General features: G+C 35.6%; 2 protein-coding genes and 1 long non-coding RNA gene across 4 annotated transcripts; 1 reads left to right on the top strand and 2 right to left on the bottom strand.

Annotated features, from left to right (window-relative positions):
- Positions 1 to 21,027: 21,027 nt before the first annotated feature.
- Positions 21,028 to 50,731, bottom strand: LOC134722037 (alpha-protein kinase vwkA-like). Its single transcript, XM_063585457.1, has 2 exons — positions 50,687 to 50,731; positions 21,028 to 22,347 (listed from the first exon to the last, which is right to left on the bottom strand). Exon 2 carries the CDS (start codon positions 22,340 to 22,342, stop codon positions 21,428 to 21,430), a length of 915 nt encoding a protein of 304 aa, XP_063441527.1. The 5' UTR covers positions 22,343 to 22,347; positions 50,687 to 50,731; the 3' UTR covers positions 21,028 to 21,427.
- A 3,529-nt stretch (positions 50,732 to 54,260) lies between these two features.
- Positions 54,261 to 57,074, bottom strand: LOC134722036 (uncharacterized). Its single transcript, XR_010107954.1, has 3 exons — positions 56,755 to 57,074; positions 54,890 to 54,988; positions 54,261 to 54,322 (listed from the first exon to the last, which is right to left on the bottom strand). It is a non-coding gene; the product is annotated as an uncharacterized LOC134722036 (long non-coding RNA).
- A 2,668-nt stretch (positions 57,075 to 59,742) lies between these two features.
- LOC134723808 (paramyosin-like) lies at positions 59,743 to 66,274 on the top strand. Of its 2 annotated transcripts, none has more exons than XM_063587356.1 (7): positions 59,743 to 59,795; positions 61,418 to 61,498; positions 61,757 to 61,894; positions 62,724 to 62,834; positions 63,567 to 63,617; positions 64,153 to 65,239; positions 66,119 to 66,274. In XM_063587356.1, the coding sequence occupies exons 1-7, from the start codon at positions 59,756 to 59,758 to the stop codon at positions 66,150 to 66,152; spliced, it is 1,542 nt and encodes a 513-aa protein (XP_063443426.1). In that variant the 5' UTR covers positions 59,743 to 59,755; the 3' UTR covers positions 66,153 to 66,274. The 2 variants fall into 2 exon arrangements, with proteins under 2 accessions (XP_063443426.1, XP_063443425.1); XM_063587355.1 differs by having other exon boundaries at positions 63,567 to 63,644; positions 66,119 to 66,273.
- The last annotated feature ends 5,815 nt before the right edge of the window (positions 66,275 to 72,089 follow it).

Below are 72,089 nucleotides of genomic sequence, written 5' to 3'. Positions count from 1 at the left end.
TTATGTTGTACTGTTATACCACTGTCCCAGGTTAGGGGGAGGGTTGGGATCCCGCTAACATGTTTAACCCCGCCTCATTATTTATGTATGTGCCTGTCCCAAGTCGTCAGGAGCCTGTAATTCAGTGGTTGTCGTTTGTTTATGTGTTTATTTTGTTACATAAATAAGGCCGTTAGTTTTCTCGTTTGAATTGTTTTACATTGTCTCATCGCGCCCTTTTTTAGCTGACTATGCGGTATGAGCTTTGTTCATTGTTGAAGGCCGTACGGTAACCTATAGTTGTTAATGTTTGTGTTATTTTGGGCTTTTGTGGATAGTTGTCTCATTGGCAATCATAGTACCATATCTTTTTATAAGGTGGGTTTACATACCCTTTCTTTTTATATTTATTTTCCATTTATGTTCATTAGTCTACACAACTGTTATTGTTAGCTGTAATAGTGGTTATCATTGAATAATGGTCATCATACGGCTTGTTATTAAGAAGAAGAAGAAAAAATGGCAAATCTTATATTAAATTCAAAAGCTGTGCATTTATGTCTCTGATTTGATGCAGGTAGGATACATACATTTCCACATATATATTTAGAAAACCAGTCAGTTTTTAACTCGGTTAACATCCGGGATCCCTAATGTCAGCTGCCGTTTGTATACCACTCTGCTAGCTGACACGAAAAGGACCTTCCAGGATAGACAAATTGATACATTCATATAACTATGCATACTTTTTTGGTTTGTTATATATATATATATATATTTTATATATTTGTAAACCTAATATCAGTCACAATTGCATTTTGTTTTAAAAACTTGAGCAGCTCTGAAATATTTCCTTAAGAGGTTCATATTACAAAGTTTTTTTGAATGATGATGCTATCCGTTTTTTCAAAAGTCATGTATAATGCTTATGCCCATCGGGGTCTTATTTTAAAAAAATATTCTTCTTCTATAGTGAGACGGTTATATCTTACTGAAGTTGAAAAAAGTTTAAGGTTTAAAAAAGTATCTTTACTGTTTTCACATATATAAGCGCAATTAATAAAATGGTCAGGGGTAGACTCTAACATTTGTTAGTAACAAAGAATTGTGGCAGACTTCCGCATAATTTCTTTCAAATTTGTTTTAAAATAAGATTGAGATGATAGCTAGTTTATTTAAAATCCATACATTTGAATTGTTATTACCGAATTAGACTTTTTACCGGATGTGTAATCACATAAGCAACACGACGGGTGCCACATGTGGAGCAGGATCTGCTTACCCTTCCGGAGCACCTGAGATCACCCCTAGTTTTTGGTGGTGTTCGTGTTGTTTATTCTTTAGTTTTCTATGTTGTGTCATATGTACTATTGTTTTTCTGTTTGTCTTTTTTCATTTTTAGCCATGGCGTTGTCAGTTTGTTTTAGATTTATGAGTTTGACTGTAACTTTCTTGGATACTGATACATTTTATTAAAATATTGAAAGACCGTGGTGTTCGAACATAACCATATAGATTTAATAAAGTCCTAGTAAAACCACACCCATTTTTTTATTATTAGCTATATTTTTTTTGGTCTTTTTTTTCTTCATATTTCTTTCCTTTTTCCCTAGTTCAGTAAGCCGTCGTCTGTCAAGTCCTCAACAAGCATGCGGATCCTCTATAGTCACGTTACAATGCAATCGACGTCAGCGTGAAGCAACAGAAAGCATTTCGGGATCTCGCAAAGCTTTGTTACATGGGATGAACGACGTGAAAACTGAAGCATAAATAATGGGAGCAACTTGTGGAAAGAAATGTCATTCAGACAGGAAGCAATACAGAAAAGAAATTGCTTTGATATAAAGGTTTGTTCAGAGACTTAGAAACATATTTAATAAGAACAAGGTCGTGCCTTTTAGCGAGCCAGGATCACGTTCTGTATCAAGTGTTACAAGTAATACGACAGTAATATCACAAATAATGAGAATAACGCAGACCTCTCTCCATGGAAGAAAGAAAGTGTGAAACGGCAATGAACAAGCCCTGTATAGATATAAATGCAACACCACTTCCTGAAAATGTTGAGTTCAACAACGATGACCTGCCTTCCGCGAAAGATCAACCGATATTTTCGCGACATTCAGAAAGGAGAAGAAACAACGAAATGCAGTCAATCAGCGGTATAAATACATGTTATGCAAAATTTGAAAAAGACGTTGATGAACTGTTGTCTGTTTCTAATGATACACTGAATAGAAGTCGGAAACCTTAAGCAGCGAAGGGTGTGGTAACAAGTATGCCTATAATGTTGGCAGCTAATTCAAACATGGATGATAGGTTACCGGGAGAAGTTATTCCATCCTCAAACACATCAAATGTCTCAAGACCACAGTTGACAGATCTCTAAGATACCTATCAAAGCAAAAGTGTATTTGGACAGTTGGATGGAACGTCAAATCAAGATAGATAATTTGAAAAAATAAAATGTTATGCTTTAATACCTTATTACATTAACAATTTACCTAAAAACTAAACTATTTCTCTATGACGACGTATTTTCAATAATCTGAATACCAGGGGAAAAGTAGCCAATGCATGAAACAGTTGGGAATTCAAATTTCTTTTGTCACATTCACTTCAGGGACATTTTTTTAGGATAACCTTGTTCAAAATGTGATGTTAAGAGAGAAAAAATGTCGCGGCACCTAGAATTTGTTGCTGGATAAATGAAAGTGTATGTTATATTTCTAAACCAATTCATGAAGCAGAGATATTTTCCATTTAAATATACTTTGATAGCTAGGCGGATAAAGTTATTGTTAATGGTGTATTTCTGACTGACCATGCTGCTACATTTGTTTGTTTTATACATAAGCAATGCCTGCATTCTACTTTGGACGAGTCTTTTCTATATTATTTTTTTTCATTAGCATGTTGCTGGATAAATGAAAATTGTCACTAATTTTATTCTGTAATATTTCAATATAACAATATTTATTTTATTTTATATTAACAATTCTTGAAGCAGAGGTATTTTCCATTAAAATATACTTTGATAGCTAGGCGGATACAAATATTGTTTATGGTGTACTTCTGACTGACCATTCAACTTTGGAATTTTGAAATTCTAAGGTTTTTCTACCTCAGGAAAAGATTAACTTAGCTTTATTTGGCAAAATGTTAAGGAATTTTGGTCCTCAGTGCTCTTCAACTTCGTACTTTTTTTTGCCGTTTAAACATTTATGGATTTGAGCGTCACTGATGAGTATTTTGTAGACGAAACGCGCGTCTGGCGCACAAAAAAATAATCCTGCTATCTATGATGAGTTTATTTGAACCATTCAACTACAAGCTACACTTCTGCTGACATGACTTGTTATTGATATGGTCATATAAATTAACTGTTTAAAACTTTCATTGGCAAACGAGTATATACAAAGAGTTTATGAGATTGAATCTAAGAAGCAGATTCACTTCAGTGATGGAGCAGCATCACAGTTCAAGTCGAAAACCCCATTTGCAGATGCTCTTCGCGGCAAATCAGACTAAGGTTTTCCTGTTGAGAAACACTTCTTTGGAAGCAGGCATGTGATGGTGAATTCGGAGTTATCAAAAGAATTGTAACAAATGCTGTAAAAAACAGAAAAGCTATGTTGAAAAATGCAAGTGAATTCTTTGATTTCGCAGATGATAAAGACACTCTTTTTGAAGTTATATTACAAGCTTTGAAGATCTCTACTACAGTAGATGACATAAGGATTAAAGGAACTGAACTCGCAAGTGTAATACCACATCTTAGATGCAACAAAGAGGAACACATTTCTATTTCTGGAAGTGGGTAACATATTGACAAGTTCGGAATGGAACTGTTGCCAGATGATGTCAAGGAGGTAGGATATTTCCCTGCAAGTGTACTTAGTGATGGAAATTGCTTGCCGATGTCTGCTAGTGTGATAATGTATGGAACAGAAAACAATCATACGGAACTGATTATCGAAAGGTGAACGTTTAAACAGTAAAAGACGCATATCCATTACCCCCGCATCGACGACTCATTGGAGCAACTGTCCGTAAATAAATGGTTCTCTACTGTAGACCTTTGTTCGGGATACTGGCAGAGAAAGTTCGCCAGAAAATTAATTTGCAGCCGACGGGGACTGTTTCAATTTCGACTTCGACAGATGCCATTCGGTCTTGCCTGTGAACCAGCAACCTTCGAAAGATTATTGATGGGAGTATTTGCGGGACTGCAGTGGAGTATATGTCTAGTTTATCTGGACGATATAATTGTGGTTGAAAAAAGAAGAATGCCAGGGATCTTTTGGAGCCTTGAAAGGAAAACTAACTAAAGCACCCAATCTTGTGCATCCAGACTTATCTGGACCATTCATCCTAGACACTGACACACGTAATAACGCTATCGGAGCTGTGCTATCGCAGGAAATTGATGGTAAAGAGAGAGTCATTGCTTTTGGAAGCAGAAAATTATCAAAAACAGAACGGAAATATTGTGTCACTAGAAAAGAATTCTAATCAGTGGTACACTTTGTCAAAAGTTTTCGTCATTTTCTGTATAGCCGAGCATTCATCGTTCGAACGGACCACAGCTCATTGCAATGGTTATTTAATTTTAAAAACGCAGAGGGACAGTTAGCAAGATGGCTTCGGGTGTTGAGTACGTATGACATTAAATTAAAACACAGACCAGGAAGTCAGCATCAGAACGAAGATGCTTTGAGTAAGATACCTTGTAGGCAATGTGGATATAGCTCTGATTGGAAGGCACAACAACTTGTACAGACAGTGTCAACATACAATTATGTTGTTGAAAGCTTATGGTCGTAGTTTGATGACCTGAAGATTCAGGATGGAGTACTTTGCAAAGTGCACAGAGACAATAGCAAAAGTAGAGTGATAGTGCCCCTCACAGAAAGACGTCGTATACTTAAGCAGTGCCATAACAAGACGTCGGACCACCTTGCCATCAAGAAAACACTATCGAGAATCAAGGATAGGTTCTACTGGCCTGGTGTACAACAGGACAAAGTAGCATATATAGCCGGTTGTGAAGTCTGTGCCAAGAGAAAAGGTCCAAATAAACGGCAAAGGGCTCCTATGCTTTTGGGCTAATATATCTAATGCGCCTTGAAATGAGGAACTCAAAAGTTACGTGTAAACAAAATATCTCTGTGTAGTGATATTTGACATTTTTCTATGATATAACAAGTGACTAAGCGTAACCATTTGAGTTAATTTAGAAAGTAGGGGAACACGGAATAAATGTGTAACATCTATGGAGCTATTAAATAAAGGCAACAGTATTATACCGCTGTTCATAACTCTTAAATCCATGGACAAAAAACAAAATCGGGGTAACTTAAACCGAGGGAAACGCATTAAATATAAGAGAACAACGACATAACACTAAAATGTAACACACACAGCAACGCACCGATCATCAGACAAAATCCAACGAGAATAACAAATATAACATCAAAACCAAATACATGAATTTGGGATAAACAAGTACCGTGACACGTCTTCTCGCAATGTGAATTTACACTAAAAAATAAGAGAAAACAAACGACGCACACAGAAACGAACTATAATATAACAATGGCCATAATCCAATATTCCATTAAATTTGTTCAAAGTATTAAATTTTCAAAGAATTTATTGTGTTATAAATGGGATTTTTTACCATGGGGAGCTGCATCACAAAAGGATACTCGGGATTTGCTAATTTACGGGAAAAGTCATCTCACTTCGTACCCCGAAAATGTAACCGTACATGTCAAAATGTCTCAGCTTCGATTAGAGCCATCACACATATCCAAGTTAACGATATGGACTGACATATAAAAGCTCAGAAGCGGCAAAGTTCGAATATGGTTAAGCTAGTAATAAAAAGAAGCTGCTTCCCCTAAGTTATACCTGTGTTGTAATTAACAGTATCAACAGAAAAAGGTATGTTTTACAGTGGTCAATAGCTGAGTAAATTTATGAACATGAGAAAAAGGAGAAAATCTAATGTTTATTTTGTTGTGAGCTTGGGGCTTTTCTCTTGAAGTTACAGAATATTGGGCCATGTATGTTAATAAAGTTGTACTACATGTATTATATAATATGACATTACAATGTACAAGTTAAACATTGACATGAATAGCAAGACTTATCAATGATACCAATTGTTGAAGATGGATAGAGATCCAGATTTAGTTCGAACAAGAGGCTACTTGTATGTCTGCGGGAAGTGTCCCTATAGAGGAGAGAAAAAACGTGTGACAGACCATTTCTACATGTACCATAGGCACACTGTGATTATTGTTGCACCTTGTGTCTGTTTAGGTGTAGGAATGAGTATGACCTCAAAAGCCATACCCGTGGGTATGGGAAGCATGTAAGGGAGGTCAAAACCCTACAAAAAAATGGACAAATTTATAATGAAAGAAACTACTTGAAGAAGGCGTCAATACAGTACTTATTTGAAGATTGACGTTATATCGTGAAGCAGTCACACTCAGAATCACAAAAGCATTGGGCTTCTAGGTTAGGCATCCGTATATAGTCGTTCCCTAAGCCTATAAAGCCAACCGTACCTATCTACACAGCTACTCCTATTCCGATAGCTCCAAAACCTTTAGCTCCGTTGGAGACATCCACAGTTATTTCTTTTAGCAGCATCTATAAACAGTCATAGTAGATCATAGTAGATTGTTACAATCAAATATGCCTTGCCTTAGTATGCGAGCTTTATCTAATTATTATGTGGCACAGACAGCTTCACCTTATTGTCCGCCTGTCGTTTCATCTAGGGAGTCAACGACTGTCACCAAGTTTGTAATTGAAAGCCCTGTTGCGGCGTGTACTAGTATTTTAAATATAGAAACACCTACAGAGTCTTATATGCCAGTTCCACCTCTGGATCAGTTTCAATTTGATCTAAAAGATAATTTAGAATGTGGAAGCTGGAAGTCTCCTATCTCGGTATCATCTCAATCTACTAGTATTGGAGATGAAGTTGAATGCCCAGATGACATAGTTACAAATAATGACAACAACAGTGATCAAAATAACAATCATATAGATTTAACTACATCTTCATTCCCAGAGGCACAAGTGTCTGATGTGCAGACTGTTGATCCTATTGTACAACAGAATTCAGAAGTTAACCTATTACGGACAGAATTTCGTAGGTTATCTGGAAATGTAGAGTTTTCATCGGCTCATCTGTTAGAAGCTATTAATGGGTTAACAAATGCCATGACTGTTCAAACGTCAGCATTTAATGCCATGGAGCGGAGTTAAACTCCAGTCAGCAGAGACCGCTACCATCCATATGGGGGAAACAACTATAATCCTAAAAAGATTTAGGGACTAGTTTAAACTGTTTGTGTTATTTGGTGTAGTTTGATATTAATAGTTGGGTTGAGAGGGTGGATTTTAAGATATATTGTGTGATGTTATATAATTCAATAATAATTATGGTAGGGGTGGATTTTATATATTATTGTTGAGATACTTTCTTTGATGAGTTATCTTTCGGTTAATATTAAGGTGGACTTTACCAATTTGAATTATCATGTGGGTCAACTTTATAATAATTAAAAGTTGAATTTCTCGTTTACATCTTTAGCTTAGCAACAAATTAGCCGATTTTTGGCAGGAATCAGAAGACGTTAAGATGGGGTTATCCGTTTGAATGGAGGCTGCGCACTAAGTACTAATTCTTTGGCGTATAACGATCAACCATGATGTGAACAGTCCTCTGAAGATTAGTTTTGAAATGTCTGACATTGTAAAGTTCGACTACAGTAAAAGTTGTAAAATGCATTTTTTGTACAAAAAACACTTCATTTTGTTATTAAAATTGTGGTTATATAAATCTTTTTTTTTTTCCAAACATTTTTTTTTCGTTTCGATGCCAATGTTATCATAAACTATGTTTCAATAATATAATATCTTATTATATATCATCCAAAAAAACAAGCTGACTTTTCAAGTTTTGAAAAATCAAGGTGTTGCAAAACTGTTTTCCATGTGTATATATAACATATGAATAATTACTAAGTTTGACTGTCCCTTTGGTATCTTTCGTCCCTGTCTTTACTGCTAATGGCTCTGTAGATTTGAGAAATATCTCTAAAACAATTCAAGAGGAGCGCTCTTGCTATATAAATATATGCTATAATATATGTCGTTCTTCGGAATGACTATGGCTGACTACACGTTTGTGTCAATGATAAAGAAACTGTCAGAAATAATATTTTACTAGTAAATAGACAGTACGAAAGCCAGTCGTGACTAGTGGAGGTTTCTCTCATATTTCTCTATATGCAGTAGCCATTATAATATAAATGTAAAGTAAGAAGTATAACTCAAATAGTCTCCTTTATCTAATTGTTATGAACATGTTACAAAAATCAATATCTCCCATGACAATTCGCACAGTGTCATGCACTGTGTCCACAGCGAACTTTCAGCACAGTCTAGACAGCTACTCCATTTGTACCAGAGAGTTCCGGTGTTGTTCAAAGATCGATCTCGCCAAATATTGTAGTGTCCACACCTATATCGAGTGCACCAATGCCACTACTACCTTTGCACTCAAACTGAAAGATTAAGTCGTCATTCTAGTCTCTGAAACAGAGAAGACGGATGGGATGATTTTTAAAACACTATCTTTTAAACACACATACCAACCAGAAAGGTTGAAAGCAGTTGCCGGACAGTGTCGTTAATTAAGTGCATGTCATAAGCTGAACTTTTTGTGAGTTATGAGGACACTGAATAATGGAAGTTATTTTAAAGTCTAAATTATAAGGCAGTTTGAATTGTAATTAAAAGTGAGGGAATCACTACTAAAAAAGTTATTTTGTTGTTTATTTTAATATGTATGTCCGTCGTATGGGGGCGTTAAATCAGAGGTCCCGTGTTTATGGAGTACCACGCTTTGTGCACGTTAAAGATCCCTCTCTACAAGCTCTTTGAGAGGTCCATAAGCTACCGGTTATTATGCAAAATTATTGCATACCGCTTTTGGCTTTGTGATGTTTTCAGTGGTTTTTAAATATTATTTGGCTTTTTAGTTATCATTGTTAAAATTTAGGTTCTAGTCGCTTATAAATCTGTCAGCATCCATATGTAAAACGACTTCAGGGCGCTTAGGATAAAGTTGATATATTTAAGTTGTTACACTAATTAAACGTTTCCTCCAATGTGAAGGCAATAGAATACAGTTAATCAAGAATCTTGTCAGGTCGGGTAGATAATATATCTACGAGTTGTTCTAGTAGTTAGTTACTGAAGAAGTAACAGTTGTCTCATGACATTTATATTTGCGGTTTTTGAATGGCATGGCTCGAGGCAATGCCCTGATAGAGTTTGGGACTGAAAAATGTCCATCTGATGTAGATGTGCTCAAATGATTTTGATAAATGCGGGGACGCATTTCCTGGAGACGTGGGTAATGTGATGAAAATTTGTTTACATTGCTATGGAAATTTATAATATTAAAAATCAGGATGTGATTAGCAAACCCGGAAATATTCCGATCGGTAGTTATAAACATATGGGTCGTCATTCAAACGTTTAGAAATAGGGGTTTAGGAATATACAAACACTCATAGGAATAAGACATATGGTAACGTCCAAATTAAATGGTATGGTCCAAAAACCTTAGTATATAAGCTGATGCGCTGTCAGAACGAGTGTCGCTTGATGGAAAATCCAGACGCCTTAAAGAAGGAAAAAGGTAATTATTTACAATTTATAAAAGATTTAATAGATTCTGAATATGCCTGAATAAGGTTGCAGGAGTATTAAAGTTGTACATACGCACCGGGTAATAGGTCATAGGCGACTGTGAGGTAATAGTACACGGGTATATACGTACACTGGTCAAGCAGTGCACAGGCGGAACAGATCAGATAGTGCACAGGCGGAATAAGCCAGATAGTGCACAGGATAGTAGTACATTGCTAGAAGACAGCAACGTTTTGGATAGTGCACTTGTTGCTGCTTCGCACAAGGTCTGCGCAAAGACAACAACACGTCCCACACATTGCTAGTTTGTGACAGAGGCCAAATTAAGAAGTTGAAGATAAATATATAAGAAACGATGCATCTTCCAATATCCAGGGGTAAACTTTGGTACGATATCCATAAGTCACTACCCCGAGTACGTGGCAATTGTACGGGGGCTGTGACGATTGTTACATGGAATATTTGAGACTTGAATTGAATTTCAACATCCTCTTGATTAGTAGATGTTATATCGATTCTTTGTATAACTATTCTGATGGGAGTTTCTATAAAATTCATTATCAAAATATAAGAAAACTTGATGGTTATTAGTTTTATTAGGATATAAAAAAAGAAGATTTGGTATGATTTCCAATGAGACAACTATCCACAAAATACCAAAATGACACAAACATTAACAATTCTAGGTCACCGTACGGCCTTCAACAATGAGCAAAGCCCATACCGCATATAGTCAGCTATAAAAAGGCCCCGATAAGACCATGTAAAACAATTCAAGCGAGAAAACTAACGGCCTTATTTATGTAAAAAAAAATGAACCAAAAACAAATATGTAACACATAAACAAACCACAACCACTGAATTACAGGATCCTGACTTGGGACAGGCACATACATAAATAATGTGGCGAGGTTAAACATGTTAGCGGGATCCCAACCTTCCCCCTAACCTGGGACAGTGGTATAACAGTACAACATAAGAACGAACTATAAAAATCAGTTGATAAAGGCTTAAATCATCAGATAGGCAACAAATAAAAGTGGACGTGGCCGGGTACTTATACATCCCGACAAAAAAGACACAATGAACAGATCTGAGAGTACTCGCAGTTATCTGACAGCTAGTTCAAAGCCATTAACAACTAATAAAAAAATCATTCCTCTAATACTAGGCAATCAATCCGTACACATCCAACATATAATAGATTTAGTGTAAAGACGTCATAAACAGCCAGAGAAAAACATGACCTTGTGCAATGCCAAGTTACAGGTATTGACAGATTGTAGATCCATGAAAATGTACATTACATACTTGTAATATTTAGTTAGCTTTTAATCTACTTATAACAAAGTCAATATTTATACCAATAAAAACAATATTCAATGATCTTATCACAATGTTGATTAGGTAACCTTTAAGAATAAGTTTATTTAAAGGAGCAACAAGTTTACATGGATCATTTCTAAATTTCCGGGCACGGTTAACAACATTTCCGTAAAAATGAGGATGTGCTATCCCGTTTGAAATAAGTTTTTTGCGCATTTCGACAATACATGTCTCTTCAGTGATGCTCGTGGCCAACAGTACAAAAACAAGTCTGCTATTAAAGGGGCACAACTTTGTTGCCGAAACGTACGTAAATATTATCAAGGAGAAAATTAACAGCCTCAATCATCTCATCACACCTCCAGTAAGTATATCTAGCACATATATCTACATTCAGCTTTACCAAACGACCATTTAATTAAAAACGATAAAGAGTAGAAAAATCAAATCTATTAACAGAATTAAAAGGACCATCAAAAGCCCGCAGTTTATCTAAAACATTCAAAGATTTTTTTACACTTCAAAAATGGTTCATACCACTTTGTTCATATATTTTATTACAATAATTTATGATAAGCTCTTAAATAGTAGTTAATGAACTAGTTAAGAGCACTGACAGATTAGTTGTAGAACACTTACTAGAGGCCAAGATGAAACGATATTTAAATGTTTTTTTGTGTAGTTTAGGTAGCCAATACATAGTAGGGACCTTCAAATGTTCAGAAGAAGCCTTACGCTTTGATGTAGTTGTGATATGCTTGTTAACTATATGACTCTCTGTGAAGCGGATGGACTTAAATGTAGATAAATTAAAAATTTTATTCTTAAGAACGTCCGTGTAGTATTTACGTCATACCACGACCACATTGTTGGCTGCTTTGTCGGCCGGTACAAACACAAACCGCTTTGAAAGTATTTGAAGTTTATTTCTTATTCTGGAAATAGGTGTATAATGTACTCTTTTATTTACTTCTAAATTATTTTCAAAATGTGATATTCTCTTATCTACCACATTCATACATTTATTTAAATAAGAATCAAGAGATTTTTTATCAGATTTTTCCCGTTTACATCATTTTTTACAAAATGAGGAAAGAGCATCTTTGGTGACTTGACGACACTCTTTCCAATCTATTTTAGATGGAGGACGATATTTTTGTCCTTTTTTCAAAAAGTTTTTAACCTCTCTTCTCGACGATATTGAGGTCCCCTGTAATAGCATTGCCATAGGGAACATATCTAAACTTCGACGATTCACAGTTTCAAGTTAAGGGAGTATTATTATCTATATTCACGTCGGATGTAACCGACGTATAATTAAAAATTAAACTTCTGCTGGGTTTTTTGTATGTGTATGAAATTATAGGTGGTTCTATATTTTCAAAAAAGGGAGGTATAAAGTTTTGAACGGTAGAATCATTAAATATACTAGATAAGTTGATAAAATCAATACCTCTGCTTATATATTTAATTTTCAAAAAATGACGTTGTTTATGATCTTCAGATTTGTCGATACGTGGGAACAGCCTATGGTTGCAAAAAGCTGTAATTATACGAGAATATTCATACAGTGGGCTGAAGAATGAGATGGTGTCGCACTCTTTTAAAATATCGTGTAATTTACTAATGGGTATTTGACCCAGTTTACATAATAATTGATGCCTACCATTATTTTTAAATATAGAAAGGAGATTATCAAGTGTATAATTTATACGATGTTTAACTCGTTGATTTCGATTGATACGTTTCCCATGAGACCTATTATTTCGTTGTTTTTTATCAATAATATACATGATATCAATAGAGGAAGTAGAAGTTATGTTCCCTTGTCATATAGACCCAGGGGATAAGCTGTTTGAAGTCGTTTAATCCAACGTTCGATAATTTTACGGGAATCTTCAAATTGTTTATGTGACTGCCCTTGTTGTTTCTGGACTGTTTCGAGCGGTTGAAATCTAATAAATTTAATATTTTTTGACACAATTTTTGGTGTCCATTGTAATGATCGTTACATTTTTTACAAATTTTCTTATTTTTCTATTCCATACTCATAAAAGATAACTTTTCATATATTTTTCCCTAAAACTACCTCTTAAAATGGTTCTCAAAAGGCAGTTTATATAGTGTTGTCTCTGTGTTAATTTATAATAGGTTAAACATGAATAGGGAAGTTTCGTAGGTCTTGGTCAAAATTGTAGAGGATCAAACATCATAAAAAAAAAAAGTCTTGAGACATTTAACAGAGAAAATGTGCATTAGGTCCAATGGAAAGAACTGATAATGTATAAACTTAATAGTCACTGTTACAATGTACAATGTAAAAGCTTTGGATTTCAAATATTTTGACCACGAGCATCACTGCAGAGACATGTAATGTCGAAATGCGCATCTGGTGCAAAAAAATTGGTACCGTTGATTTTAGTACAAAGTATTTTTATTTAAGGTGGTATGGGAGTCAAAAATGAAAGGTCATCGTGCATTTTCACAAGCTACAGGACGGGACAAAATGACACATTTTGTATGGATTATACAGGAAAAAACACCATTTTGTGATTAGAAACTAAACAAAATGATAGAATTGTTAAATACTTCAGGAAAAGATAGCTTTCAGACACTGCTTTGAGAATATTAAAAGAAAAGATAGGGTCACCGTACATTTTTTCCGGCTAAAATTCAAAATAGGAAAATTCCATGTAGAATCCTTCAGAAAATGCACTGTTTTAGAGTTACCTCCCCTTAAAATGCCAATTTTTTTTAATTTTTTTTAAATAAAAACAACCAAAAATAGTTTACATTTGCAAAAATATTAATATTTATAAGTTATATTCTTATGAATTGGTTTTCATAAATGAAAATTCACATTAAATAACTGCATTTCTGCATCAAATTTTGCTAACTTGATGGAAAATCTGGACCTTTGGTTCTCTGTTTTTTTCAATCCAAAATGGAGGAAGACACCCAACCACCTTAAATCATTTTACTGGACACCTATGTAACCTACGTCACTTTCCCACAGTCATTTTTTATAAGCACATTTTGGCATTTTATCTGCTTAATTTTATCTTTTTATTGTCAATATCATGTAGTTAAACGTTTAAAAAACTGTCTGTAATTATATAAATAACACATAGCTGAGAAGGTGGTAGAGAACATTGGTACCCCGAGAAATAATTGTCAACCGCGGCGAAGCCAAGGTTGTTTATGCTTTTCAGGGGGTATTTATAAAGCCAAACTAGTACAAAGTTGAATCATTTTTAGCCATGGAGTTGTCAGGTTGTTTTAGATTTATGAGTTTGACTGTCCCTTTGGTATCTTTCGTCCCTCTTTGAAGAGCATTAAGGATCCAAAATTCCAAACAATTGTGCCATTAACTAAATTATCGATTTTGGTCTGGACGAGAGGGTAACATTCTAAAAATAGATGTGATAGAGTAACACCCTCGTATTAGCCAATCAAAATATGGCATTTTCGTAAAGTAAAATAAATCCAGTTATTGCATGATACTATAACTTTTTTTTTAAAAACCGTCCCACTTTTTTAAACCACTATTGTGGCATGACTTATTTATAAATTAACTGTTTAAAAATAATGGAATTCTTTTAAATGCTAATATAAAAAAAAAAAAAGACGTGGTACAGTACTACCTGTGACTTTATCTTATTAATGGTGGCCATAAAAAATATGTTCACCATGGTGGCCCTATATGTTCATCATCATACCCCCTGTTGCTTTTTTAATACACAAGGTATTACTCAAAAACTAGTCAAGGATAAAGGGAAATCTTGAATGCATTGAAGTGTTAAAATTATATAACTTACAGGTCAGGTGTCTCAGGTAAAATATACATGTATGTGTTTGTCAAATTTAATAACTGTGATTATGACAAGAAATTCAAAAATAAATTGAAATAATAAAACTAGTGTTGAACAAACAGCTTAATCAAAACATAATTGTCCCCTGACTATTAGTTTTGATATTATACCTTTTAAATAATTTTTGATCAATTTAAGTTATTTTTTGGTAGTGAAAAATAAATGAATATCATTTTCAAATATACTGCAAACATTTACAATGCCTGCCTTTGTCTATCGACAAGGTGTTTCTCAAAAATTAATTTTCTAAAATCAAAATGGTTTATTATTGTAGATAGACTGATCTGCATTCAATATTATTTAACAAATGATAAAGATTGTCTTTAGGACTCATACACTAAATAAAACTTAGGCAATTCATTATTTCTTTATTGAATAAAATATTAATAAGTATTAGAAATATTCATTTCAACAAAATTTGATAATATTTTTATTGTCATTTGATATTTTAAACATGATCCATGTTTTAGAGGTTAAGCATTTCTTTTACTTTTTGTTCTTGGGTTAGAGACATTATAATGAGAAGGTAAATAATTTTCAAATGGATTATTTCAAAGTTGTTTTGTTAATTTTACAATCAAGGAATAGGTGTTCTTCATTGACCTTGTAACAAGAGGCACAGTTTACACATTCTATCCTTTCTAGGAATTTTATATTGTCCACTATTTTTTATTTCTAAATAATGACCAAAAATTCTTTACCTATTGACAGTTTACAGTTTTTATCAAAAGTTTTTATTTTTATTTTTTTCTTTAAATTCATTTTTTTATTAAGGACTTCAAAAGTCTTAATTCATTCAAGTCCCTGCAATTATTAACTTTATCTAAAAGGCCTAGGTTGATTGAAATATTCTTTGTAAATGTATACCAAGATTATGTATCACGCCAGTCCAGCACTATTGACAATATAATACACTGAAAAAAAATTATTTAATTAATAGACCATTAAAGTGTCACCATCTTTAGAAGTGCACTATTTTTCTGGAGACAAATTTTGAAAAAATTTTCATTATGATTAGCATTTTTAATGAACATTAATCAAAATTTGATGATAACTAGGTGGACATTTGGAAAATAAGTATTTTCAGTGATTGTTTGTGCACAACTCTTGTTTTGAGATTTGAAGAAAATTAAGATAAACAAAATTAGTTTTTTCCTAAACCATATAATGGTACTTGTAGTTTTCCTGAATAATATTAGATGTTATCAAAATTTATTGTAAAAGGATTGATATTGATCATCTTATTTTGTTAAGAAACAAAATTGTTTAATTACTTACATTTTTTTAATTTAAAATATCACTTGCATGATTATTAGTTATTATTAATAGTAATAACTCATGTAATAACTCATTTAAAATTTGTTAAAAAATAATTGAATACAATGTACAACTTTTTGCCATTTCTACTCAAGATTCTTACTGAGAAGAAATTAAAAGAATAAGAAACAAAACATACAAAAATAAAAAAATAAAACCTTAAAAATTACAAAATTAAATAAAATTAAAGACAAAAAATAATAATAAATAATAATAAATTAACAATATTTTATTCTACATTTTCGGAAAAAAAGTGAAATGTCAATTTTAAAAGAAACCAAGTTACCTGTACAGGTAAATTTTAATGAAACATACCAGCTGAAAACTTCAACCCTGATTGATTTTAACAGGTAACATAATTAGATAAAAAATCTACCTATAATTTATGACCCCCAATAAATGGCCAACATCTCAAGATTGAATACCCCAATAAATGTTCACCATTGGATGTTGACCATGCAAGAGGGTGGACATTACTAAGAGGAAGTCACAGGCTGTACTGTATGATTGTCAATGAGACAACTGTCCGCAGGAGACCAACATGACAGACATTAACAACTATAGGTCACCGTACGGTCTTCAACAATGAGCAAAGCCCATATCACATAGTCAGCTATAAAAGGTACCGATAAGACAATGTAAAACAATTTACCGACCGTGCAAGGGCTGTATAGCCAGTCAAGGTCGTTAAACACTTCCATTTGTTGTAAAACAATTCAAACGAGAAAATTAACGGCCTTATTTATATAACAAAATGAACTAAAAACAAATATGTAACACATAAACAAATCACCCACTGAGCGGGGCTTTCATGTATTATAGACACATTATTGTTTTAAAAAAAAAAATTTGTTTATAAAACTTGTAGTATACTTTAAGTAATATCATTGAAGGTATGTTTGAAATATTTAGTTAACAATAAATAACTAGAGGCTCTAAAGAGCCTGTGTCGCTCACATTGGTATATGTGAATATTAAACAAAAGAAGCAGATGGATTCATGACAAAATTGTGTTTTGGTGATGGTGATATGTTTGCACATCTTACTTTTTTTAACATTCTTGCTGCTTACAATTATCTCTATCTATATAATGAAATTGACCCAGTAGTTTCAGTGGAACATGTTGGTAAAAATTTACAAATTTTATGAAAATTGTTAAAAATTGACTATAAAGGACAATAACTCCTTATGGGGTCAGTTGACCATTTCAGTCATGTTGACTTATTTGTAAATCTTACTTTTCTGAAAATATTACTATTATGTTATATACATGTACATTTTCATGGATCTGCAATCTGTCAATACCTGTAACTTGGCATTGCACAAGGTCATGTTTTTCTTTGGCTGTTTATGACGTCTTTACACTTAATCCATTGTATGTTGGATGTGTACGGATTGGCTGTTTAGTTTTAGAGGCATGATTTCTTTTATTAGTTGTTAATGGCTTTGAACTAGCTGTCAGATAACTGTGAGTAATCTTAGATCTTTTCATTGTGTCTTGTTGTATCGGGATGTGCAAGTACCCGGCCACGTCCGCTCGTATTTTTTGTCTTTCTAATGAGTTAAGCCTTTTCAACTGATTTTTATAGTTCGTTCTTATCATGTACTGCTATACCACTGTCCCAGGTTAGGGAGGGTTGGGATCCCGCTAACATGTTTATCCCGCCACAGTATTTATGTATGTGCCTGTCCCAAGTCAGGAGCCTGTTATTCAGTGGTTGTCGTTCGTTTAAGTGTTACATATTTGTTTTTCGTTCATTTTTTTTTTACATAAATAAGGCCGTTAGTTTTCTCGTTTAAATTGTTTTACTTTGTCTTATCGGGGCCTTTTATAGCTGTGACTATGCGGTATGGGCTTTGTTCATTGTTGAAGGCCGTACGGTGACCTATAGTTATTCATGTTTGTGTCATTTTGGTCTTTTGTGGATAGTTGTCTCATTGGCAATCATACCACATCTTCTTTTTTATATTATTGCTGTTTACAGTTTATCTTCATCTATGAGTCAGGGCAGATAGATCTTGACCTGATATCCAATTTTATTTCTTGTCAGTTTTGCTCTAAATGCTTTGGTTTTTGGGTTATAAGCCAAAAACTTCATTTTACCCCTATGTTTTAAACTAAATACCCCAAAGATGATTTTGGCCAAGTTTGGATTAATTTTGCCCTGTAGTTTCAGAGGAGAAGATTTGTATAACAGATGACTAAATAAAGGCAACAGTAGTATACCGCTGTTCAAAACTCATAAATCCATTGACAAAAAACAAAATCGGGGTAACAAACTAAAACCGAGGGAAACGCATTAAATATAAGAGGAGAACAATGACACAACACTGAAATGTAACACACACAGAAACGGACCAAGCATCAGACAAAATCCCACGAGAATAACAAATATAACATCAAAACCAAATACGTGAATTTGGGATAGACAAGTACCGTGACACGTCTTATCGCAATGTGAATTTACACTCGAAAATAAGAGAAAACAAACGGACGCAACGTCAAAATGTAACACACACAGAAACGAACAATAATATAACACTGGCCATTTCGGTCATGTTGACTTATTTGTAAATCTTACTTTGCTGAACATTATTGCTGTTTACAGTTTATCTCTATCTGTAATAATTTTCAAGATAATAACCAAAAACAGTAAAATGTCCTTAAAATTACCAATTTAGGGGCAGCAACCCAACAACGGGTTGTTCAATTCATATGAAAATTTCAGGGCAGATAGATCTTGACCTGATAAACATTTTATCCCACGTCAGATTTGCTCTTCGTGCTTTGGTTTTTTGAGTTATAAAAACTGACCATTTCGGTCATGTTGACTTATTTGTAAATCTTATTTTGCTGAATATTATTGTTGTTTACAGTTTATCTCTATCTATAATAATATTCAAGATAATAACCAAAAACGACAAAACTTCCTTAAAATTACCAATCTAGGGGCAGCAACCCAACAACGGGTTGTCCGATTCATCTGAAAATTTGAGGGCAGATAGATCTTGACCTGATAAACAATTTTAGCCATGGCGGCCATCTTGGTTGGTTGGCCGGGTCACCGGACACATTTTTTAAATTAGATACCCCAAAGATAATTGTGGCCAAGTTTGAATTAATTTGGCCCAGTAGTTTCAGAGAAGATTTTTGTAAAAGTTTACGACGACGGACGCATAGTGACGGGAAAAACTCACTTGGCCCGAAGCTAAAAAATTATTTAAAAAAAATGTGTTTCCCGCACACACTTTTAATTGATAAATTGTTTAAAAGGAGAACAAAAACCCTAGGTTTTTTTTCTCATTTATTGACCCTGAACAGATAAACAAATGTGCAACGCGAGGGACATTGAAAATCTGTTCTTTTATTTGTTATATATTGCATGTGATAAAACGAGAACAATTGTCTAATATCTGGCAGACCATGCCTACATAATACATAAACACATCTTCCAAGTAGATGAGGCAAAAGAAATGCACAGAATGTAAAAAGTCAATGTCTTTCTCTACCAACAAAAATTGAACACAGCAAAAATTATCAGCAAAAATTATCATAAAAAAACTGAAATGACTACTGTAAATTAAGATATTATTGCGTGCATTTTTTAACTTGAATGGACAAAAAAAGCGTGATTAAATAATTGCGATATCAAGGAAAACTGCATTCAGATATATGTATAAGATATCACTGTAACGATATATGATGGCCATTTTTTTTTTCGCGTATGATACTGAGAAAAGTGAACGTTCGTCAGCAATGTCATGCAAATCGCAGCTGGTTTAAAAGACAAACCCACAGGCGCAGACATTGTTGAACTAAAAAAATAATGAAGTTTATTAACTCAAATTATTCCTTTCCCATGTAAACTAAAAACGAAAACCACTAACAAATAATTCGTCGTTCAAAACTTAAATCCCATTCAACTTCGAAGTTTGAAAGCTTAGATTTACTATAGTATATGTATCTAACTATGAGCAGAAACATGCAAATAAATTGCCTCCGTTGAAATTCTGCAAACTAAGGCAAATTACGTGGATGATTAATATTGACCATTTGGTATATGTCCGTGTTCTAAGTGACACGTACATGCAGGTCATGAATTAATTTGTTAAATGAAATCAAATCATTTTAACTACTAAATGGGTGCCGTGTGGAAGTCCACTGGAATTTTTAGCGAGGATTGCTTGGCATGAACTGCACTAGCAACTAACCACAAATATACGAAGGCTCTTGACAAAACACATTCAGAAATAAAGATGACATGTTTTATTTTTTTCCATATATTTTATTTTTTCACTACATCTTGAAATACAATAATGATATCACTCATACAATATGAATAAGTTATGATAAATAATAAACTTTCTGAATAAATTATGATAAATAATAAACTTTATGAATAAATTAATAAATTTACGAATAAATTATGATAAATAATAAACTTTATGAAACACAACTAAAATAAAACAAGACTAGCTGTATTGACAACGCCACAATGTATAAATAAACACTATGATAAATAATGTAATAATGATTAACACAAATAATTAATTAATTGTATAAATTCTATTGCACATGCGTATTTCACATCAATATGTTTATTGAATATATCACAGAATTTTAATGATAGATGATGCAAAAGGGTATAAAAAGTATGATGTCATTTTATTAAATTCTAATTTCTGAAGCTGCCATTTACATCACATCATAAATACAAAAACAAAACTAGACGATTAACATTGAAAAAAATATAAACATAGATATCATTATCTATCAAAGAAAACATATAAAGATGACCTAACATTAAACTGCCATTTAAAATTTGCGAGATTCTACAGCGAAAATGATATTCGATAGATCTTTAAATACACAAAAAAATGTAAAAAAATTAACGTACATGTACAAAGCACCATTGACGTAAAATAAAGGGTCGGCACTTAAAGTTAACCATCGAGAGACGTATTCATTACTACCCTCGGTGGTTAACGTCCCTCGATGGTTAACTTTAAGTGCCGACCAAAATAAAGTGGTAGGCTGAGAAACAAATGAGACTGATAAGCATTTACTTTGCACATTTTGCCATCTAAAACATATTTAGTATGTAAAATTAACTTTGAAAAATATAAAATAAAATACATTAAAAGTTCAGAATCTAGAAAAAATGTCAAAAATGTAAAGTGTTTGGTCATACTTTGTCGATACACTGTCCGTGAACCATTGGTCTGTCTTCGATCTTACGATTATCTACATTTATCAAATTTTCGTACGGCGGAGGACTAACCAAATCGGTTTTGCTTGAAAACAATACTGCCGCATCATTTTTGAGAATGTCCATTATGTCGATTTTAGTTTCGGATATTACTGGTGCACTTGGAACAAGACCAAATGCTGGTGTTGGCCAGTTCTTACAGATTTCATTACATCTGTGGTTCTTAAAAACGTTTAGAATACCTTGTTCGCCATGGTCACAAGGTCCAAATGATCTATTTCGAGAATGAATAGTGACTCCGGATAGTTTTATATCCTTATCTCTTTCTACACCTTCCAGTTTGCATATAAGAAAGTCGCCGTTGCTTTCTACATAAGAATAATGTAGAAATGTGTCGAGAAGTTCGGATTCTTGACGTCGAATGCCATCACTGTCGATAAATAATTTGTAATCGCCGTCTATGAATTCTTCAATAAGAACATGTTCGTGTTCGGCGAGTTGTTTTTCGTATCCTTTAATATATCGAAAAGGTGTATTAAAAACGGAAACAGAATCCATTTCTGAAAGACATGGCTGGGCAAATTTCAAAATTTTGGTGTTTGGAAATTCCTCCTTAAAAGCATCAGCGAAGGAACGGGATTTTTCTGAGCAAGTTATCGCGGACTGGAGGTTGTCTTCGGATCCGATTTCATCATTCAAAGATTTAACAACAGCTTTTGATTGACTCCAATATCCATGTTGGTTGTACATACGTCCTTCAAAGACGGTATGGCGCTCGCCGACAGCAAATGGATAAAACTCGAAGCTGACCCACCAATTGTGGCCATCCTCACATTTGGTTTTGGAAAAGAATGTTGAGTTGTTTGTTTTTATTTTTGAAAATACTCCCATTATTTCTGAAATAAAACAAATCATGTTACCAACCATTGCACTTCAGTTATAATAAGGAGTAACTACCTTGGACACTTATATACTAGGATAGTATTTGTTATTTTGACCATAAATGAATATTATACACTACCTTATATATCACCTGCCAATATGCGAGTAAAAACTTGGATATGCAGTCAGAGTACTTCGAATTTTAAAATATCGCAATACTCGGAAATGTGTTATTTTGACATGCAAAGTCTCAAGGGTTTTCAACGATTGGGGTATATAATCTATCACTGTCAAGTCTGGAAAATAAACATGAATGTCCCATAATGATTATGTCCCAAAAATAATTCGAAATCAAAATAAAACATAATTTATAGCCGGTATAAATAGATAAAGTATGTGTCCTAGTTTATAGAACATAATAAAGGTTGATTGGTGTATGATAACAAACTCGGAAAACATTTGTGTCGATTAAAAAGTGAAACATTTTGATAATCCCTGAATTTCTGAGTAATATAAGTTACTGGAATAGATTAGGTTCTATATATACGAGTGTGATTTCTTTAAATTCTCTTGTAAGACAAGAATCCATGCAATATCTTCGTGTACCAGATTGTATAAACCCTGTTTATAAAGAAGAAGTATACTTCTTGAGGGGTGTTATGTTATAGTGTAAAATAGTTTTGATGAAGACATTCGAGATTTTTTTTCATTGAGTTTTGTTTTTCAATTTTTTTTCAACATCAGTTCTGTTTGTATGCAATTAAAAATTTCATCAACTTTCATTGCCTGTTTGTATACATGTTACTAAGAAGTATATGATAGGTTAACAAAAATCAATCAACAATAAAAATGAATTCTAGACCGTTCAAAGCATTTCGATAATATTTAAATATATCCTAATATGCCCTAAATTGAAATTTACTAAAATAAAACTCGAAGTCGTTCAAGCATCAAATAGTTTATGATGGCCAATCGTATGTTTCTGCAAACACATTTTTTTTTTGTGTTCGCTCATTGAAGACTTAAATAAAAAAAAATCAAATTTAGAACGGAGCTTTCCTTTATTAAATCCAACAACAGCAGTGAAGGTACAGGTAAATTTATCTAAGCAAACTTGCATACTTGCATTGATTCTTTGAAAGACATATCCTTATGAAAAAAGGGAGACTAAAGAAAGACCAAATAGATAGACGGATGGATATATCCATCTTTTACGTCAAATGACATTGCTTAATCCCAAACTGTGAATTGGACAAGAAAATGAAATGCTTCCATTACTGTTCATTCGTGATAGAGGTAATATGTAAATGATTAATACGATTGAATTGAGTGGCAACCCAACGACGAAAATAAACAAACCAATCTACAGATCAGCATATGATATTTAAGAAATAATTCATGGCAGCCTTAGATTCGTTTTCATTTAACCATGGGTAAAGCATTTACATTTTGATTATTTTACCCTGAGCGTTAGTGAGGGGTAAAATACGAATATAAATGCCAAACCCATGGTTAAATGAAAACAAATTTACGGCTGCCATGAATTATTTCATGAATTATTTTTATATATATATTCTAGTAGGACAAATTCGGTAATTTTGTATACCGTGAATCGACGCTTTTTACAATAACGGTCGGTGTTATTTACTTTTACCATTATAAATCTATTAGTCCGAATATAAATGGTCTTCCAACGCATGAAAAACCAGTATGTGCTAAATTTTCTTTGAATAAATAGATCGCTAAATGATTGGATTTTGAGTCTCTTTTTTTTTTTTCGTCTTTTCGATTTTTTACTCCAAAATTACAATTATATCATGTATATAGAGGTTAAATTGTCCGTTGTATAAATAACACGGTACATGAACCTTACTGTATATATCAATATATAGTAATAACTTGAATATAATAGTTAGTGTGATCGGTCCGTGACAAGTTAGTAAAAGTTATTATTTTTAGCGTAGAATATTTTAACCTTACATAAGACACTATATTTAAATGTTTTATATATACATGTAAGATGCACGCGTCATGTGTAATATATATATATATAAAGATAGAACTGATGTAAATTACGTATACTATCAATATCATTTACTAACAGGTAAGTTTGTATTTTATCAGCGTACAAAATGTATTTTTATAAAGAAACTGATACGAAATACCAAAATTAAATTGGAAATTAACCCGGCAAATATTCAGGTAGTCAGGCTATCAAGTATATGTTATGTTCTTGGAAATTAAAGTTTTTAGAAAATCAAAAATATCGATCAAACTGTACTGGTGTGATTAATGATTAGAGATTATCACAACCTTGAACTGGTTTAAAAAGCGCAATCTCATTCTGTGTCGTGTATGTTGTCGACTGGCTGGAGCTTATAACGACTCAACTTCCCACCCCATTCCCTTCTATTTCAATATATACAATAAACAGTTAAATCAAAACAAAATGGGTGCTAAATTGTTCACAGTAACTGCAGTATAACTACCTTAACACCCTAATATCGGCCGCTGCACTCAGTCATATATAGGCTATAGTATATATTATGCCTTTTTTGTGGTTAGATAACCGACTTAGTTTCCGATACTCTACCTTGTTACTGTAACCAAATAACTTATAAGAAATGTATTTAAACTAAAAACGTAATTGTACACCTCGACATTGTTCTAAACGTAACTTCACACCAGAACCTTTATTTTGAAAAATACTACAATCCTTCTGTACCATTATGCGATTACATGTATTACCTGACGAATTCAGATGTATATTTATAAACAAATAAATCCCTTTTTTGGGGGAGCATCCTTTTTCGCCAAAAAACATAATGTGTTTGAATGACATTATAAATACATATGATATCTTTAAATGTTGATTGACCTTTTCTACTTTTTAATATACTTCACAAGCTTGCTTATTAATAAAGTTTATACATCCGTATATCAAAGCGGATAACACTTCTGTTATAAGTCTATATTTGTTACTATCAAATTAACTTATACTTTTAATAATTATAATTGTTGTATTTCCTTCCACAAACGTACTTTTTTTTCATAGCTTTCAGTTTACAGTTACAGTTACATAAAATAACTAATGAAATTATAGAGGCATTTCTCTGATTGATCGGTTTTATCTATGACTTTTTTATTTCTTCAAATTCTTGTACTAAACATTTAGTCAGTCATATATAGTGGATATCACCATTGTTCTTCTTTGCCATTTTAGTTATGCTTTATTTTCAATTCGAATTATTTTTTTGGAGCTCCAGCATTTCAAATGTGATCTGTTACGGTGTAAATTTACAGAAAAAAGTACGTGTACCTCACTCATATATATATTTGTTTTGTGGCATCTTTACAACTCTTTTGCGTAAGGTATGAGAGCAAGAAAACAATGTAAAAGATGTGCTGATGAAAAAAGGAGGCTTTTGCAGTCTGTTTAATGTATTTTAAAAAGGTCATTAAAAAAGACCCCAGATTAACATATAAGACAAACAAAATCTTCTACTGTATATATTTTCGGAGGTCCAAAGTTGGGGTCGGGTGACCCTACCCTCCCCCTTCTTTAATTCATAGCCAAGTCCCTACGGCAAAGCTTTTAACCACACTAGGTACACTCGATCCAAAGATCCAGGTGGGTAAAGTTCCGGAATTTATTTTTCGGAGGTCCAAAGTTGGGGTCGGTGACCCTACCCTCCCCCTTCTTTAAGGTTATATAACCAGACTCAAGCTAGCGAACAATAAGCCAGCGAACAATAAGGTGAATCAAGCTAGCGAACAATAAGCCAGCGAACAATAAGAAAACGCGCCAACATGATCATGCCCAAAAACCGAAGACTTGCAACAACACCAAACGTACTTATAAATATGATGACAAATAAATTAATATGATGACAAATAATTTCCAGTAGGAAGATGAAATGTAATTCCATTTTAACACATACAAAGTTTAATTATTTATTCGTGTACTAAATACGACTTTTTTTTAAAGCCGGGAATCTAAAAAATGTTTTAGCTATTAACCCTTTCTCCTTTCTCTCTGATAAGGGATGGGTTATTATCTGTATAATAATAATAATAACAATTTATAACAACGGGTAACAATAAACTAGTGTAGCGATAAAATTAGATCGTCAAGCTTATAGAAATTATTCGATTGAAAAGAAAAGCTAATAACCATTATATTCACTTTTCGTCTAAGAATAAGCTTGTTCAGGAAATTATTCATAAGTAAATAGTCACTCTAGTAATTTATTTATTACATTCTTATAAGAAAAACGATAAGTGTGAAAACAACACACGTCAAATAGAACGAGAACGATTTGACATAAATATTTTGGTTAATCTAAACAAAAAATTATTTAGATTCAAGCCTTTGTAAAATAACTATAATCCGTAAACATTTTCCTACAGCAAAGTCCCGGATGTGGTAGGGTCGGCAAAGTCCCGGATGTGGTAGGGTCACTCAAAAATTGTGGTCGGGTGACCCTACCCTCCCCCTTCTTTAATTCACAGCCAAGTCTCTACGGCAAAGCTTTTAACCACACTAGGTACACTCGATAGGCAATTGCTTAAGCTTGCCTGGGCCCAAAGATCCAGGTGGGTAAAGTTACGGATTTTTTTTTTCGGAGGTCCAAAGTTAGGGTCGGGTGACCCTACTCTCCCCCTTCTTTAATTCATAGCCAAGTCCCTATGGCAAAGCTTTTAACCACACTAGGGACACTCGATAGGCAATTGCCTAAGCAAACATGGGCTCAAAGATCCAGGTGGGTAAAGTTACGGATTTTTTTTTTCGGAGGTCCAAAGTTGGGGTCGGTGACCCTACCCTCCCCCTTCTTTAATTCATAGCCAAGTCCCTACGGCAAAGCTTTTAACAACACTAGGTACACTCGATAGGCAATTGCTTAAGCTTGCATGGGCCCAAAGATCTAGGTGCGTAAAGTTACGGAAATTTTTTTTCGGAGGTCCAAAGTTGGGGTCGGGTGACCCTACCCTCCCCCTTCTTTAATTCATAGCCAAGTCCCTACGGCAAAGCTTTTAACCACACTAGGTACACTCGATCCAAAGATCCAGGTGGGTAAAGTTCCGGAATTTATTTTTCGGAGGTCCAAAGTTGGGGTCGGTGACCCTACCCTCCCCCTTCTTTAATTCATAGCCAAGTCCCTACGGCAAAGCTTTTAACCACACTAGGTACACTCGATAGGCAATTGCCTAAGCTTGCCTGGGCACCAAAGATCCAGGTGGGTAAAGTTACGGAATTCATTTTTCGGAGGTCCAAAGTTGGGGTCGGGTGACCCTCCCCTCCCCCTTCTTTAATTCATAGCCAAGTCCCTACGGCAAATCTTTTAACCACACTAGGTACACTCGATAGGCAATTGCCTAAGCTTGCCTGGGTCCAAAGATCCAGGTGGATAAAGTTACGAATTTTTTTTTTCGGAGGTCCCAAGTTGAGGTCGGGTGACCCTACCCTCCCCCTTCTTAAATTCATAGCCAAGTCCCTATGGCAAAGCTTTTAACCACACTAGGGACACTCGATAGGCAATTGCCTAAGCTTGCCTGGGCCCAAAGATCCAGGTGGGTAAAGTTATGGAAATTTTTGTTCGGAGGTCCAAAGTTGGGGTCGGGTGACCCTACCCTCCCCCTTCTTTAATTCATAGCCAAGTCCCTACGGCAAAGCTTTTAACCAAACTAGGTACACTCGATAGGCAAATGCATAAACTTGCCTTGGCCCAAAGATCCAGGTGGGTAAAGTTACGGATTTTTTTTCTTCGGAGGTCTAAAGTTGGGGTCAGGTGTTCCTATCCTCCCGCTTCTTTAATTCATAGCCAAGTCCCTATGGCAGTGCTTTTAACCACACTAGGTACACTCGATAGGCAATTGCCTAAGCTTGCCTGGGCACCAAAGATCCAGGTGGGTAAAGTTACGGAATTCATTTTTCGGAGGTTCAAAGTTGGGGTCGGGTGACCCTACCCTCCCCCTTCTTTAATTCATAGCCAAGTCCCTACGGCAAAGCTTTTAACCACACTAGGTACACTCGATAGGCAATTGCCTAAGCTTGCCTGGGTCCAAAGATCCAGGTGGGTAAAGTTACGATTTTTTTCTTCGGAGGTCCAAAGCTGGGGTCGGGTGACCCTACCCTCCCCCTTCTTAAATTCATAGCCAAGTCCCTACGGCAAAGCTTTTAACCACACTAGGGACACTCGATAGGTAATTGCCTAAGCTTGCCTGGGCCCAAAGATCCAGGTGGGTAAAGTTATGGAAATTTTTGTTCGGAGGTCCAAAGTTGGGATCGGGTGACCCTACCCTCCCCCTTCTTTAATTCATAGCCAAGTCCCTACGGCAAAGCTTTTAACAACACTAGGTACACTCGATAGGCAATTGCCTAAGCTTGCCTGGGCCCAAAGATCCAGGTGGGTAAAGTTACGGATTTTTTTTCTTCGGAGGTCTAAAGTTGGGGTCAGGTGTTCCTATCCTCCCGCTTCTTTAATTCATAACCAAGTCCCTATGGCAAAGCTTTTAACCACACTAGGTACACTCGATAGGCAATTGCCTAAGCTTGCCTGGGCCCAAAGATCCAGGTGGGTAAAGTTACGGATTTTTTTTTTCGGAGGTCCAAAGTTTGGGTCGGGTGACCATACTCTCCCCCTTCTTTAATTCATAGCCAAGTCCCTACGGCAAAGCTTTTAACCACACTAGGTACACTCGATAGGCAATTGCCTAAGCATACATGGGCTCAAAGATCCAGGTGGGTAAAGTTACGGATTTTTTTTTCGGAGGTCAAAAGTTGGGGTCGAGTGACCCTACCCTCCCCCTTCTTTAATTCATAGCCAAGTCCCTACGGTAAAGCTTTTAACCACACTAGGTACACTCGATAGGCAATTGCCTAAGCTTGCATGGGCCCAAAGATCCAGCTGGTGGGTAAAGTAACGGATTTTTTTTTCGGAGGTCCAAAGTTGGGGTCGGGTGACCCTACCCTCCCCCTTCTTAAATTCATAGCCAAGTCCCTACGGCAAAGCTTTTAACCACACTAGGTACACTCGAGAGGCAATTGCCTAAGCTTACATGGGCTCAAAGATCCAGGTGGGTAAAGTTACGGATTTCTTTTTTCGGAGGTCCAAAGTTGGGGTCGGGTGACCCTACTCTCCCCATTCTTTAATTCATAGCCAAGTCCCTACGGCAAAGCTTTTAACCACACTAGATATACTCGATAGGCAATTGCCTAAGCTTGCCTGGGCCCAAAGATCCAGCTGGTGGGTAAAGTTACGGATTTTTTTTTTCGGAGGTCCAAAGTTGGGGTCGGGTGACCCTACCCTCCCCCTTCTTAAATTCATAGCCAAGTCCCTACGGCAAAGCTTTTAACCATACTAGGGACACTCGATAGGCAATTGCCTGAGCATACATGGGCTCAAAGATCCAGGTGGGTAAAGTTACGGAATTCATTTTTCGGAGGTTCAAAGTTGGGGTCGGGTGACCCTCCCCTCCCCCTTCTTTAATTCATAGCCAAGTCCCTACGGCAAAGCTTTTAACCAAACTAGGTACACTCGATAGGCAAATGCATAAGCTTGCCTGGGCCCAAAGATCCAGGTGGGTAAAGTTACGGATTTTTTTTCTTCGGAGGTCTAAAGTTGGGGTCAGGTGTTCCTATCCTCCCGCTTCTTTAATTCATAGCCAAGTCCCTATGGCAAAGCTTTTAACCACACTAGGTATACTCGATAGGCAATTGCCTAAGCTTGCCTGGGCACCAAAGATCCAGGTGGGTAAAGTTACGGAATTCATTTTTCGGAGGTTCAAAGTTGGGGTCGGGTGACCCTACCCTCCCCCTTCTTTAATTCATAGCCAAGTCCCTACGGCAAAGCTTTTAACCACACTAGGTACACTCGATAGGCAATTGCCTAAGCCTGCCTGGGTCCAAAGATCCAGGTGGGTAAAGTTACGATTTTTTTTCTTCGGAGGTCCAAAGCTGGGGTCGGGTGACCCTACCCTCCCCCTTCTTAAATTCATAGCCAAGTCCCTACGGCAAAGCTTTTAACCACACTAGGGACACTCGATAGGCAATTGCCTAAGCTTGCCTGGGCCCAAAGATCCAGGTGGGTAAAGTTATGGAAATTTTTGTTCGGAGGTCCAAAGTTGGGATCGGGTGACCCTACCCTCCCCCTTCTTTAATTCATAGCCAAGTCCCTACGGCAAAGCTTTTAACCATACTAGGGACACTCGATAGGCAATTGCCTGAGCATACATGGGCTCAAAGATCCAGGTGGGTAAAGTTACGGATTTTTTTTTTCGGAGGTCCAAAGTTGGGGTCGGGTGACCCTACCCTCCCCCTTCTTTAATTCATAACCAAGTCACTACGGCAAAGCTTTTAACCACACTGTTTACACTAGATAGGCAATTGCCTAAGCTTGCCTGGGCCCAAAGATCCAGGTGGGTAAAGTTACGGATTTTTTTTTTCGGAGGTCCAAAGTTTGGGTCGGGTGACCCTACTCTCCCCCTTCTTTAATTCATAGCCAAGTCCCTACGGCAAAGCTTTTAACCACACTAGGTACACTCGATAGGCAATTGCCTAAGCATACATGGGCTCAAAGATCCAGGTGGGTAAAGTTACGGATTTTTTTTTCGGAGGTCAAAAGTTGGGGTCGAGTGACCCTACCCTCCCCTTTCTTTAATTCATAGCCAAGTCCCTACGGTAAAGCTTTTAACCACACTAGGTACACTCGATAGGCAATTGCATAAGCTTGCATGGGCCCAAAGATCCAGCTGGTGGGTAAAGTAACGGATTTTTTTTTCGGAGGTCCAAAGTTGGGGTCGGGTGACCCTACCCTCCCCCTTCTTAAATTCATAGCCAAGTCCCTACGGCAAAGCTTTTAACCACACTAGGTACACTCGAGAGGCAATTGCCTAAGCTTACATGGGCTCAAAGATCCAGGTGGGTAAAGTTACGGATTTCTTTTTTCGGAGGTCCAAAGTTGGGGTCGGGTGACCCTACTCTCCCCCTTCTTTAATTCATAGCCAAGTCCCTACGGCAAAGCTTTTAACCACACTAGGTATACTCGATAGGCAATTGCCTAAGCTTGCCTGGGCCCAAAGATCCAGCTGGTGGGTAAAGTTACGGATTTTTTTTTCGGAGGTCCAAAGTTGGGGTCGGGTGACCCTACCCTCCCCCTTCTTAAATTCATAGCCAAGTCCCTACGGCAAAGCTTTTAACCATACTAGGGACACTCGATAGGCAATTGCCTGAGCATACATGGGCTCAAAGATCCAGGTGGGTACAGTTACGGATTTTTTTTTTCGGAGGTCCAAAGTTGGGGTCGGGTGACCCTACCCTCCCCTTCTTTAATTCATAGCCAAGTCCCTACGGCAAAGCTTTTAACCACACTAGGTATACTCGATAGGCAAGTGCCTAAGCTTTCCTGGGCCTTAAAAATCCAGGTGGGTAAAGTTACGGATTTTTTTTTCAGAGGTCCAAAGTTGGGGTCGGGTGACCCTACCCTCCCCTTCTTTAATTCATAGCCAAGTCCCTACGGCAAAGATTTTAACCACACTAGGTATACTCGATAGGCAATTGCCTAAGCTTGCCTGGGCCTTAAAAATCCAGGTGGGTAAAGTTACGGATTTTTTTTTTCGGAGGTCCAAAGTTGGGGTCGGGTGACCCTACCCTCCCCCTTCTTTAATTTCATAGCCAAGTCCCTACGGCAAAGCTTTTAACCACACTAGGGACACTCGATAGGCAATTGCCTAAGCATACATGGGCTCAAAGATCCAGGTGGGTAAAGTTACGGAATTTTTTTTCGGAGGTCCAAAGTTGGGGTCGGGTGACCCTACCCTCCCCCTTCTTAAATTCATAGCCAAGTCCCTACGGCAAAGCTTTTAACCATACTAGGTACACTCGATAGGCAATTGCCTAAGCATACATGGGCTCAAAGATCCAGGTGGGTAAAGTTACGGATTTTTATTTTCGGAGGTCCAAAGTTGGGGTCGGCTGACCCTACCCCCCCTTCTTTAATTCATAACCAAGTCACTACGGCAAAGCTTTTAACCACACTGTTTACACTAGATAGGCAATTGCCAAAGCTTGCCTGGGCCCAAAGATCCAGGTGGGTAAAGTTACGGAATTTTTTTTTCGGAGGTCCAAAGTTGGGGTCGGGTGACCCTACCCTCCCCCTTCTTTAATTCATAGCCAAGTCCCTACGGCAAAGCTTTTAACCACACTAGGTACACTAGATAGGCAATTGCCTAAGCATACATGGGCTCAAAGATCCAGGTGGGTAAAGTTACGGATTTTTTTTTTCGGAGGTCCAAAGTTGGGGTCGGGTGAACCTACCCTCCCCCTTCTTTAATTTCATAGCCAAGTCCCTACGGTAAAGCTTTTAACCACACTTGGTACACTCGATAGGCAATTGCCTAAGCTTGCCTGGGCCCAAAGATCCAGCTGGTGGGTAATGTTACGGTGTTTTTTTTCGGAGGTCCAAAGTTGGGGTCGGGTGACCCTACCCTCCCCCTTCTTAAATTCAAAGCCAAGTCCCTACGGCAAAGCTTTTAACCATACTAGGGACACTCGATAGGCAATTGCCTAAGCATACATGGGCTCAAAGATCCAGGTGGGTAAAGTTACGGATTTTTTTTTCGGAGGTCCAAAGTTGGGGTCGGGGGACCCTACCCTCCCCCTTCTTTAATTCATAGCCAAGTCCCTACGGTAAAGCTTTTAACCACACTAGGTACACTCGATATGCAATTGCCTTAGCTTGCCTGGGCCCAAAGATCCAGGTGGGTAAAGTTATGGATTTTTTTTTTGGAGGTCCAAAGTTGGGGTCGGTGACCCTACCCTCCCCCTTCTTTAATTCATAGCCAAGTCCCTACGGCAAAGCTTTTAACCACACTAGGTACACTAGATAGGCAATTGCCTAAGCATACATGGGCTCAAAGATCCAGGTGGGTAAAGTTACGGATTTTTTTTTTCGGAGGTCCAAAGTTGGGGTCGGGTGAACCTACCCTCCCCCTTCTTTAATTCATAGCCAAGTCCCTACGGTAAAGCTTTTAACCACACTAGGTACACTCGATAGGCAATTGCCTAAGCTTGCCTGGGCCCAAAGATCCAGCTGGTGGGTAATGTTACGGTGTTTTTTTTCGGAGGTCCAAAGTTGGGGTCGGGTGACCCTACCCTCCCCCTTCTTAAATTCAAAGCCAAGTCCCTACGGCAAAGCTTTTAACCATACTAGGGACACTCGATAGGCAATTGCCTAAGCATACATGGGCTCAAAGATCCAGGTGGGTAAAGTTACGGATTTTTTTTTCGGAGGTCCAAAGTTGGGGTCGGGGGACCCTACCCTCCCCCTTCTTTAATTCATAGCCAAGTCCCTACGGTAAAGCTTTTAACCACACTAGGTACACTCGATATGCAATTGCCTTAGCTTGCCTGGGCCCAAAGATCCAGGTGGGTAAAGTTATGGATTTTTTTTTTGGAGGTCCAAAGTTGGGGTCGGTGACCCTACCCTCCCCCTTCTTTAATTCATAGCCAAGTCCCTACGGCAAAGCTTTTAACAACACTAGGTACACTCGATAGGCAATTGCTAAAGCTTGCATGGGCCCAAAGATCTAGGTGGGTAAAGTTACGGTTTTTTTTTTCGGAGGTCCAAAGTTGGGGTCGGGTGACCCTACCCTCCCCCTTCTTTAATTCATAGCCAAGTCACTACGGCAAAGCTTTTATCCCCACTGTTTACACTGGATAGGCAATTGCCTAAGCTTGCCTGGGCCCAAAGATCCAGGTGGGTAAAGTTACGGATTTTTTTTTCGGAGGTCCAAAGTTGGGGTCGGGTGACTCTACTCTCCCCTTTCTTTAATTCATAGCCAAGTCCCTACGGCAAAGCTTTTAACCACACTAGGTACACTCGATAGACAATTGACTAAGCATACATGGGCTCAAAGATCCAGGTGGGTAAAGTTACGGATTTTTTTTTCGGAGGTCCAAAGTTGGGGTCGGTTGTCCCTACCCTCCCCCTTCTTTAATTCATAGCCAAGTCCCTACGGAAAAGCTTTTAACCACACTAGGTACACTCGATAGGCAATTGCCTAAGCTTGCGTGGGCCCAAAGATCCAGCTGGTGGGTAAAGTTACGGATTTTTTTTTCGGAGGTCCAAAGTTGGGGTCGGGTGACCCTACCCTCCCCCTTCTTTAATTTATAGCCAAGTCCCTACGGCAAAGCTTTTAACCATACTAGGGACACTCGATAGGCAATTGCCTAAGCATACATGGGCTCAAAGATCAAGGTGGGTAAAGTTACGGAATTTTTTTTCGGAGGTCCAAAGTTGGGGTCGGGTGACCCTACTCTCCCCCTTCTTTAATTCATAGCCAAGTCCCTACGGCAAAGCTTTAAACCACACTAGGTACACTCGATAGGCAATTGCCTAAGCTTGCCTGGGCCCAAAGATCCAGCTGGTGGGTAAAGTTACGGATTTTTTTTTCGGAGGTCCAAAGTTGGGGTCGGGTGACCCTACCATCCCCCTTATTTAATTCATAGCAAAGTCCCTACGACAAAATTTTTATTCACACTAGGTACACTCGATAGGCAATTGCCTAAGCTTGCCTGGACCCAATGATCCAGGTGGGTAAAGTAACGGAACTTTTTTGTTAGGTCTAAAGTTTGGGTTGGGTGACCCTACCACCCCCCTTATTTAATTCATAGCAAAGTCCTTACGGCAAAGCTGTTGTCCAAACTAGGAACACTCGATAGGATATTGTTTAAAGTTGCCTGGACACAAAGACCCAGGAGGGTAAAGTTACGGAATTTTTATTTTGAGGTCCACAGTTGGGGTCGGGTGACCCTACTATCCCCTTTCGTTAATCTTTTGTCCCACTAGGAATTAGTAATAGGCACTTGTCTTAGGTTGTTACCTGAACCTAAAGACCCAGTTTGGTAAAGTTACGGAACTTTTTTAATTGAGGCCCAAAGTTGGGATAGGGTGACCTATCCCTTTTCTTTAATTCACAAATATCCCTACGGCAAAGCTTTTTTCCTTACTAGGAACAAATGATAAGTAAGCACTTGCCTAAGGTTGCCTAGGCCTTGATACCAAGGTGGATAAAGTTGCAGGGCTTTTTTTAGATCCAAAGTTGGGGTAGGATGACCCTACCATCCCTCTCCTTTCCTTCATTTAGTTTTCACTAAGGCAATGCTTTTTTTTCCCACTACATACAAATGATAGGCACTTGCCTAAGGTTGCCTGGGCCCAAATACCCAGGTGGTTAAAGTTACGGATTTTTTTAAGGTCCAAAGTTAGGGTAGGGTGATCCTACTAGCCCATTTGTTTAAATCATAAAAAAATCTCTACTGCAATTTCTGTAAAGCTTTTGAACCCACTAGATACAATTAATTTGCACTTTTCAAAGATTGCCTGACCTTTAAATTTAAGTCCAAAGTTGGGATAGGGTTACCCTATCATCCCCCTCTTTTTATCCATAAAACAATTCCCTACGGTAAATCTTTCGTCCCCACTTGCCTAAGGTTGCCTAGGTTCAAGGACCAAGGTGGGTAAAGTTACTGATTTTTTTGGCAAAGATTCTGTCCACACTAGGAACACTAGAAAAAGGATCTTGCCTTAGGTTGCATGAACGCAAAGACCACGTTGGTATAGTGATGGAAATCTTTTAATTGAGGTACAACTTTTGGGTATGGTGACCCTACCACCTCCCTTCTTTAATTCATAGAAAAATCCAAACAACATCAGATACATATACAATTTAAGGCACACAGTTGTCCTGATTACTAGTAGATTATGCATTTGAGTCAATCATATCCAAGATGTACCAATAAATCACTACCTTTAATATAGGCAATGTTGACATGATATCGTATCGATATTGATGTTTGTTTCAAACATCTATGACACAAAAAGACATACCCAGATGTAAATATCAACAATGTCAGCATGATAGGGAATTTTCATAAGACATCTATTTCAAACTCAGACATACCAGATGTGGATATCGACGATATCGACATAGTCGAATCGATTTCGATTTGATATCGAAGCTTGTTCTACACATCCATCACATAAACATAATTCGATATTGCAAGAATGCTAGATATTTGAAGATCCATCAAAGTGGAATGAAATGTGTACCACCACATTCTGGCAAACGACACACAGTAATATCTGGTCAGACCATTCAGAAAGCAAATCACAGCTATCGTAACCTCCATGCGAACTAGGTTTAGGATAAGACACAGATCAGCTTACAGAGATAAAAAAACACCTCACGGAAGGAGAAGAGATCAACCCAATAAAACTAACTGTCAGAAGAAAAAATGTTACAGCCAAGGAAGGAAAATATTAAGTAGTCAACTAGTGCAGACACAGTGATATGGAAAGATTTCGATGATGAACTCGAAAACATTTTAAAAGCAATATTAGCAGGAAAAGGTATGAGCAGTGACTTTCATTATTTACTTCGTAGGAAAGGAGAGATTTTGGGTTGATTACATCTGAGAGAAGAGAAAGAACACAACTTCAGAGTAACCGCAGACAGTAGAAGAAAAAGGAACGGAGAGTGGCATTCAGAAGGTTAAAGAAGAGGTATAGAGATGCTATGGAGTACGAAAGATAACAACAGTTAAGGAAGGAGACCTAGGAGAATTTCAAACACTAACAAGAGCAAAAACACATATACTGGTAACATACAGAAAGAAAGGGACAAAGGAAAGAGTTCAATTCACAGCACAACCTTTTCTGCATATGAAGAGATTATTTGGAGCAAGAGGATCTGATTTATTGGGAAACTCAAAGGATGAAGTCGAAGAACACCATAGAAAGACACAAAGTGATGAAATGCAGGAAGAAGATCTGGAAGAATGTGAGAACCTAGCACACACCAGAGGAACCAATATAACTATTTGCAATTGATGAGTCAGAACTGAAGTATAACGAAGTGCAGGATGTTTTGAAGAAAGCAAGATCAGCATCAGTACCAGGGCCATATAGTATTTAGTATTGGGTACAAGAAATGTCCCAAGCTAAACTGCAGACGATTGTGGAAGTCTTTGAGAGTAGTTTGGAGAAGAAGAAAGATGATAGATGTATGGTATAAAACAGATGGTATTTATTCAGAAGGGAGATAACTCCATAAAAGTTAAGCTGTTTAGAACTATCTCTTTACTGAACATCGAGGGTAAAATCCTACCAGTTTTAGCAAAAAACAACAAGGTTTCTGCTAAGTAATGAATGCATAGACTTATTGGTTCAGAAATGAGGCATGCCAGAGGTATCCGGATGAATTGAATATACTAGTGTTTTGACACGGATCTTAAGAGAATCAGAGGAAAAGAAAAGCGATTTTGGCTATATCTTGCTTATGCGTACTGATTCATTCATCACAAACTGGTAAATTTGACATTGCAGAGGTACTTTGTGTACCAAGGTGGGTAAAGTTGCGGGGCTTTTTTTTAGATCCAAAGTTGGGGTAGGATGACCCTACCATCCCTCTTCTTTCCTTCATTTAGTTTTCACTAAGGCAATGCTTTTTTCCCCACTACGTACAAATGATAGGCATTTGCCTAAGGTTGCCTGGGCCCAAATACCCAGGTGGTTAAAGTTACGGATTTTCTTAAGGTCAAAAGTTAGAGTAGGGTGATCCTACTAGCCCATTTGTTTAAATCATAAAAAAATCTCTACTGCAATTTCTGTAAAGCTTTTGAACCCACTAGATACAATTAATTTGCACTTTTCAAAGATTGCCTGACCTTTAAATTTAAGTCCAAAGTTGTACCATACATCTATCATCTTTCTCCTTCTCCAAACATATCATTTCATCCCAACTTTGGACTTAAATTTACGTAGTGGGGAAAAAAAGCATTGCCTTAGTGAAAACTAAATGAAGGAAAGGAGAGGGATGGTAGGGTCATCCTACCCCAACTTTGGATCTAAAAGAAAGCCCCGCAAAACAGATGGATGTTTATTCAGAAGGGAGATAACTCCATAAAAGTTAAGCTGTTTAGAACTATCTCTTTACTGAACATCGAGGGTAAAATCCTACCAGTTTTAGCAAAGAACAACAAGGTTTCTGCTAAGTAATGAATGCATAGACTTATTGGTTAAGAAATGAGGCATGCCAGAGGTGTCCGGATGAATTGAACATACTAGTGTTTTGACACAGATCTTAAGAGAATCAAAGGAGAAGAAAAGCGATTTTGGCTATATCTTGCTTATGCGTACTGATTCATTCATCACACACTGGTAAATTTGACATTGCAGAGGTACTTTGTACCAACCACAACAGGACAATGCTACAGGAATACTTTGAACACATTGAGAACTATTTACAGCAGGAGATTTCAAAAAAGGTTGGCCGAGACTATGAGAAGGAATATCAACGGGATGTACATTGTCCTTATATTGTTTGCAGCAGCTGTAAATCTTCATTATGAAGTCAGTGGAAAAACTAAGAAGAAGACCATTAATGTAATCAAGTAGAAGACAACCACCAATAAGAGCATTTATAGATGACATGACTGTTACCGCAAACCCAAAAATAGAGGGAAAATGGACCTTACAGGAGTTGGCAGGAATGATAAGTTGGGTAACAATGAAATTCAAACCCAGTAAATTGAAGAAGTTAAGTTATGAGTTAAGGCAAAGTGAAAGATGAAACTTTCGAATTAGAAGGGAAATTCTACCAACAGTTGGAGATAGAATGCTTTGGGAAAAGTTTGACACCAGTAGACAGAAAAACCACCATATACATACAAAGGCATCTGGTATAAGTAGATTGGCTGTGGAAGACAGACCAAAGTGTCTGCCAGGAAGATTCAAAGCTTGGATGTATCAACATGGTGCCTAGCCAGGAACACTACGGCCGTGCTTGGTATATGAGTTTTCCGTGTCTAAAGTTGAAGTTGACTTATACAATGCAGTGACCAAACAGCAATTACTAATACAACTCACTTAAAAGTTTAAAGTAAAAAAAAACACGACAGGTCATGATGTAGAGAAACAGCAAAGATACCAAAGTTAGAGGAGCCAAAATGAAGATCCGGACAAGAAGAAAGCAAGTCCATCAAATCCCTATGGGTAGGGGTTGATAGAAGATCCAATGTGCACCTTTTTGAAAGACGAACCAGCATCTCTACAACATGTGTTGTCGTCAACTTGTCAAGTGGCACTGAATTTTTTTAGAAACACATGCAGACCTGATATAGTTCACTTAACACATTAGCAGCGAGGTTGTACTTCATCAGGAGGAAGAAGAAAAAGGTAAAAATAACACATCACTTTTGAGAGCATGTCAGCACAACTTAAGGAAATGGGATCTACTCAAGAGCAACAAACTAGAAGTGTACTACATATATCCAGCAATGTATGAGTTTTCGTGCCACAATAGCAGCAATATGGCTAAGAACAGATATGGTTTTATTGTTACAGGGAACTGCTCAGACAGTCTTGCTGGAACTGACAGTCCTTTGTGAGGAAAGGATGTATGAGATACAGGAAAGAAAAGAAAAAAAGAAGAAGGTAAAATTCCAGCAGCTTGTATCAAATTGCCAACAGCAGGGATGGAGAACTTGTGTACATGGGGCTTTGCGGAATAAACAATATGACAAGCTCTCAGAACCTTAGAATTGGGAGGAGCAGATAGTGAGAAGTTTATTTCAGAATTGTATAGACAAGTGGAAGTGTCATCATAGTGAAGATAGGAGAAAGGTGAGATCTGTAAAAGTGGCAATTAGAGATATTAAATGATTTGAAGACATTTAGTGGAAATAATGAACTAATGATAGAATCGACTCTATAACAGCTCTGGCGAAAGCATCATTCAGTGACAGTGCAAAAGTTACATCAGCTGTCATATCGGGTGCAGCATAGGCCATCCAGTTAGACTGAGCCGGCGCACCTCTGGAGGTTGGTGTTGAATAGCGCCGAAACAGCCGATGATGGAGACTGCAACTGATAGTTCCCTGATAAAGGAACTGGATCATCATTGTTACGATGTTTACAAGGTTAAAAAATATATGATTCTTAAAGTGCATTTTATTGATAGACATTATTAGATTAGTTAAAAACTTCTAGGAGATCGTGCATTGCCAGATGTTGGCAATTCTTTCTAAGTACCATGAATCAAGAATAGTAAAACTGCGGACCAAATATGTCATAAGGATCAACATCCAAACAACTACTTGATTCCTTCTACAACTCTGCAATATTAAACAGCGCGACAAATTCCCGCAGATGTATGCTTGTTTTCTGATTGTTCTTTTTATTTTGCATAACTTATAAGGATCATCTTAGTGTTTATTTCTAGTTTTTGAAACATAAACTATGTTTAATGTCAAGATGTTTCCTGTTGTAGAAGGTTTTTTTCTGATTAGGAATTTCCGAATGCTGATGTTGCGAGATGAACTAGACAAAATCTACACTTGCATAAAACGTTTATGAAGTGAGCATATTAAAACCTTCGATTGTCATGTTTTGGAATTTTTGTCAGAATTTATGGTTTTATCCATTTGAATGTACTTTCACATTTTGCTCATTGATCCCCATTTTTCTTTTTATAAATCTTGAACATGTATCATTAAAAGTCATCTGTAAAAGTCTTATAAAATCGTTGTTATCTTGAACAGCTTTAGAGAACTTTAACTTGTCAATGATAAAGCTATGAAAAGGCAAGAGATAACATTTCCCGCTGAAATTCCAATGGCTTATATCTCAAAAGAAGCACATTGACCTTTATTTTACTTTTGCTCTTTTGGTTCCTTTGTCAACTCCTATCTTTATATACTAGTGTTATGAAAAGCTTGTTATTTTGAAACCAAAAAACGAACCTCCTTAAGATGAAATTCTTATGACAAGAATTCTTTTAACATTAATTTACGAACTTAGCGAAACAAACATTCAGATTTTAAATCAATGTTGTTTATATTAACAGTTTTTTATTCTTTGCATTGCCAAACATTGTGTTTCCATTTTGGAAATATAAAACATAATATGTTATATGATTGCCAAAGAAACAACTCTCAACAAGAGACCGAATGACAAAATAAGTAACAACTATAGGTCACCGTACGGCCTTCAACAATAAGCACATCCAATTCAGCCTAGTCAGCTCTAAAAGGCCCCGAAATGACAATGTAAAAAAAATCAAAACTTTAAAGAGAAAACTTACAGCCTAATTTATGTACAAAAAATGAACGGAAAAACAGATTTTGAAACACAAGAACAAACGACAATTACTGAATTACAGGCTCCTGTCGTCGGACAGGTACATCTATAAGAATGTGGCGGGGTTAAACATTTAAGCGGGATCCCTACCCTAACTAACCTGTTACATTGGTATAATAGTACAATATAAGAACGAACTATCAAAATCATTTGAACAAAGCCAAACTCATCAGATGGATAACAATACAAATATTGAAAATACAATTGGACGTGACCTGGTACTTGTACATCCTAAAAGCAAGAAAAGACACTGAGTACATACCTTATAGTACTCGCAGTTACTGACCGTTAGTTTAAAGCCACTAATGAAAAGAATCATGCATCTGAGACTAACTTATCAATCAGTATACATCCAACATCCAATGGATTTAGTGTAAAACATCATAACCAGTTAGAAAAAAACATGGCCTTGTGTTATGACGATACAGGTATCGACAGATCGTAGATCTATGAATTGGTAAATGTATATAACATAATAGTAATATTTAGTTTGCTTTTAATATACTGATAATAAAATCGATATTGAGACCCATGAAAACAATTATAGACAGTGTTGATTTGGTAACTTTTTAAAACAAGTTTATTTGACGGATCGATAAGTATAACAGGATCGTTTTCTAAATTTCTGGGAACGGTAAACAATATTTCTGGTTTTTTTTTTATGTCACATGAATCTACAGTTCCATACTATAAAAGTAAAAACAAATTAGTATTATCAGCTTCACTAACAACATGTTTTTTCAGTAACAAGAATGTTTAATCAAATATACGGGGTTAATTGGGTTATTAGGCTAGCTTAGTAGAAAATAATAGTCTAAAGTAATTGTATGTATTAATAAAAACACATCCACTTTCATATCTAACGTGCTCTACAGGGTCAATGTGAGCTTTTAAAAAAAAATGATGTCCGTCGTTTGTAATCCGTAGTCGTCCGCAACCGACATTCGTTTATTTTTACAAAGACTTTCCTCAAAAATAAATCGCTCATTCAGATCTACTTCAGTATTAATTGTCGTCAGTTGACTGTTGATTGTTGACAAATGTATATTGTGCTGATACATTTCTGTGTTATGTTTATGCATCTAAAGTGTAAACGGTGTTCAACTTTCCAACTAGAAATTATGTGTTGTGTGAAATGGCTTTCCTTACTTTCGGCATCCTGTAAAGTAGTTCCTTAAATAACATTTTCTGTATACTTAACATATAGACAATGTATAAACTATTAAGACGATAACCTTTCAAAAATAAAAGCGTTTGAAACAAATTACTTCTGTTGATAAAGCAGATTTCTTTCCTCTTTTTGTTTAATAACTGAGAACTATATTATGTATCAATGTAGGGGGCGCATCTTTGTACGTTGTTCACCCTACCCCAACTTTGGACCTCCAAAAAAAAAGTTCCGTAACTTTACCCACCTGGGTATTTGGGCCCAGGTAACCTTAGGCAAGTGTCTATCATTTGTACCTAGTGGGCAAAAAAGCTTTGCCGTAGGGAAAATTTTGTGAAGGAAAGAAGGGGGATGGTAGGGTCACCCTACCCCAACTTTGGACCTCCAAAAAAAAAGTTCCGTAACTTTACCCACCTGGGTATTTGGGCCCAGGTAACCTTAGGCAAGTGTCTATCATTTGTACCTAGTGGGCAAAAAAGCTTTGCCGTAGGGAAAATTTTGTGAAGGAAAGAAGGGGGATGGTAGGGTCACCCTACCCCAACTTTGGACCTCCAAAAAAAAAGTTCCGTAACTTTACCCACCTGGGTATTTGGGCCCAGGTAACCTTAGGCAAGTGTCTATCATTTGTACCTAGTGGGCAAAAAAGCTTTGCCGTAGGGAAAATTTTGTGAAGGAAAGAAGGGGGATGGTAGGGTCACCCTACCCCAACTTTGGACCTCCAAAAAAAAAGTTCCGTAACTTTACCCACCTGGGTATTTGGGCCCAGGTAACCTTAGGCAAGTGTCTATCATTTGTACCTAGTGGGCAAAAAAGCTTTGCCGTAGGGAAAATTTTGTGAAGGAAAGAAGGGGGATGGTAGGGTCACCCTACCCCAACTTTGGACCTCCAAAAAAAAAGTTCCGTAACTTTACCCACCTGGGTATTTGGGCCCAGGTAACCTTAGGCAAGTGTCTATCATTTGTACCTAGTGGGCAAAAAAGCTTTGCCGTAGGGAAAATTTTGTGAAGGAAAGAAGGGGGATGGTAGGGTCACCCTACCCCAACTTTGGACCTCCAAAAAAAAAGTTCCGTAACTTTACCCACCTGGGTATTTGGGCCCAGGTAACCTTAGGCAAGTGTCTATCATTTGTACCTAGTGGGCAAAAAAGCTTTGCCGTAGGGAAAATTTTGTGAAGGAAAGAAGGGGGATGGTAGGGTCACCCTACCCCAACTTTGGACCTCCAAAAAAAAAGTTCCGTAACTTTACCCACCTGGGTATTTGGGCCCAGGTAACCTTAGGCAAGTGTCTATCATTTGTACCTAGTGGGCAAAAAAGCTTTGCCGTAGGGAAAATTTTGTGAAGGAAAGAAGGGGGATGGTAGGGTCACCCTACCCCAACTTTGGACCTCCAAAAAAAAAGTTCCGTAACTTTACCCACCTGGGTATTTGGGCCCAGGTAACCTTAGGCAAGTGTCTATCATTTGTACCTAGTGGGCAAAAAAGCTTTGCCGTAGGGAAAATTTTGTGAAGGAAAGAAGGGGGATGGTAGGGTCACCCTACCCCAACTTTGGACCTCCAAAAAAAAAGTTCCGTAACTTTACCCACCTGGGTATTTGGGCCCAGGTAACCTTAGGCAAGTGTCTATCATTTGTACCTAGTGGGCAAAAAAGCTTTGCCGTAGGGAAAATTTTGTGAAGGAAAGAAGGGGGATGGTAGGGTCACCCTACCCCAACTTTGGACCTCCAAAAAAAAAGTTCCGTAACTTTACCCACCTGGGTATTTGGGCCCAGGTAACCTTAGGCAAGTGTCTATCATTTGTACCTAGTGGGCAAAAAAGCTTTGCCGTAGGGAAAATTTTGTGAAGGAAAGAAGGGGGATGGTAGGGTCACCCTACCCCAACTTTGGACCTCCAAAAAAAAAGTTCCGTAACTTTACCCACCTGGGTATTTGGGCCCAGGTAACCTTAGGCAAGTGTCTATCATTTGTACCTAGTGGGCAAAAAAGCTTTGCCGTAGGGAAAATTTTGTGAAGGAAAGAAGGGGGATGGTAGGGTCACCCTACCCCAACTTTGGACCTCCAAAAAAAAAGTTCCGTAACTTTACCCACCTGGGTATTTGGGCCCAGGTAACCTTAGGCAAGTGTCTATCATTTGTACCTAGTGGGCAAAAAAGCTTTGCCGTAGGGAAAATTTTGTGAAGGAAAGAAGGGGGATGGTAGGGTCACCCTACCCCAACTTTGGACCTCCAAAAAAAAAGTTCCGTAACTTTACCCACCTGGGTATTTGGGCCCAGGTAACCTTAGGCAAGTGTCTATCATTTGTACCTAGTGGGCAAAAAAGCTTTGCCGTAGGGAAAATTTTGTGAAGGAAAGAAGGGGGATGGTAGGGTCACCCTACCCCAACTTTGGACCTCCAAAAAAAAAGTTCCGTAACTTTACCCACCTGGGTATTTGGGCCCAGGTAACCTTAGGCAAGTGTCTATCATTTGTACCTAGTGGGCAAAAAAGCTTTGCCGTAGGGAAAATTTTGTGAAGGAAAGAAGGGGGATGGTAGGGTCACCCTACCCCAACTTTGGACCTCCAAAAAAAAAGTTCCGTAACTTTACCCACCTGGGTATTTGGGCCCAGGTAACCTTAGGCAAGTGTCTATCATTTGTACCTAGTGGGCAAAAAAGCTTTGCCGTAGGGAAAATTTTGTGAAGGAAAGAAGGGGGATGGTAGGGTCACCCTACCCCAACTTTGGACCTCCAAAAAAAAAGTTCCGTAACTTTACCCACCTGGGTATTTGGGCCCAGGTAACCTTAGGCAAGTGTCTATCATTTGTACCTAGTGGGCAAAAAAGCTTTGCCGTAGGGAAAATTTTGTGAAGGAAAGAAGGGGGATGGTAGGGTCACCCTACCCCAACTTTGGACCTCCAAAAAAAAAGTTCCGTAACTTTACCCACCTGGGTATTTGGGCCCAGGTAACCTTAGGCAAGTGTCTATCATTTGTACCTAGTGGGCAAAAAAGCTTTGCCGTAGGGAAAATTTTGTGAAGGAAAGAAGGGGGATGGTAGGGTCACCCTACCCCAACTTTGGACCTCCAAAAAAAAAGTTCCGTAACTTTACCCACCTGGGTATTTGGGCCCAGGTAACCTTAGGCAAGTGTCTATCATTTGTACCTAGTGGGCAAAAAAGCTTTGCCGTAGGGAAAATTTTGTGAAGGAAAGAAGGGGGATGGTAGGGTCACCCTACCCCAACTTTGGACCTCCAAAAAAAAAGTTCCGTAACTTTACCCACCTGGGTATTTGGGCCCAGGTAACCTTAGGCAAGTGTCTATCATTTGTACCTAGTGGGCAAAAAAGCTTTGCCGTAGGGAAAATTTTGTGAAGGAAAGAAGGGGGATGGTAGGGTCACCCTACCCCAACTTTGGACCTCCAAAAAAAAAGTTCCGTAACTTTACCCACCTGGGTATTTGGGCCCAGGTAACCTTAGGCAAGTGTCTATCATTTGTACCTAGTGGGCAAAAAAGCTTTGCCGTAGGGAAAATTTTGTGAAGGAAAGAAGGGGGATGGTAGGGTCACCCTACCCCAACTTTGGACCTCCAAAAAAAAAGTTCCGTAACTTTACCCACCTGGGTATTTGGGCCCAGGTAACCTTAGGCAAGTGTCTATCATTTGTACCTAGTGGGCAAAAAAGCTTTGCCGTAGGGAAAATTTTGTGAAGGAAAGAAGGGGGATGGTAGGGTCACCCTACCCCAACTTTGGACCTCCAAAAAAAAAGTTCCGTAACTTTACCCACCTGGGTATTTGGGCCCAGGTAACCTTAGGCAAGTGTCTATCATTTGTACCTAGTGGGCAAAAAAGCTTTGCCGTAGGGAAAATTTTGTGAAGGAAAGAAGGGGGATGGTAGGGTCACCCTACCCCAACTTTGGACCTCCAAAAAAAAAGTTCCGTAACTTTACCCACCTGGGTATTTGGGCCCAGGTAACCTTAGGCAAGTGTCTATCATTTGTACCTAGTGGGCAAAAAAGCTTTGCCGTAGGGAAAATTTTGTGAAGGAAAGAAGGGGGATGGTAGGGTCACCCTACCCCAACTTTGGACCTCCAAAAAAAAAGTTCCGTAACTTTACCCACCTGGGTATTTGGGCCCAGGTAACCTTAGGCAAGTGTCTATCATTTGTACCTAGTGGGCAAAAAAGCTTTGCCGTAGGGAAAATTTTGTGAAGGAAAGAAGGGGGATGGTAGGGTCACCCTACCCCAACTTTGGACCTCCAAAAAAAAAGTTCCGTAACTTTACCCACCTGGGTATTTGGGCCCAGGTAACCTTAGGCAAGTGTCTATCATTTGTACCTAGTGGGCAAAAAAGCTTTGCCGTAGGGAAAATTTTGTGAAGGAAAGAAGGGGGATGGTAGGGTCACCCTACCCCAACTTTGGACCTCCAAAAAAAAAGTTCCGTAACTTTACCCACCTGGGTATTTGGGCCCAGGTAACCTTAGGCAAGTGTCTATCATTTGTACCTAGTGGGCAAAAAAGCTTTGCCGTAGGGAAAATTTTGTGAAGGAAAGAAGGGGGATGGTAGGGTCACCCTACCCCAACTTTGGACCTCCAAAAAAAAAGTTCCGTAACTTTACCCACCTGGGTATTTGGGCCCAGGTAACCTTAGGCAAGTGTCTATCATTTGTACCTAGTGGGCAAAAAAGCTTTGCCGTAGGGAAAATTTTGTGAAGGAAAGAAGGGGGATGGTAGGGTCACCCTACCCCAACTTTGGACCTCCAAAAAAAAAGTTCCGTAACTTTACCCACCTGGGTATTTGGGCCCAGGTAACCTTAGGCAAGTGTCTATCATTTGTACCTAGTGGGCAAAAAAGCTTTGCCGTAGGGAAAATTTTGTGAAGGAAAGAAGGGGGATGGTAGGGTCACCCTACCCCAACTTTGGACCTCCAAAAAAAAAGTTCCGTAACTTTACCCACCTGGGTATTTGGGCCCAGGTAACCTTAGGCAAGTGTCTATCATTTGTACCTAGTGGGCAAAAAAGCTTTGCCGTAGGGAAAATTTTGTGAAGGAAAGAAGGGGGATGGTAGGGTCACCCTACCCCAACTTTGGACCTCCAAAAAAAAAGTTCCGTAACTTTACCCACCTGGGTATTTGGGCCCAGGTAACCTTAGGCAAGTGTCTATCATTTGTACCTAGTGGGCAAAAAAGCTTTGCCGTAGGGAAAATTTTGTGAAGGAAAGAAGGGGGATGGTAGGGTCACCCTACCCCAACTTTGGACCTCCAAAAAAAAAGTTCCGTAACTTTACCCACCTGGGTATTTGGGCCCAGGTAACCTTAGGCAAGTGTCTATCATTTGTACCTAGTGGGCAAAAAAGCTTTGCCGTAGGGAAAATTTTGTGAAGGAAAGAAGGGGGATGGTAGGGTCACCCTACCCCAACTTTGGACCTCCAAAAAAAAAGTTCCGTAACTTTACCCACCTGGGTATTTGGGCCCAGGTAACCTTAGGCAAGTGTCTATCATTTGTACCTAGTGGGCAAAAAAGCTTTGCCGTAGGGAAAATTTTGTGAAGGAAAGAAGGGGGATGGTAGGGTCACCCTACCCCAACTTTGGACCTCCAAAAAAAAAGTTCCGTAACTTTACCCACCTGGGTATTTGGGCCCAGGTAACCTTAGGCAAGTGTCTATCATTTGTACCTAGTGGGCAAAAAAGCTTTGCCGTAGGGAAAATTTTGTGAAGGAAAGAAGGGGGATGGTAGGGTCACCCTACCCCAACTTTGGACCTCCAAAAAAAAAGTTCCGTAACTTTACCCACCTGGGTATTTGGGCCCAGGTAACCTTAGGCAAGTGTCTATCATTTGTACCTAGTGGGCAAAAAAGCTTTGCCGTAGGGAAAATTTTGTGAAGGAAAGAAGGGGGATGGTAGGGTCACCCTACCCCAACTTTGGACCTCCAAAAAAAAAGTTCCGTAACTTTACCCACCTGGGTATTTGGGCCCAGGTAACCTTAGGCAAGTGTCTATCATTTGTACCTAGTGGGCAAAAAAGCTTTGCCGTAGGGAAAATTTTGTGAAGGAAAGAAGGGGGATGGTAGGGTCACCCTACCCCAACTTTGGACCTCCAAAAAAAAAGTTCCGTAACTTTACCCACCTGGGTATTTGGGCCCAGGTAACCTTAGGCAAGTGTCTATCATTTGTACCTAGTGGGCAAAAAAGCTTTGCCGTAGGGAAAATTTTGTGAAGGAAAGAAGGGGGATGGTAGGGTCACCCTACCCCAACTTTGGACCTCCAAAAAAAAAGTTCCGTAACTTTACCCACCTGGGTATTTGGGCCCAGGTAACCTTAGGCAAGTGTCTATCATTTGTACCTAGTGGGCAAAAAAGCTTTGCCGTAGGGAAAATTTTGTGAAGGAAAGAAGGGGGATGGTAGGGTCACCCTACCCCAACTTTGGACCTCCAAAAAAAAAGTTCCGTAACTTTACCCACCTGGGTATTTGGGCCCAGGTAACCTTAGGCAAGTGTCTATCATTTGTACCTAGTGGGCAAAAAAGCTTTGCCGTAGGGAAAATTTTGTGAAGGAAAGAAGGGGGATGGTAGGGTCACCCTACCCCAACTTTGGACCTCCAAAAAAAAAGTTCCGTAACTTTACCCACCTGGGTATTTGGGCCCAGGTAACCTTAGGCAAGTGTCTATCATTTGTACCTAGTGGGCAAAAAAGCTTTGCCGTAGGGAAAATTTTGTGAAGGAAAGAAGGGGGATGGTAGGGTCACCCTACCCCAACTTTGGACCTCCAAAAAAAAAGTTCCGTAACTTTACCCACCTGGGTATTTGGGCCCAGGTAACCTTAGGCAAGTGTCTATCATTTGTACCTAGTGGGCAAAAAAGCTTTGCCGTAGGGAAAATTTTGTGAAGGAAAGAAGGGGGATGGTAGGGTCACCCTACCCCAACTTTGGACCTCCAAAAAAAAAGTTCCGTAACTTTACCCACCTGGGTATTTGGGCCCAGGTAACCTTAGGCAAGTGTCTATCATTTGTACCTAGTGGGCAAAAAAGCTTTGCCGTAGGGAAAATTTTGTGAAGGAAAGAAGGGGGATGGTAGGGTCACCCTACCCCAACTTTGGACCTCCAAAAAAAAAGTTCCGTAACTTTACCCACCAGCTGGATCTATGGACCCAGGCAAGCTTAGGCAATTGCCTATCGAGTGTACCTAGTGTGGTTAAAAGCTTTGCCGTAGGGACTTGACTATGAATTAAAGAAGGGGGAGGGTAGGGTCAACCGACCCCAACTTAGGGGTCACCCTACAACATCCGGGACTTTGCCGACCCTACCACATCCGGGACTTTGCCGTAGGGAAATGTTTACGGATTATAGTTATTTTACATAGGCTTGAATCTAAATAATTTTTTGTTTAGATTAACCAAAATATTTGTGTCAAATCGTTCTCGTTGTATTTGACGTGTGTTGTTTTTACACTTACCGCTTTTCTTATAAGAATGTAATAAATAAATTACTAGAGTGACTATTTACTTATGAATAATTTCCTGAACTAGCTTGTTCTTAGGCGAAAAGTGAATATAATGGTTATCAGCTTTTCTTTTCAATCGAATAATTTCTATAAGCTTGACGATCTAATTGTATCGCTACACTAGTTTATTGTTACCCGTTGTTATAAATTGTTATTATTATTATCATACAGATAATAACCCATCCCTTATCAGAGAGAAAGGTGAAAGGGTTAATAGCTAAAACATTTTTTAGATTCCCGGCTTTAAAAAAAAGTCGTATTTAGTACACGAATAAATAATTAAACTTTGTATGTGTTAAAATGGAATTACATTTCATCTTCCTACTGGAAATTATTTGTCATCATATTTATTTATTTGTCATCATATTTATAAGTACGTTTTGTGTTGTTGCAAGTCTTCGGTTTTTGGGCATGATCATGTTGGCGCGTTTTCTTATTGTTCGCTGGCTTATTGTTCGCTAGCTTGATTCACCTTATTGTTCGCTGGCTTATTGTTCGCTAGCTTGAGTCTGGTTGTGTTACCTGATGTTTTTTGTTCTTTTTTGTTCACTTCTTGTGCTGCAATTATAAAAATATATATTTTCACAAATCAATCATGTTTAATTCATTGTTTTTAAAAAAAAAGTAAATTAATAGAAAAAGCAGGCTAAAAGCTGAAGTATTTTTGTCTTTATTTTGTTTATAAATAAGATTGGCAAGATGTCAGATATATTTTAAGAAAACGGTGGTTACCAATATTTAAATTATACATGATGTAACATTTATTACTTATATCACCTGAGCATATATATTTTTACCTAAAGGTAAGTGAATTCAATAATCTATTTATGTATATATTGATGATTGACTTTTATTTAAATTTTCTCCTTTATTCGTGATTTGATTGGTCCCATTTTTTTTATGTTTAATTTTTTTTCTCGGCTCCAAAAAAGAAAAGATAATATTGCGTACTTCTTACTGCATATAAATAACTCTTTTGTAATGTATACGTATACTATCATGACTTGGTGGAAAATTTTCATATTCCCATTACAAGAATCTAACACAGCCAATTTTTCATAGGTACTATGTCTGTACCAAAAATCTCAGTGTAGTACTGGAAATCTACTTTTCATATTCAGTACTATTTGTTACTCTAAAATTATTGTAATATTTATATACCTGTATTTTACAGTACTTGATTTGTACTTGAAAATTTAAGTACTACATATTTTTGGTTACAACGTTACATTTTCAGCATTTTGATAGTATGTCTATTTCAAATCTCTTTAAATTATGATTTTCAAACATGACATATTGTGATCGCTTTCGGTATTATTTTTGTACTAAAATTTTAAGTACAAATTAAGTACTGTAAAATACAGGTACGTAAATAGTACAATAATCTTAAAGTAAAGAAATAGTACTAAATATCAAAAGTAAATTTTCAGTACTACAGATTTTTAGTACAACAATAGTACCTATTCAAAATTGGCTGTGTACAATATACTAGTATAGACTTATTACTATACTAACTGCTTCTTTGCTTCACGTTCTACTGTGTGAACATGGTAATACGACCAAAGGGCACAAGAACGAAACATTTTTACTTCTCCCCTTTTTCGTACACAAACCCAAACGTTGTGAAGTAGTAAAAGGTTTCGTTTTTCTTTACACTTTATTGTTAATCGAAAATGACTAGTCACTTTGTCTAATAGACGACATATTAAAAATATAGTATACAAGTATAGCCTTTGTATGAGGTCGATACAAGGATATGTTGACCTAAAAGAATATTGACTGAGGACGAGGCACGAGGTCAATATACTTCTTTGGGTCGATATATATCCTGTGTTGATCTCATAAATGGGCTATAATTGTTATATTATTAATTTCCGACCATATCTGTATCAATTGTTAAAAATTTATAGCCGATATCATACTGTCTCCAAGACATAAACAACATGTAAGTTATTATTTCATTTATTTTTTACATCTTATGTATTTGAAGATTTGGTTGGGTTCGAACTCCCATTTTTTTCTGCGACAATGAATGCATTTGAATGCCGGGGGACATACTGTTGGACCCCCCCTTTTTATCCTGTGTCATGGACCCCCTTTTAAAAATGGCTGGATCCGCCCGTCTTTGATGGCATTGATTCGCTGGCTTTTTTTTTGGGGGGGGGGGGGTTGCATACTGTTTCAATGAAGAAAGGTGGTCTATGCAACCGATTGACAAACGTCAGTAAGAATACAATTAAAACATTAGAAATTATAGAAATTAATAATTATTTTTCAAAAACGAATTTAGATTTTGGCTGTTGTCGCGATAAATATAAGCGGAAGCTGATCTTTCTGTGATGAGTTCTACGGAAAATGTTAGATTAGGTCGAATAGGGATTTTTTTTTATTAAACACACGTCTTTGATAGAGATAAGCGTATACATTAAAGGTTGTTATAACTTTTTCAGAAAACCAAAATGTTTGCTTGTACCCGCTGCATTTTTGTGCATATCCCAAACTGGGAACTTCTAGCCTTTGTTAGTATTGTGAGTGTGCGTAGTTTATTTTGGTTCGTTTGTATGTTATGGAGTTTGGTGTTAGTTGTGTCCATCTCGCAAACTATGATTGATTGATTGATTGTTGGTTGCTTTACGCCGCATTAGCATGCAAACTATGATACATTATTGTTTGATAGGGAGCGGGATTTTCTCGCTGCATTGAAGATCCATGACCGTGGGCTGTTTTCCTCGGAGTTCAGTATTTTTGTGATTTTACTTTTTCTGCTCTTCGGTCGAGTTGATGTCGCTATGACATATTCCCCGCTTTCGTTTCCTACTCTATTGATTCGCCTTTACGTAATATATGGCACCTACATGTTCTAGTAAACCAAAGAGTGAAATTCATAAATTCCAAAACATAACGATGATACTACCATACCTTATAATATAAGTATATTTTTAATTATTTAAGGCTTTCGTGGTGTAAAAATGCATGAGACGAAAGGAATTCGAAACGCGTTCCGCCTAACGTAGCATTCATGTCTTATCAAAAGTATGCTTCTCATAAAATAGATAAAACTATAAAAGCGAGTGTTCTAATGATTTGAAACGTTTGAAATCTTGATATTTAGCGCACGTGCCGCTGATAAGTGCATGTTATCGGTATGTGCAGTTAATAGTTATTGTATAACATGAACAGATGTTGGAAGAAGATATATATAAATCAATAGTACATTGTAAGGCAATACACAAAAAGGTAAGTATAAATCAATACATACAGGCCGCGGTATCGACAGGATTTACACAGCGTGCACGTTGGTGATCAATTTAGCCGAAGTTAATTTATAATCAGTTTATTTATTTTCCATTTCCGTTTACTTCATTTTAAGTGTTAAAAAAAGATTAAAAAACGCATAAAAATGTGTTAAATTCCCTGTATGAGAATGAGGCCATAAAACAATCAATAACACATCCTTCCTAATACACATTTATTATTATCGTAATTTATAATTTTCTGCCATTTTTTCGCAGAACCTATACCCGCAGATCCGGTGTCAACCTTTGAAATTAAATAAAATTACAACCTTCGAATTTAATTACTAGCACAACTTTAAAGATTCGATAATTAGGGACTAATATTGAATAAATTTTTTTTTATTAAGTTTGAAACTTGCATCTTATGTGACTGCTATTCCGATGATGCATTAAAAATAATTTTTGAAAAGGGTATATTTCCAAGGCCACTAACAGGTTATCGGTGGATCTTTCCCATTGCGACTAAGAGTAGAGATAGAATCAGGTCCATTTTGAAGACGATTTACAGAGGCTGGCTTATTCATTCGGCTAAACTGAGGGATATTTTGTTTTTGTAACTGATTTATAACGAGATGTTTTTATGTATTTAATTGTATTATCGGGTTGCTGCTTCTCTGACATATATTCCATGTTATCGTTTATTCACATATGCATGCAGCAATATTCTTTATATATGTAAACAGCAACCTTAAAATTGGCTATAAATTAAATTTGACACTTATTTCAAAAGTCATGTACACATGTTTGAGGTGTTTTAGCACCGTTTAGCTATAATTAAGTTAACTAATAGATCGTCTTACCTGCAGTTTTTCTAAGCTTTGTTTGAAGTGTGTTTTGACTGTTACAACATCTTCTTATCTATCTAATGAGTAAAACATAAACAGATGTAGTCACGAAACTACTTGGTATGTAGAGATGATTTCTGTGTACTGTGAAGTTAAACAGCACACTTTTGTTTTAATATACTGTAAACAAAATGCAGCTCTATTTTGTTTAAAGTAATGTAATTTATCATATTCTTATCTCATTCATGGAATTTTTCAAGTTGTACTTTCCAACTATAAGAACTTTCGATTTCATGAAAAGCAATTTAAACGTTACAACAAAAAATAAATTTTGTAACATATGTATCTACAAAATCAAAGGTAACTCATATATGTATGTACCTTTATCAGTGTAATTGATTTTTCATGAATTTAACAAAACTGTATTAGATTATTTCAAGTTAAATCGTTTGAGTAATGGGAAATTCGAGCAATTTCAATGCCTTGTAGAAAGTCGGAAAATAAAACACATCTCGTAATTATTGACATTATAATGCAATACTTATATTGGATACACATGCAGTTTATGAGGAAATACTTAATTTAGTTCATAAATTCAAAGAAAATATATGTTTAGAAACATTCTAATGTGAACTAAGTCTTACCAAGATTGTTCCCAACTGTATTTGTTCTCTCTTTCTGTTCTTCTGTGATGATCTCTGATCTTTTTATCTTCCTGTATGTTTTTTCTCTCCTCCTTTGATCTATGGAAACAAATCATTAACATTTATCACTACGAGGCTGAAGTAACAATCAATACACATAACGGTGAAACAGACTTCGATTAGTGTATTGGAAATGAGGAGATTGACATAACAGATCTCACGCTGAATTATATTATTGCTATTGATTGGATAAACATGAAATATAAATGAATAATCATTAGTTATCAGGTTTCTTGAGTATATCAATGAATGACCGGTTAATTAGCACCTTGCCCTCTGGTTTGGGAGAGTATTGAAATTTGATGCAGGATCAATTGAAGATATTATTAAGAATTATATTGATGATTGATCTTTGTTGTGGTCCAGAGTAATCCTAATAGATTTAAACAAGTGCCGAATTAGTTAAGATAGCAGACGGTTTAATTCGTATTAATGAATTTTAGCATATGGTAATTTGATCATATTTCATCACAGAAAAGTGAGAACACTGTAATATCAAGTTTGTATTGTAAGAAAAAATGCAAGGAAATGTATATTAAACCAATCATTTTATTAATCAATGATTTATTTAGTTTAAAGTGCAAAGCTTTGGTAAATAAAGGCCTCCATTTCATGATGTTTTTAATAGGATGATTTCATATCAGCGGATTAAATTAATGTAATAATAACTTTTAGTGCATCAGCAATACTGCGAGGCTTGGTTTTTTTTTTACATTAAAAAAAAATACGACCCTGCCACATGCTCATTAATTATTTTGAATTTAGCTTAATTTTACTTTTCATTATTTTGTTTGAAATCCGTGATAAAAGAATTACGTTTATATTTTGAAAGTGACTTATGGACTCAATGGGTCGGGTGTATTTTATTGTGTGTATAATATATTGTACTGACTACTGTACTGAAATGTGATTATACATGTCACTATAATAAAAAAAATACTTACTTACTTACTCACTTGCTCATGTGACTGTCCCGAGATGGGAACCTCGTTGTCTTATTTCATATTTTCCATGATTTCAGCTATTTGATGGATTTTTTTATTTTGGTTTTTGGTGGATATTCTTGACAGTTTCGCTTAATTTATTCATGACTATTTAGACTCGGGTGCTTAACAAACATATTTATTACTTAAAATTTCCATAAATATCAAAATAAAAACGGGTAGGTTTGACTTCTTCCAAAATAGATTACCATGTCAAATACGAATGTAATTATACATCTCTGTCCATTTTTCAATGAATTTCTGTACGTTTCTGTACATTTGAAAATATATCATTATACTAAATAGATTTGTCTTTCGAAATACCAGTAAATGGAAAACGATCTATAGCTTTATAAACTTGACAAATTATTCCAAAAACGTTTTATTGTTGAAACCTGTATGTTGACCTCTATATGCACTTTTTTATCATTGTAGTTGGGTTGCGGTCCTGTTGACGTATTCGATACACTTCAATTTATCCAAATGCATATACTAAATGTTAACATTGTATAATGGAATTGTATAAAGCTTGGCAAATGATGCATATATAGAAACTGAAATGTGCTTAAGACTGTATATGCAGACCTCTTTTATTCCTGGGTTATATATAGTTGTAGTTTGTGAGCTGCTTCGTTGTAGCATACCACACATCCGTCTATTTGTTAATATTCTTGCATATATGTGACACCTCATATCAAATTAATAAGTTATAATATAGGGGCACATATTTATATTCATTCAGATAATCGTGACATTTATTTTCTTAAACTTAAATATAACTTTCTTAAAGTAAATAGATACAATTGAATAAAAAATATTTACCTTTCTGTCTTCTTTGCTGTTCTTCGTTTAAATCCATTTTCCTTCTTTCTATTTGAGTATTTCTAACATTTTTTCAAAATATTTGTCTAAAGTTGTGTCTATATATGAAACGTAAAAAGTAAAAGGGGACGGGACAATTTAAAAAAAAAGCGAGTGTTCCTAATTTTCTTTTTTAAAATTTCAATTGAAGAATTAAAAGAAATGCTAAGATTAAATGAATAAAAAAGTGCCGAAAAAGAAAAAAAACACACAAAATTAATAAAAAGGGAAGGGGAGGGGAAGGGACGACTTGCTCTTTGAGAACCAAAGTTTCAGATGGTATAACGGAAGTTGTCGTTGTCCGACAGAGCCATAGCAACGTCATAGACGACAATAAGTAAAAGCGGTAATTGATAAAGCGTTACATATGTATATCAATGACGATTGCGGAAAACATAATTCACCTTTTTGTTGAAAAATCAACAATGAAAAAACCTTGGATATAATATATTGACAACAGTCCCAGGTTTAACACGTGCTACTCTATCTGCTAAGTTTTAGTGAAAAGGGACAACCATTCCTTTACCATTGCTAATTTCCTAAAGTTGTCCTTTTGGTCGTGTAAACTTATATATACTTGTTAGAAGTATGCCCATGTCAATAGTGAGGTTTTAGATTTCAGTTAATCTTTTGTCAGGAAAGCTGGTAGATCAGTTGTGGATTTCTCTACCACATATAAGTTAAAACCGTTACTAATATTTTCTATTTATTATATACTTTGGAAAATAATGATCTTATAACAAGGGACATATCATAGTATTATATGTCTCTGTTCTATAACAAACGGGACATCACATCATAATTTATGTCATGAAGACAATTCAGTATACCGTAATTTAATATTTTATGTTTGGCCATGCTTTTATGGGGTGTAAAATTAACATATTCCATAGTTTTTTAGTTTTTTAATTGTTGATCGATTGGTTGTTGGTTGCTTAACGTCCAGCGGCAAATATTTCATGCCTATAGTTTTTAATTGTCTCCGGTCGGTAAGAAAAGAGACGTTTCCCAATCCATTATTATATCAAGCCATATATCACAACTATATTGACATTGGATTTTCCACACATTGAAAATATGACGGGTTTCACTAGTGGTCCGAGTTTGCACTTTTAACCCTTCCTTTACAGCAATGATCGCATTGCTAAATATTTTAAAGGCTTTTTTTCAATATTAATTTTTTGTCGAGCCTTCGACTTTAGTCGAAAAAGCGAGACTAAGCGATCCTACATTTCGTCGTCGTCGTCGGCGGCGGCGGTGTCCACAAATATTCACTCTGTGGTTAAAGTTTTTGAAAATTTAATAACTTTCTTAAACTATACTGGATTTCTACCAAACTTGGACAGAAGCTTCTTTATGATCATAAGATAGTATCCAAAAGTAAATTTTGTAAAAATAAAATTCCATTTTTTGTGTATTTTATTTATAAATGGACTTAGTTTTTCTGCGGGGAAACATTACATTCACTCTGTGGTTAAAGTTTTTAAAATTTAAATATCTGTCTTAACCTATACTGGATTTCTACCAAACTTGGACAGAAGCTTGTTTATGATCATCAGATAGTATCCAGAAATAAAGTTTGCAAAAATATAATTCCATTTATTCTGTTTTTTACTTATAGATGGACTTACGGTTTTTCAGCGGGGAAACATTACATTCACTCTGTGGTTAAAGTTTTTAAAATTTTAATAACTTTCTTTAACTATCCTGGGTTTGTATCAAACTTGGACAGAAGCTTGTTTATGATCATAAGATAGTATCCAGAAGTTAATTTTGTTTAAAAATAAATTCATTTTTTCCGTATTATACTTTTGAATGGACTTAGGCCAGGAAACAACACATTCACTCTGTGATTAAATTTTTTAAAGAATTAATGACTTTCTTATACTATTTTGAATTTGTACCAAACTTGGACAGAAGCTTGTTTATGATCAAAAGCTAGTATCTAGAAAGGATGATTTTGTTAATATTTGGTACCTGTGTATCTGTGTTTTACTTATAAACGGACTTAGTTTTTCTTCCAGTTAACAGTACATACAGTCTACAGTTAAAGTTTTTAAAACATTTTTTCGATTCATAAACTATCCTGAAATTTTTTACCAAACTTGGACAGAAGCTTCTTACAATCAAAAGATGGTATCAAGAGGGATATTTTTATTGATTGTTTTCCTCATTTTTGTTGAGCCTGTGAGTTAAAGCAAAAGTAGGCGCGACACTGGGTTCCGCGGAACCCTTACAATTTTTTTTATTACAACCTTCAGTATCATCTATCTGTTCCAGTCGGTAAGTCACAATCTAACTTAGAAATATACCGTTTATAGAAATAAGAAGATGCAGTATGACGGTACCAATGATGAGACACTGATTCTCCATCCAAGTCACAATTTGTAAATGTAAACCGCCAGTATAGAATAGTAATGCAAATTCACAATCTTAGATTTTTTTCGAAATCTTTATGTGTCATAGGGGTTTGTGATTTTGGTTTTGATTTTCATTAAAGGAAACAGGGACCCGGCCGAAAACAAAATAAATCCAGAACTTGAATTTGGGTTTTTCTTTCTGCTCTTTTTTCCCCGACAAAGTTATATATATCCTTTATTTCATAAATTGATGATAATAATGATTTCGCTAAAACTAAAATCTAAAATCTTCTACTGTTATTTCTTAAATTGTTTACAAAGTTTTATTTTTTTAAGAAATTTCGGACTATTTCTCAGTTGGGTCTTAGTCTATAGATGTGTTTAGGGGTATCAGCTAGTTTTATATGACTTTAAATAAAATGAATTCAAATTAACATTTGTCTTGGGCTGCATAACCGTTCAAGCACATTAAACGTATTTGACAAACACATCTTTTAAATGTTTGTGCATTTCCGTTAAAACTTATTCGGAATTAATACGTTTTAAGGGAAATAACTGTATTTTCCCGCTGTTTTATTTTTCTCAACAGCATCAACCGATAGATGGCGTTATTTTTCATTTGTATCAAAATGGCTTCCAATGGTCAGTGTTTGTTTTCTTCTTATTTTCTTGATTTACTTATGCTAACGTTATTAATTTAAAGCATATCACCAAAGAAATATATGTAACCATATCTCTTTCATCAAATAAAATAGGTGACATCACGATTCCATCCACAGAAATTGCTCCACACACTTACAAAGTAGCCGAAAATGCTACATGTGTTGTACTGTCACTTTTTATCTACAGAGTATCTGTCTTTAGATTATAAGTCTTCTCATTTTAAGTCTGTATGGACATCAAACTCTAGGGATATGTAGGCAACAGGTCAGTTAGAATGCACAACACCTGGTCTTTTATATATATAGTCTAAAGACATCTTTATCCTAAATTTATTATGTTTATAATATAATCAAATGTATTTGGTTTTATCAGAGACATATAATACATGTATTATATGTCTCTGGTTTTACGTTTTACAAATTTGTGTAATTAAGTTATTAAAGGTTATCTAATGGGAAAAAGAACAACACACATTTGCTTTATTTCATGTCTATTTACAGATAAGTATTTAATTTGAATCCATTTCAACATGTTCCCAGTTTACTATATTGCCATTGATATTTGTGCTGCTGATTAGATATTCAGTTATTTATCATTATTTTATTATAGTATTATGTGATTGATCATTGATCATCTTGTTGAAATAAATAGTTATAGATTTTCTGAATAAATTTATATTGTAAAAAAATTGTAAGTGCATGTAGGCTGTAGCTACATATATACATGTAGTATATGATTGCCAATGGAACAACTTTCCACCAGAGACCAAGTGACAGATATATAGAACATGTAGAAGTTAACTAGTTATAACTTTCAAGTACATCATGTATGCTGTACATGTAGAATGGTAAACAAAATAAAATGTATGCTGACATGACATGCATGACAAATGCATGACAGAATCATCAATGTAAAATAAAATATGTCCTGAAATTTATGCATATCAAATATATGCTCCAAATATAAAAAAGAAGATGTGGTATGATTGCCAATGAGACAACTATCCACAAAAGACCAAAATGACACAAACATTAACAACTATAGGTCACCCTACGGCTTTCAACAATGAGCAAAGCACATACCGCATAGTCAGCTATGAAAGGCCCAGTAATTTTATAAGTCAATGTAACACAATTCAAACGAGAAAACTTATGGCCTTATTTACGTAAAAATATGAACGAAAAACAAATATGTAACACATAAACAAACAACAACCACTGAATTACAGGCTCCTGACTTGGGACAGGCACATACATAAATAATGATTATGTGGCGGGGTTAAACATGTTAGCAGGATCCTAACCCTCCCCATAACCTGGGACAGTGGTATAACAGTACAACATGAGAACGAACTATAAAAATCAGTTGAAAAAGGCTTAACTCATCAGATAGACAAAAAATACAAGTGGAGACTATGTTCAAATTTTCAATTTTAACTGGTCAGTTAATATATTCTTATTAATTTATATAATTGCCCTTTAATAAAACTAAAGAAACAAAATAAAGTCATAATATGTGCAAACAGCCCAGGAGTGAAGGCATGGAGAAAGAGAAAATTTGCAGACCTATTTTATAAATGTGTTCCATTTTATATTTTTTAGGTAACTACATAGTTTGTGACTCGTATGATAGAACAGTGGAGAAAACCAGATTGGTTAGAAATGTGATAACAGAATTCACAGGTATATTGGCTTTCAAGTTCCTACTGTATTTTACTTTTATTTAGTTTTGCAGTTATGAAAACAACTGTTTTCGGGCTCATAGTTAAATAGAAAATAAAGTATTTAAAAGTTCTTATCCACAAATATTATATTAGTTTGTCTTTAATCATCTAGTTAGAAGTCAAAAATTGCTATATAACCACATTATGTGGTATTATTTTTAGTAAGCTTAACATCATATTACCTTATAACAATTACAACTCTGAATCTCTGTTACAGGAAATCCTCCTAAAGATTACCAGCACATCCACGGTGTAAAGACGGTAATAGAGAATTATCCACATCCAAATGTTCACAGTCTACCTTCAAGTCACACAATACCAGTAGGACCTGGAGATGTTTGGGAGAAAATGACTGGTAAGTAAATCCAATCAAATGTTTGTGTATACTGACATAGACAAGGATTATCTCCCTTACCTACAAGTCACACAATACCAGTAGGACCTGGAGATGTTTGGGAGAAGATGACAGGTAAGTAAATCCAATAAATTGTTTGTGTTAACTGACATAGAAATGGATTGTCTCCTTTTCCCTCATAAGCATTGGTTATAAAAATAAGCATATTAGGGTTCAAAATAAAATGTCTAAACATTTTTTTGTCTTTAAAAATGGAAGAAAATCACAAATACATTTTAAACATAGTACACTAAAAAATTCCAGAAAAGAATTCATTGTAAATCAGTATCAGTTTGTGTGTATATACTGACATAGAAAGAGGATGATCTCCCTTGACCTCTTAAGCATAGCTTATAAAAAGTAGATTTTATCTTAAAATGGAAGAAAGCTGAACATACTTGTAGAGAATAATAAACTTGAACACTCCTGAAAAAAGGTATCTTAAATCAGTACATGTATCAGAAATAAGCGAATAATTTCTGAAACAATCTTTAAAGTTTAAATGCAACATAGTACAATTGCAAATGTCTGGGATGAATTAAAAAAAAAAGAGGAATTTCTTCTTAGAGATGGATCCTGTTTTCATAACTTTAAATACCATACATATATAAAAACAATGTTATATTTGAGTTTGAATATGAAAATTTTGAATGTTTTCTAAATTTCAAATTATCTCCCCCTTGATAAGAATCTGTGACAACTATGACCTACATTATTGCATATAAGGTATGATCGTCTTGAATATCATTATTGATCAAATTTTTAACCTTATTTGTGATGTTTATTGTAGATTGGGATCAGTTAACTGCAGCAGAACAAAATTCAAATAAAGACTTCCTTTTAGAAAGATTTGCTGTTGATGATTTAGAATTAGCATACGATGAGTTCTATCCCAAATATGGTAAGATTTAAAACAGTCGTTGAACATAGTATATAAGTATGGTTTAACTACACATTGTAATAATCAAATATGATTAATTAATTTGTACAGTTGTTATAGACTGATATTTACAATGTACATATGACCAGCAGGGGCCAAGTGGTCTAAGTAGTTCTTTTACTGTAATCACTTACCAGTCAACACTGTGTTTATAAATTTGAACTTAGCTTGTGCAGGTGCACTCACCTACAATCTTAATTGACTAGGATTATCAGTTTTCGTATCAAAGGTCATGGTTTTCTCCGGGAACTCTGGCTTTCTCCACCCATTAAACTGACGGCCTTGAAATAGCTTAAAAGTTGCAATAAAACACCAACCATCAATCATATGACTAGCAAAGTAATAATTGCAAAAAAGGGAACAAAAAATGTATATTCACAACAATTGTGTATGCAAAAATGGAATAGATGACCCAGTGTGACGTTATTATGAAGAAGTTCAGACTGATTAAGTTTTATCATTCCTGTACTTTTGTTTTCTAAATGTAAAACTGACTGATTTCTGTTACTGTACACTATTTTTGAATGAATTTTGATGGAACAGACATTAATACCCAATTATTACTTCATTGTTTTAAGGAGAAACTTTTAGTACTACGAATATATTATTAAAACCTTAGCATGGTTAAATTCATTAAAAATTAATAAGTGGTGGTAAATACTGAGCCTTAATGTTCTTTTCCAATCTTTACAGGAAAGCTTCCAACAGTCCATGATTACAGAGTATTTATCCTGAACTGGGAAGGTAGGCGACACAAGAAAAGGTCTTTAGGTACAGTCTCATCAAGGCATTCTTTCATATAATTTCACTGAAAACAGTGGAAAATAATTAAGAACCGTAATTTTCTTATTTTGTTTAATCTGTTTATATTAAAGAAATCTGTGCATAGATTTTTTATTTCGATTTAATTTGTATGATGACAATATATTTATATCACAAGAAAAAACAAGGGAGATAATTGTTTTACAATTTCTTCATGGAAAATAGTGTCAGATTTTGTTTTGATTTCAAAATGTGTGATGAATTCCTTGATAAGGACTGTAAAAGCATTTTTTTATTTGATAACACAGCTAATCTTAAAATTATGCTGTTTCTTTTAAACTTCAATACATCTTAGTCTGGACATATTGCAAATTTGAAAATATAAATTGTTAGCAGTCAATATGGTCAAGCAATTAAATTTTTTACAAGTATTATGTTTTGTTCAAATATGTGTACAGAATATGTTTAAACACACTGCATAAGTATGAAATTTATATTTTGTTCTAATATCTTTCAGCACAAATGAAGCAAGATCTAGAGACAAAGGACGACAATATTCATCAGTTATCTAACCGTGAAAGTAATCTACGTTTAGCTTTAGATCATACTGTCATGCACAGTGTTAACCAACAGGGTCAGATAAACAATTTACTTAGTGATAATGAGTCACTTCATGATGAGAATAGTGTGTTAACAACCCAGAGGAATCAGCTGAGTAATGATGTTCGGGACTTACGAGATGATAATAGGCAGCTTAGTAGTGATAATAGTAATAAGGACAAAACATTAGCTCAACAAGTTAGAGTAAATTCATATCTGAGGAGAGATGTGTCAACAAGAGATGCAACCATTGAACAGAGAAATACACTATGTGCTGAACTTAAAACTAAAACTAAACAATTATGTAAAACTGTTGATGGACTGAAAACAGAAGTTACAGATCTGAAAACAGAAGTTACAGATCTGAAAACAGAAGTTACAGATCTGAAAACAGAAAATACAGATCTGAAAACAGAAAATACAGATCTGAAAACAGAAGTTACAGATCTGAAAACAGAAAATACACAGAAAGATAGCACTATTTCAGAATTACAGACAGACAATACACACTTACAGACAGAAAATACACAGAAAGATAGCACTATTTCAGAATTACAGACAGACAATACACACTTACAGACAGAAAATACACAGAAAGATAGCACTATTTCAGAATTACAGACAGAAAATACACAGAAAGATAGCAAAATTAAGAATTTAAATTCTGAAACAAAGAATTTGAAGAAAGACAATATTTTATTGTATCAGAAGTTAGAAGAAACAACAGAAATCTGTGAACAAAAGGACAGGCAGTTAAGAATTCAAAAAATTAAAGTGGATGATTTGCAATACCAAATGTCTGAAACCGGTGACAGAATTGCTAGGTTAGAAAAAGTGAATGAGGACAAATGTGATGAAATAAATAGACTAATAGGTAATAATGATGAGCAGGCTGAACATATCAGGTCACAGAACAACACCATTGATGATCTGAGACATCGGTTACAGGAGCAAGAGAGTATCAACAGAGATCTGTACTCACAGATTGCTGAACTCAGGCAGCTGTAAGTACTCATTATACTTCATAGTCTTTATACTGTTAGTATTAACAGAGATCTGTTGAACTCAGGCAGCTGTAAGTACTCATTATACTTCATAGTCTTTATACTGTTAGTATTAACAGAGATCTGTTGAACTCAGGCAGCTGTTAGTACTCATTATACTTCATAGTCTTTATACTGTTAGTATTAACAGAGATCTGTACTCACAGATTGCTAACTCAGGCAACTGTAAGTACAAAATGTATTCATTATACTTTAAAGCCTTTAAACTGTTCATTCAGCAAGGTTCTGGAAACAGTCATGTTTGCCAGTCTTGTCCTATACTAAAGGTCCTTATACTGTATGTTCTTCCTAGAAACAAATTATGTTTATGTGAATCTGTTCAGCTGACTTCATTACTGTTCACTTGTCACAGTTGATGCTCGAATTGATAATCATTAATTAAAGCCACATAATTCCACTGATCCATCCTTTGTGAGTTTGAACACATGACAATTTTAACAATATTGAAGGAGACATTATACTACAAAAAATAACACCTCAAAAAAACTAATTTAAAAGATGGTACAATACAAAACAAGAACAGTCACAGTACTGATTTCAATGAAGCAGTTATTAAAAAGTGTGACATAGCCAAGGATAGAAAATGACAGAAGTCATCCTTATTCTTTAATAGAAGCATCTTGGCATTGTAAAGTGACACATTAAGGAGATGTGGCATGATCATTATAGTGACAAAATTAAATCCCCACATAGTCTTTGAATTTAACAATTTTGCTTTTCAATTTTAGAATTAACCTACATGTATAGTTCATGTAGTTACATGTTGTTCAGAATCAAATGGTTTGGATATTTTTATATACCATTTACTTTTTATTTCAGAGTTTTAGCACAAATAGGGGCAGCAGAAGAATAAAGATGTTAAAATTACAAGATCATACAGTTGTATAGTGCTATACATATTTAAATCACATTTGTTAAAGAATATTATTTGTTTCGATATATTTCTTGTTCATTGATGACATTGTTTCTTATTACATTTATTGTTGTTATGGTCAGTTTTGCATTTGTTATCTACATTAATTTAAGTGGGACATACAAAACGGACCAAACTTCATCTTTTATTTCATTGTTTTTGGTATATGAATGTTTTACATATGTTAAAGTCATATGTTATACATGTACATATGTACGCTTGAATAAGGTCAACTTCTATCTGAAGCAGCTCACATAAATAATAAACCTGGTGACTGAAGTTGAATAAAAATCTTTTTAGATTTAAATTAAAAAGAAATTATACTGCTGGTAAAGTACATTTTCAAAGATTTCTTTTACTTGTCATGTGGAATGATTTTTTTTTTTGCTCTATGAAAAAGAAAAGGTTTTATAAGATATTAGTTTTATATGAGATATTTATGAATTTCATAATATTGCATTTTAATTTTGAAATTAAGATTATTTTCTTTTATTGCGATTTTCTCTTACATTTTTTTTAATCTTTTATTGAATGATACTTTGAAAGTATTGCAAATTTTATATAGATATAAAGTTTTATTGATATACAGATTTGAATTGAAATTTAAACAAAATTTTTACTTTTATGAAATGTAATAAACTTTCCTGTAATGTGAACTGATTTTACTGCTTTCTGTCGTTATCTTAAAAGTTAACATAACTTATAATTACAAAGGTTCTGAAATTCAGCATACTTACATGTTTAAACACATTCTTCTTGTATAAAAGCTATAATGGTATGTCTATGGCTGTTCAACATTGAACATGCATGTTGAGAGGGGGTTTATGTATCATGAGGCACCATAAGAGAAATTTATGAATGGTTGTAACATTTGCTTAAAGAATCACATACAATTTGAATATGTTTGGATTCTTTATGATGAAATACATAATTAGAAACATATTTCATATCTTTTTTGAACATCTTTTAATAATGAAATATATCTATCTACATGTCTTTATTTTATTGTAAATGATTGTACATACAATGTAAATAACCTTCATGGAAATATTCCATATTTATACAAATTTTAATGCAGCAGAACCATTGATTTGTATATATGTATAGAAATGAGAAATTGTACAGAATTTTATAATGTTATATAAGATAAAAGAATGATGTTTTTAAATATACATCATTTTATTTTTCCTATCTATTTACTAGTCATAATTGTAAATATATATCATCATGGTTGTAATTACATTGAAAGAATATCTTTTACATTATTGTTCTTTTTCTTTCTATCCAGTAGTGCTATTTAACTTCTATTTATACTGCTTTCAATTAAGGTGGTACCTAATGCCACAGGGAGATAACTCTGTAAAATCAGCCAAATGTTTTAATTGTGTTGTGTTGTAAGGGAATATTAAGCTTCTCAATGATCAAATAAGTGTTTGTCAAACTACTGTATAACCAGTGAAATTTTCCCACCAAATTGGTTGGTTAAATTTTTTTTTAAATATTTTATAATTTTGTTTAAGGGACGACATCAAAAGATCAATGAAGGATAAAAAACTTATTTCAAATAGTTTGTGGGGGGGGGGGGGTTAAACTTGCTGCAAGTTTTGTTTATCTGTCATCGATTTTACATACATCCTTATGGAGCAATTAATGTTTCCCAAATTAAGTTAAGAGGGGGGTAGGGGGGTCAGTAAAAAAACTATCTGAATTAAGTTTTTTATCCTACATTGAACTTTTGATGTCGTCCCTAAGGGTCAAAGAAAATACTTTTTCAAAATTTTATGAAAATTAAACGAGCTAAATTGATTTTAGTGAAGGTGTTTGGTACCACTTTAAATGATGTTGTTCTTTAATTTTATTTTAAAAGCAAAATGGGTTATCCCTTTTTAGAAGAGGATTTTTAATTTTAAGACAATAAAGGCAGAGCTCCAGATAAGCTGCATATTTGCATGATCACGCAATAAAACTTATTCAAAACCCAATGCAATTGCCCATTGCAGAGTTCTAAAACCCAATTCTACAAAGAAAAACCCCATTATTTGTCAAAACCATGAGTTGTTAACACTTTTAGTCGCTATAGTGTGGGTTATTTACACTTATCTATTACATAGTCATCACGTAAATCTATCTTTGTAATATTAAAAATCAGAAATGTCCTTTCGTTCTAAAAATAGATTGTTGAAAGGGTCCCTGTTGAAATGTATTTGCTTGATGGTATGGTACACGTGGTGAGAAAAACAATTCGATCTTCTCTGTCTTTATCCAATAAGCATTAGCCATGTTCATGTCACTCTGAGAGGATTATGATGATAACAAGACTCAGCTAGTGTTGTCTTGAATGCACGGGGTTGTGCAATGGCGCATGTTTGCGTGCCTTAGCGATAACAGGGTTAGAACCATACCTGCCAACTTTCACGATTTAGGCGTGTACTACACGATTTTGACTCTTTGTCACGATTGCACGATCGTGCTCCTGAAAAACCCTCTAAAACACGATTTGGTGAAAATCTACACGAAAAATATTGTTGTTCCCGATTTTGAACTGTGTCCAATGGAGGAAAATTGTGCTCCGCCAATCAAATTGCGTGTTTCTAATGATCAAATTAATCAGCCAATCAAAAACGTTTCTCTCAAGATTATTTTAACATGCTAGATATTGAACTTGTGTTGTATTCAGAATTTTAAAAACGTGAACATGGCAAATGATTTTTCAACTGCAAGGAGGTTCTTACACAGAATAAGAATAAAAGCATGGCTGATTGACAAACTTCAATGATGCAGTACTACCATGAATATAAAAAACAGCAGTTTATTCACTTAAATTTATTGTCATTACATGTTCACTTGCTGTTACATAATTTTATTTATGTATTCAATCATTTAAAGTATAATAATAGGATTCTGAGTAGATTAAGAACCTCCATGTCTAACATGGTTTTGAATGATCTCATGATGATTTCTGAGAATGGACCTCACATTTACACTTTTGACTTTGTTGAAGCTCTCAATGAGTGGAAGGGTATGAAAGCTAGAAAAGTTTACAGGCAGTAAACTGTTTTTTGATGATTTTAATGATGAATGTACATATCTGTGTATTGAAAAATATATGAAATGGCTATGTTGTTTGTATGCCTTGTTATTACAGTAAATAGTGCCTTTAGTAGTTTGTTCTTAAAGTTCAATCATTTTGTGACATTTTATAGTGCAGTGAACATTGAAATAGTGCATATACATCTTGTTTTCTTTTCATTACTCTGTTGTTATTTATTATATTTATGTCTTTATGCATGTTGTATGTTGTTAATGTATATATGTAATGAATTGAAACTGACTAGTGACTACTCAATAAAATTGAAGTCTGATATTGTATTTGTTTATTATGCTAAAATCTGCAACAAAAATATGTCTTGTATTGGCTTTTTATACACCTAAACTTGAGTCTGGATCATCACAAGAGCCCTAAAACACCAAACAAGGATTAAAAATGCACAGTTACTTAGAATAGCACATGCAATGTACAGATTACATTAAATACTGCATATTATACACAAGGAACATAAAACTAGAACGCGACACGATAATATAGCAAAGTGAACCACTTCTCCCTGGTGTCTCCCCACTTCTCCCTGCCATTTTCAAAAAGAGAAGTCACTTCTCCCTGAAATTCTGGAGTAGTGTGAGCCCTGTAATGTACTATTCATTATTTTTCACATGGACCCCCACCCACATCAACATGAGGAATCCCTTAAATGAGGGACTACCCTTAGTCAAGGGGTCACTCTTGTAAAAAAAAAAATAGAAAAATGTAGATTTATTAACTTAAAAATGGGAAATTCTGACATTATATTTGGAACAGGTTTTCTAAATGAAGAGTCCTATTATTTTGAATAATAAAGAAGATATAAGGCCAAGAACATATATATCAAAATTCTTGGACATGTGTTGACCATATAATACCAGAAAGATCATAAGATGTATCGTTTCTTTGGGAAAAGTTTCTTCAAATAATATGAATGTGTGCTCATTTGTACTTATTCTTAAAAAGTGGTTTTTAATGTCCTAACATTGAGGGGGGATCCCTAGGCGTTGTTCCCAACCTGATAAAGGTCCTTCTTTGTGTACAATTTTAAATTGGAAAAGTCAACAACTATTTAGTATCCTTACACATGAAAATAATTCCTGGTCTTACAGCTACATGTTCATATTTTCTGCTGATATAATAACTAGAATCATGCAAATAAACTTTTAAAAAAGGCATAAAGCTCATCTTACAAATATGACACTTTTTCTAGACTACAAAACAGCATGCGTAAAATAGTCCTCGCAAAGAATTGTAACCTTTGAAATTGTTGTCGCGCGCTCAAACCCCCATGGGCATTTTCAAAAGTTGGTAGGTATGTAGAACTCGTCAAAACTAAATCAGTTGGAACATGAAAGGCCAAATCACTTATATGAAATCAGCATAGCAATCCAAAAGTTCTTATAAAGGACCAGTAAATACAAATTTATGTAAATAAAATTAGACAAAAACATTGTTTATTTTTAGTTCAAGAGCATAAAGAATATATATATCAACGATATTACATATTTCATTTTAGTTGATAAGTGAACACACATTCAATATCGTGTTAATGAAAAAACCCAATACATTAAGGAGCTTGGTGGTGAAAAACCCAATTTGAAATTTGCTTGAGGGGTGACTTGGAATTAATAATGCAATTGAAAAACTATTTCACTCAAACAAATTAAAAATGGAGGGTTAAAAACCCCAATTTGTGAATTCTTATCTGGAGCTCTGATAAAGGTGATATTTTTGGAAAAAAATTGATAAAAAACTATCTTATTAATTTGATAACCTATCAGTGGATCTTGATATTGCTGGTGTAATTATTTTTAAAATCATGTTTCACTTTAAAAATCATAATAATTAAAAGTATCAGTTCATCAATATTCTAACAATGTTTTCATATTCATTTATTAAACCATTCATTTGTACATGACAGATATTTACATTGTTTCTATGCAATATTGTAATAAAGAGAGATAATGTAAAATAAAATTATAATAAAATTATATCAAATTATATGTCTGTGTTTTGATGATTTTGTTAGTATGGACTGTATGGCTCTCAATGAACAAAATCGTGATGGCTGTAGTATCTATGCAATATATTATGCTTTAAAACATATTAACTTTCAAATAAGCATGATCCAAATGATTACTTTACTTCTGTAAATTTCAATTAAAAAGTGTGCAATTTTACCAAAACTTTTTTTGCAACATCCCTTGGCCTAGTTCAATGTAACCCCTTGTTCTGCTTTCTAAAATAAAGGCGATCAAAACTTTTGGTTACGTACAGAATTTCATGCTAAGTTATTCAACAATAAACTGACATATATATCTTGATGTGTCATGTTGTCTAATTTTTTGAAAAGTTTGGAACTATAGTTCCAGTAAAATTGAGAATGGAAATGGGGAATGTGTCAAAGAGACAACAACCAGCAGAAGAATAGGAAACAGCACTAGGCCACCATTTAGTTTTCAACACAGAAAGAAAATCTATAACCCAAAGGTGAGCTTCAGCTAGTCCCTAAACAAAAATGTGTATGTACTAGTTTAGTGAAAATGGAAGCCACACTTAACTCCTAAACATATAAATAAACTAATGTTAAAAAGCATAAAAGATTAACAAAGGCCAGAGGCTCATGGCTTAGGACTGGTACAAAAGGGCCTAGTGAGCATTTGTCATCACTTTTTCTTTTTTCCTCTTTTTCTTTAAAACTAGAACAGATGGATGGAAACATTAAGTTGCACTAAGAATTAGTATGATGAGATCTACAAATAAGTATTCATGGTGGAAATTGTCAGTCAACTCAT

The sequence above is a fragment of the Mytilus trossulus genome, chromosome 6 (genome assembly GCF_036588685.1).
Source record: "Mytilus trossulus isolate FHL-02 chromosome 6, PNRI_Mtr1.1.1.hap1, whole genome shotgun sequence".
Lineage (NCBI taxonomy): Eukaryota > Metazoa > Mollusca > Bivalvia > Mytilida > Mytilidae > Mytilus > Mytilus trossulus.
This window is presented reverse-complemented; position numbering and strand designations above follow the sequence as displayed.

Coding starts and splice junctions, on each gene's coding strand:
- LOC134722037 (XM_063585457.1), bottom strand. CDS start 22,342: ATGGGAGTATTTTCAAAAATAAAAACAAACAACTCAACATTCTTTTCC.
- LOC134723808 (XM_063587355.1), top strand. CDS start 59,756: ATGGCGTTATTTTTCATTTGTATCAAAATGGCTTCCAATG. Junction 61,499..61,756: donor TGTGATAACAGAATTCACAG/GTATATTGGCTT, acceptor TCTCTGTTACAG/GAAATCCTCCTAAAGATTAC. Junction 61,895..62,723: donor TGTTTGGGAGAAAATGACTG/GTAAGTAAATCC, acceptor TGTTTATTGTAG/ATTGGGATCAGTTAACTGCA.